The sequence below is a fragment of the Zea mays genome, chromosome 9 (genome assembly GCF_902167145.1).
Source record: "Zea mays cultivar B73 chromosome 9, Zm-B73-REFERENCE-NAM-5.0, whole genome shotgun sequence".
In the NCBI taxonomy this organism is placed as follows: domain Eukaryota; kingdom Viridiplantae; phylum Streptophyta; class Magnoliopsida; order Poales; family Poaceae; genus Zea; species Zea mays.
This window is the reverse complement of record NC_050104.1, coordinates 68,744,565-68,816,653: the sequence shown is the minus strand read 5'-3', so window position 1 is coordinate 68,816,653 and position 72,089 is coordinate 68,744,565. Positions and strand designations below refer to the sequence as shown.

Here is a 72,089-nt window from a genome sequence, read left to right as displayed (position 1 = left end):
GGAAGTCTCCTTCGAAGGATTCTCAGTGAAAAATAACCCAAGAGGGGATAATGAACAAGCAGACTTACTAGCCAAATCAGCGGCACAGGGGCTCCCACTCACCCCAGAAGTGTTCTTTGAAACTATCAAAGCAGCTTCGGTTAAACTCATGGAAAGGGTTGTGCTTACAATTTTTCCTGTGCATAGCGAAGATTGGAAAACAGAAATTGTATCCTTTCTCTAGGGCAATTATCCTTCGAATGATGAAGCTTCCATTAAAAGGATGCATGCCAAAACAAGGCCATATATGATTATAGAAGGGGAATTGTTTAAGCAAGGGGTATGCTCCCCATTGCTAAAATGTCTATCCAGAGCCGAAGGCCAAGAATTGATGAAGGAAATACATTCTGGAATATGCTGAGCCCGCACTGGATCTAGGCCACTCCTTGGCAAGGTTTTTAGACAAGGGTTTTACTAGCCGAAGGCTGCTCCGGATGTAGTAGATCTTGTGCATAAATTTGAAAACTGCCAGAAGTGTGCTAGGGACCAGAAACAACCTTCATCTCTAACACAATTAATTCAACCTACTTGGCCATTGTAGAGATGGGGACTAGATTTGCTGGGGCCACTTCCACCAGCCCAAGGGAATCTGAGATATGTTGTAGTAGTAGTGGAATATTTCTCAAAATGGATCGAAGCTAAACGACTAGCTATAATAATTTTACCCACAGTTCAATAGTTTTTCTGGCAGAATATCATTTGCCGCTTTGGCGTGCCGAAGGCTATCACAGTTGATAATGGAGCACAGTTTGACTCCAAAGCGTTCAAAACTTTCTGTGATCAAATTGAAACAAAAATACACTTCGAATCAGTAAGACATCCAGAATCCAATGGCTTAGTAGAGCGAGCAAATGGAATCATTATCACAGGAATAATGAGATCATTTTTTAATTTGCCAAAGGGAAAGGGGCTAGATGAGCTAGTAAAGGTGGTGTGGAATCATAATACCGTCGTCTTAAGATCAACGGGTTTCACCCTGTTTAAGTTTTTGTTCGGTGATGAAGCAATAACACTAGAAGAAGCAAAGACATGATCAATAAGGACTCTAGCTTCGGCAGAGGACGAAGACATTTGCAAAGTGTCAAAAGACTCTATAGAAGGGGGCCAGACTTCAGGCAATAGATCATATTAATAAATACCAAGCTGAAACAGCAAAGTGACGGGACAAGAAAGTTAGATTAAAGAACATCAAGCCAGGACATTTGGTGCTTCGAAGGATAGTTAACCCAGAAACAGTGGGGCAACTATAGCTCAAGTGGGAGGGCCCCTGCTTGGTAGTATCTTCGTCAAGACTAGGATCATACAGATTAAGAAATATGGATGGGAATGATATTTCAAGATCCTGGAACGCAGATGAACTTTGGAGAAACTATGTGTAACATCTATGTAATTTTTCTTTCCCCACGGTACCCTTTTTCATTTAGGAGGGGAGAAAAGTTTTAAACTAGGGCATAGGTTGTAATTTTCATTTCCTTTTCGCAGCCCTATTCAATACAAAGGCAAATTTCCCCCATATGTAAAATATAAAAATCTGAGATTACACCATCGAGTGTAAAATAAGAAGAAGCTCCAAAGTCGTTTCTACGGGGATGCGGAGCTAAGATACCACCTAAGAAAGGTGAAGAAGCTTCAAAGTCGTTCCTACGGGGATGCAGAGCTAATATACCACCTAAGAAAGGTGAAGAAGCTTCAAAGTTGTTCCTAAGGGGATGCAGAGCTAAGCTTCAAAGTCGTTCCTACGAGGATGCAGAGCTAAAATACCACCCAGTAAAGGTGAAGAGACTCTAAAGTCGTTCCTAAGGGGATGTAGAGTCTGGGTGTGTGAGTTTTTTCACCTTCGGTATACACATGCATAAAGCATCACATCATACTTTGCATTCATACAAGCATTCATTAGACATCTTTTAGCTTCAACGCACCATGGCACATTGCATGAGACACTAATGAGAAAGAACGAAAGGTGTTTTTTTGCGTTCGACTCAAGTATGCTCGGATACTAATGAAAAAGAAGGAAGGGTGTTTTTTCGCCTTCGGCTCAAGGATGCTTCGATGTGAATGAAAAGAAGGGAAGGTGTTTTTCGCCTTCGGCTCAAAAAACGGTAACACTGGTTTTGTCCACAGCAAAGCAAGTACCGATAGAAGAAAGGTAATATTGCAAGGTATTCATAAAAGTTTATAAAAATATTACATTCTTCGACAATTTTTTGCCGGATATAATGTTTTTCAATTACAAAAAATAGCTCTAAGAGCATCTTTCAGGTCTACTGGTCAAATTACAAGACAGCCGCCGAAAGCATTCTTCAGAACTATTTGGACAAGCTTTGGCTTGTCAATCTTCATCAGTCTCGCCCTAGAAATAACAGTCTGTCAAAAAAGACATTCTGAAACACGAAAAAGCATGAAAGCAGCAAAATCTACATACCTTGTCAACTAGTGCCAGAGCTTCATCTCCAGCAACTTCTCGGTCACCCTTCGTCCAGATTTGAGTGATAAACCTATTGCCTACGCTTCTAGCCTCAGCCGGGAGGTTATTAACGGTTTTCAAGTGGTTGCATCCAGCCTTTGCGAAAACAACTGTCGTTCCACGAGCAGCCACTAGTGCACAGAAGTCACTTTGGCTGACTATAACTTCATCAAGATCTTCAATTTCTTTTTCAATCCTTTCGAAGGCCACTGGAATATCTTTAGCAAAATGACTAACTTCCTCAGATGTATCTCCAATAGAATTGAAAATGCCCTTCAACCAATAGGAACATTGCGTCGCAAAGCCAAAGCATCTATCTCTAAGAGTTTTCAGTGTTTCGCTAAGTTTAAAGTTCTTCTCGGCTTTGGCCTGGACTTTCATATTCAAGGCTTTGGATTCACAGTTGAATCGGCTCGTGCTGTCTTCCAAAGTTGTTTTTGTTTCTTTCAGCTCTTTATTCAACCTTTCAATTCTTGTGTTTTGGTCTGAAATTTGAATGCTTTGCTTCTCGTTTTGAAGACAAGCTTCAGTAAGAGAGCCTTCGACTATACTGAGCAGAGTCTTTTTCCTTCAAAGAATTTTCAAGGTTCTCAATGTTTTTCTCCAAATCACTGATGATAAATTCATTCTTTTTGTCTTTATTTTCTTATTGTAACTTCAAAGCTTTGCTCAAAAGTAGACTCTGTGACAAAAGATGAAGTTACATTAGGCCTTCACTCTTAAAACATTAAAGCTAATTGGATGAAGGAGAAACAAAAAGAAATTTGAATAAAACAAGCTATCGGTAATATGTTATCTTCTATAGTTACTAATGTCCCTTTCAAGCTTCAGGAATCTGATACTCTTGGCCAGAGTATTCATAATTTTTGATCCGGTGCGGTCAGGGATGCATCCCAAGATTTCTTCGTATACGCCGTCGAAGAGAACGGATCCAGGCTGGTAACCACCAGACACAATAAATTCTTTCAATTCTAATATATCCTCTTCAGAAAGTTGTTGGCCTCCCATGTGTCGTAAGTCAAAGCTTATATCTTTCGAAGAGGCTTCTTCAGTCTTCTTCCCCTCGGTATTCTTCTTAGGTACCACGTTAGCAATAATTCTATCAATCTCTGATAAGGATGTCCCGAGGCAACCACCACTACTTTTGGCTACCGAGGTGCTTCAGTAGCTTCGTCAGCAGTAGAGGGGAAAATCCTCTTTTGAATTGTCGGTGGGTGTTATCAAGGATGGCCCTCATTGCAGTCATCATACGACGCTTCTTCTGGGCATTTCCCCCACCGGGTGCCGAAGGGCCTTTTCCTGTCTCTGCTTCAGCAGTTTCCCTAGCATCTTTCTTCTTTGGCTGTAATAAGCTTGTTAGCTCTAATCCTAGAGGGCTTAGCATGGCGAAGGCCAAGGGTTCGGTCATTACCTCCAAGATTTCTATTACGCTAATAGAAGTTTGTTAGGGGTATGCTTCGTAGCCGAAGATCCTGAAGAAAGAAACACCTTCAGTGGATCCTCTCAAAAGCAAGGCCAAAGTTATCACCTATAAAGCTTTGGCACAGTGACTTATCTCAAGACGAAGGAGTGAACCGACTTAAAGATGAAATGACCAATAAACCCATGATAGTTTGTGTCATGATTGTAATCAATTGTAAAGGGCATAAATGTAATTTCACACAGGCTGCGCCCTGTGCCTATAAATAGATGAACAGTACCCCTGTACTGTTCACGCTATCTTGCAATCGCTCGCGCGTAACACTTGGATTTTTGCCTTCTGTCAAGCCGAAGGTATAAATGTAGTTAAATATCGTATTTAAATATTCAAGTTTGTATAATGATAATATATAAATGATGTTATCATATGCTTATTTATGTTTATCTTTCATGTTTTATATGTATCATCTTTCATCTTTTATTATCTTTTAACCGTAATGATGAAGGTACGACCTTCACGACCTTCGTCCGAAGATCGTTATATCCCAAGGGAAATAATGCTTCGAAGGACGAAGGACATTAACATTTAATACTTCGTGTTGCCTTGTTCTTGACTCTTAGCATTTGAGAACAAGTCCCCAACATTGGCGCCCACCTCCGGTGAACTCACTTCCACTTTCTGAGCTGATGGCTTCGTTTAACAACCAAGCTGAAGCTGCTTCGGCTACGAAGCTGGTGCTCCCGATAACAGGCGGTTCATGTTTAGAGTCGGCCAACAAGAAACAGAAGAAGGAAGCTCAGAGAAGGGTACAACATGTTGGGGTGTAGGGACCCTTCATCAAGTCAAAATGGTCCCACATCCCAATCACCTTCTCCCAAGAGGACCTTCAGCTCAAGGATTACCCTCACAATGATGCTATGGTCATTTCTTGTGTCATCAAGGGATTTCTAGTCCACAATGTTCTGGTTGATACAGGCAGTGTAGCGGATATTATATTTGCCAAGGCCTTCAGGCAGATGCAAGAGCCAGAGGATACGATTCATGATGCTACACACCCTCTTTTTGGCTTCGGAGGAAGGCAGATCGTAGCACTTGGCAAGATCAGGATGCCAGTAACCTTCAGATTTGTCAACAATACAAGGACTGAGCAAGTTGTGTTTGATATTGTCGATATGGAGTACCCCTACAATGCAATCATTGGTCGCGGGACACTCAATGCCTTTGAAGCAATTCTCCATCCAGCATATCTATGCATGAAGATACCTTTGGATCAAGGGCCTATTGCTATTCATGGAAGTCAAGAAGCCGCCAGAAAGGCTGAAGGAAATTGGACAGATTCAAAAGCAATCCACAATATAGATGGAGTCGAAGCTTGTGACCAGTATAAGTACAAAAGGGAGAAGGCTGCTTTGGTCGATCAGCTGAAGCCCATGCTTCTATGTGAAGACATAGCAGAGCAGAAGGTATTGCTGGGTTCTCAATTATCTGAGGAACAGGAGAAAACTCTAATAAGGTTTTTGTTCAACAATAAAGATGTCTTCGCATGGTCAGCCAACGATCTCTATGGTGTCAACAGGGATGTCATTAAACATTCACTCAATGTCGATCCATCCTTCAGACACAGAAAGCAGAGGCTTCGGAAAATGTCTGATGACAAAGTCGAAGGTGCTCAGAATGAAATGAAAAGACTTCTCAGTGCTGGAGTCATCAGAGAAGTAAAATACCTAGAATGGCTAGCCAACACTGTCATGGTGAAGAAGGCCAATGGCAAATGGAGAATGTGCATTGATTTTACTGATCTTAACAAGGCTTGTCCAAAGGATGAGTTCCCATTGCCAAGAATAGATTCACTAGTGGATGCAACAGCTTCGTAAGAGCTCATGAGTCTACTAGATTGTTATTCAGGCTACCACCAAATCTGGATGAAGAAGGAAGATGAGCCAAAAACCAGCTTCATAACCCCAATGGCACATATTGTTATCTTCGGATGCCTGAGGGGCTCAAGAATGCTGGAGGAAGCTTCAGCAGGATGACAGCCAAGGTCCTTCACTCTCAGATCGGCAGAAATGTGCTAACATATGTTGATGACATTATAGTGAAGAGCACGAAGCAGGAAAATCACATTGCTGATTTACAGGAAACATTTGCTAATTTTAGGCAAGCTGGCCTTAAATTAAATCCAGAAAAATGTGTTTTCGGAGTAAAGAAAGGAAAATTCCTTGGTTGTCTAGTTTCAACGAAGGGGATCGAAGCTAATTCGAACAAAATCGAAGCTATTCTTCGGATGGAGCCACCAAGCACAAAGAAGGGGGCTCAACGGCTGACAGGAAGATTGGCATCTTTGAATTGATTTATATCTAGATCAGCAGAGAGAAATTTACCATTCTTTGAAGTGCTGAAGTCAGCCGAAGTCTTTCAATGGGGATCAGCTCAATAGAAAGCCTTCGAAGAGTTGAAGCAATACCTGATAGATCTAACAACGCTAACTCCACCCACACCAGGGGCTCCTCTGTTATTGTATGTGGCAGCTTCGCACTCTGCAGTAAGTGCAGCACTTGTACAGGAGAAACTTGAAGGACAAACTAAAAAGCAAGTTCCAGTATATTTTGTCTCCAAAGTATTAAGCTTATCAAAGAAAAATTACATAGAATTGGAGAAAGTGTTGATGCTGTGTTAATGGCATCCAGGAAGCTTCGGCATTATTTTCAAGCTTACCATATAATTGTTCCCTCGTCACAACCTCTGAAGGATATTATGAGGAACCGAGAAGCTACTGGAAGGGTCGGAAAGTGGGCCGTGGAGCTCAATGAATTCACCAATGACTACGTGCATAGATCTTCAATTCAATCTCAGGCGCTAGCAGACTTCATAGCTAACTGGACGCCAGGGGCTCACAAAGAAGGCACAAGCAAAGATACCGAAGCTTGGACGGTGTTCTGCGATGGTTCTTGGGGAACCTTCGGTGCAGGAGCAGCTGCGGTCCTAGTGGCACCTTCAAAAGTCAAAACATGTTTTGGAGTCAAACTGGATTTCAGTTGCACAAATAATATTGCCGAGTACGAAGCACTTCTTTTGGGGCTTCGGAAACTAAGGGCAATGGGAATAAGAAGGGCCATCCTAAAGACTGATTCTCAAGTCATTGCTGGCCATGTGGATAAGAGCAGCAAGGCACGAGATCCGAAGCTTGAAAAGTATCTGGATGCAGTCCGAAGGTTGGAAGCTTCCTTCGAAGGTTTTTCCGTCAAAAATATTCCAAGAGGTGAAAATGAGCATGTAGATTTGCTAGCCAAATCAGCGGCTCAGGGGCTCCCCTACCCTCCGAAGTATTTTTCGAAGCAATAAAAGCACCTTCGGTTGAGCTTATGGAGAGAGCAGTGCTTACTATTTCTCCAGTACACAGTGAAGACTGGAGAACTGAAATAATATCTTTTCTTCAAGGCAATTGTCTTTCAAGTGACGAAGCTTATAACAAAAGAATGGAGGCAAGAACAAGACCATATGTGATAATAGAAGGGGAATTGTATAAACATGGAGTGTGTTCACCACTCCTCAAATGTTTATCAAGAACCAAAGGTATGGAATTAATGAAAGAGATACATGCAGGTCTGTGTGGATCACACATTGAATCTAGGCCCTTGTTGGGAAAAGTTTTTCGACAAGGGTTTTATTGGCCAAAGGCAGCTTCGGATGCGGCAGAGTTAGTCCAAAAGTGCGAAGGCTATCAAAAATGTGCAAGAGATCAGAAGCAACCTTCGTCTCTCACTCAATTAATACAACCCACTTGGCCGTTGCAAAGATGGGGCCTCGATTTACTAGGCCCACTTCCACCAGCACAGGGAAATTTAAGTATGTTGTGGTGGCGGTAAAATATTTTTCCAAGTGGATTGAGGCGAAGCCTTTAGCCACAATAACTTTGGTCACTGTCCAGAAAATTTTCTGGCAAAATATCGTTCGTCGCTTCGGAGTACCGAAGGCTATTACTGTGGATAACGGGACACAATTCGACGCTGAAGCTTTCAAAGAATTCTGTGAACAAATTGGCACAAAGATTCATTTTGCATCGATCAGACATCCGGAGTCAAATGGACTTGTTGAAAGAGCTAATGGCATTATAATGACGGGAATAATGAAGTTAATCTTCAATCAGCCCAGAGGAAAGTGGCTAGATGAATTGATCAAAGTGGTGTGGAGACACAACACAACAATATCAAGGTCAACAGGCTTTACACCATTCAAATTACTGTTTGGTGACGAAGCAATAACCCCAGAAGAAGCTAAGGCAGGATCAATAAGAACAATGGCTTCGGCAGAGGACGAAGCTGATTGTTCTGTGGCAAAATATGCTATAGAAGGGATCAGGCTTCATGCAGTGGAGAACATCAATAAATATCAAGCCAAAACAATAAAGTGGTGTGACTGAAAAGTTCGGCTAAAGAACATTAAGCTAGGGCACTTGGTACTTCAGAGAGTGGCCAACCCAGATACAGTAGGCAAGCTACAGCTGAAGTGGGAAGGACCTTTTTTGGTAGTATCTTCGTCAAGACCCGGTTCCTACAGATTGAAGGATATGAACGGCAATGACATTCCTAGATCTTGGAATGCGGATGAGCTTCGGCGATATTATGTTTAGCTGATGTAATCTTTTTATTTTTCCTATGGCACCCTTTTCCTTTCTGAAGGGGGAGAAAGATTTTTAATGGGGCCATAGCATGTAATTTCCCTTTTTCTTATTCCAGCTCTACGAGAGCAAAATCCCCCAAAAATATAAATGTAAAAGCTCAGCATGCACCATCGAGTGCAGGAGAAAAGGAAAAAACAGGGAGAAGCTCGAAAGTCGTCCTTAAGGGGATGCAGAGCATGACGAAGCTACAAAAAGTCATTCCTAAGGGAGCGCAGCGTAAGTTTTCTGCTCTCAAAAGTCGTTCCAAAAGGAATGCAGAGCTTACAGCGAAAAGTCAACGCTGATTCCGCCGAAATATAAGGCGAAGCACGAAAAGTCAACGCGATACCGCCGAAATAGAAGGCGAAGAAGTTCAAAAGACGTTCCTAAGGGGATGCAGAACTTATAGCAAAAAGTCAGCGCTGATACACCGAAAAATAAGCGGTGAAGCCAAAAAATAAGCGGCAAAGAGACTTCGGTCATTTCCAAGGGGATGAAGGCTATGGTTGTGGCTTCGTATGTGTATTTGGACATTCATTTGCACGACACATTACATTATACATTTGCATTCATTAACATTCATTTAGACATACGTAGGATCATCATCATCATAACATATAGACACAGGCGGATGCTTCGGCTCTAAAAATAAAGCTTCGACAAAAAAGAGAAAAAGAAGCAGTTTTATGCTTCGTTGTGTACGAAAAGAAGGGAATGTGTTTTTCGCCATCGGCTCAAAAAATGCTAGTTTCGTCCACAGCAAAGCAATTCAATGCAAGTACAAGTGTTGTTTACATCGAAGCACTTCATACGTTGATGGAAAGGTAAAAATATATTACAAGGTATGGACAAAGTTTGCAGAGTAAAATCTAATTCTAAAGTTACAATATTCTTTACAAAGGTTATTACAAGAATTCTTATAGTCTTTGCCACAACTATTTATTCAAGCTTCGTCATTGTCTATTAAGCTTTGGCTTCGCGCTCTTCAGCTTCGTCAACTTGCTCCTCAGCTTCGTCATCCAGTACATATTTAAGTATTGTAAGAATTATTCAAGCTTAAAGGGAAAGGTAAGCACAAGGTATGCTTTTGTTACCGGCTTAAGATGACTTCGAGCTTCGTCACCAGCTATGCTTCGTCCATATTAGTTTTATAAACCTATTTCCTATGCTTCGGGCAAGATTGGGAATATCAACTAGATCTGCTGGTGACAAACTAAAGTTGGGCCTATTAACAATGTTCCCATGTGTACAACCAGATTTCAGGAAAGCGACAGCTATGCCCCGAGAAGCTACCAGGGCACAGAAATCAACATGCCCGGCTATAATTTCATCAAGGTCATCAATTTCACCCTCGATATGTTCGAAGGCTCCTGGCAAGTCTTCAGCCGAAGGACTAAACTTTTCGCAGCTGGCTCCAATCGAATTGAAGATCTGTTTCAGCCGTTGTACACATCGGTTACTGAACTCCAGACATTTGTTTTGAAGATCTAACAATTATTTTTGCAGATTCAAACTTTTCTCGACCTCAGTCTTAAATTTAGCATTTAACTTCTGCTTCTCCTATTCGAAGCTTTCTGACTTCGAGAGAAGCTCTGTATTTAACTTTGTAATTTTAGCTTCAGCTTCTGCCAATAAACCTTCTGTTGTCTGAAGCTCAAAATCCTTCTTTTCAATAGCAGCTGCTTGATCTTTTATTTTACTTTCTAAACCCTCAATTATAACTTCATGTTTTTTATCTTCGAGATCTTGTTGCATTCTCAAAGCTTTACTCAGCAGCATACTCTGTGCACAAGCAATCTTCGTTAGAAAACACCTTCGTTGGTAGCTACCGACAAGATGAAAAGTCGAAGAAAAGTTTTTACCTTGAAATTAGAATAGAATAAGCTACCGACAAGATGCTGGCGTCGGTAGCGGCTTATGTCGGTCTCGAGCTTCGGGAAACCAATACTCCTTGATAGAGTATCGATAACCTTTGCTCCGGTTTGATCTCGGACGCAACCTAACTTTTCATCGTCAACACCACCGAAGAGAAGTGCCCCTGGTTGATATCCGCAGGATATGGCATATTCTTTTAATTCTTCACTTTCAGCTTTCGTTAACTCTTGACCAACTAAGTTTTGGAAGTTGAAAATTTCCTCTTCCGAAGCATCTTCAGCTATTTTCTTCCCCTTCTCAGGTACTGTAGCCACGACCTCTTCAGTAGCTGCGGCAGCTTCTTCTGTGGCCATGTCCAGAAGTATCTTATCAATGTTAGAAATTGTGCTTTCTAAATGTACATCTTCAGCCGTGGCAGCTTTGGCAGCTGCAGCTTTAGCAGGTGCAATTTTGGTCGCTGTTGTGCTCTCAACAACTAGTGCCTTCGGAGCCGAAGCTTGTGGTGGTGTCCCTTCAATAACTTCTGTCACAGTAACAATTCTTCGTTTCTTCGGCCCAGTTGCCTTCTTCGTTATCGAGGGCTCCTTTTCCTTCTGAAAAAGCTTCGTCATATGTGGCCCAAGTGGACTTAGCTTGATAGGCAAAGATTCAGTCATTACCTTTAAGATTTCCTCCACGTCGGTTGCAGAAGGCGTTGCAGCAGTTTCTTCTTCTATATCAGCTGCCCTCTGCTTCGGAGCCGCAGCCTTTCTTTTCTTCGAAGCATCTGTCTTCGAATCAGGTTTCAGTTTTCTCTTTTTTAGTTTTTCTTCATCATCTTTATTCAGGACGCTGGCAACTCTTTTTCTCTTCTGTCCTTTGAGAGCACCTAGAGGGGGGGTGAATAGGTGATCCTGTATAACTTTGAAACTTAATGCACAAAACTTGATTAGGAGTTAGCACAATTAAGCCAAGTGGCTAGAGAGGAGTCTTAGCAAAACACAATAACCACAAAGATATCAACACATAGATGGCACAGTGGTTTATCCCGTGGTTCGGCCAAGTCCAACGCTTGCCTACTCCATGTTGTGGCGTCCCAACGGACGAGGGTTGCAATCAACCCCTTTCAAGCGGTCCAAAGACCCACTTGAATATCACGGTGTTTTTCTTTGCTTTACTATATCCCGTTTGCGAGGAATCTCCACAACTTGGAGCCTCTCGCCCTTACACTTTGATGATCACAAAGAAGCACAGAGTAAGGGAGGGATGAGCAACACACACACAAGACACAAAATCAGAGTGACACCACGCACACAAGTCGCAACAAGAGCTCACAACACAACCCGACGAGTTCACAACTCAAATGAAGCTCTAATTGCTATCGCAAAGAATCAAATGCGCGGAATCGAAGCCTTGGTGCTTAGGAATTCTTAGAGAATGCTTGGTGTACTCCTCCATGCGCCTAGGGGTCCCTTTTATAGCCCCAAGTCAGCTAGGAGCCGTTGAGTGCATTCCAGGAAGGCAATTCTTGCCTTCTATCGCCTGGCGCACCGGACAGTCCGGTGCACCACCGGACACTGTCCGGTGCGGATCTCCTTCCTTATTTGGCGAAGCCGACCGTTGGAACTTGGGAACCGTTGGCGCACCGGACACTGTCCGGTGCACACCGGACAGTCCGGTGCCCCCTTCTGACCATTGGCTCGGCCACGTGTCTCACGCGGATCGAGCGGCCGACCGTTGGCCCGACCGACTGTTGGCTCACCGGATAGTCCGGTGAATTATAGCCATACGCTGTTAATCACTTCCCGAGAGCAGCAAGTTCGCCTGAGCCAGCCTGGCGCACCGGACATTGTCCGGTGCACCACCAGACAGTCCGGTGCACCCAGACAGAGCTGACTTTGGCTGAACAAAGCCATCTTTAATTTTAACTTGAGTTTTCCTGTTTCCAGCACTTAGACACAATACATTAGTCTCTAAAACAATGTACTAAGTCTGAGAAACATACCTTTATACTTGATTTGTACTTTGTCCACCATTTGACACTTATGCACTTGTGTTGGACACTAAATCACCAAAATTCTTAGAAATGGCCCAAGGGCACATTTCCCTTTCAATCTCCCCCTTTTTGGTGATTTATGCCAACACAACATAAAGTAAGTAGAACAAGTGCAAAAACCTTTCAAATAAGAACTCAAAATTGTTTTGATTCAAATTTTACATATATGGATCATTCTTTGCAACCACTTGGTTTGTTTTTGCAAATCAAACTCAATTTCCTATCTCTAAGTCAAACACACATGTTGAAACATAAATAGAGATACTTCATGAGAAGTTGATCAAGGATTCAAAAACTCCCCCTTTTTCCCATAATTAAGCCATTCTCCCCACAAGAGGCCAACTTTTGACAATAAGAGGCAATGAGATATTTTGACAAACCAAAAACTCTATTCTACTATTTTCAAAATTCTCAAGTGGTAGCTGATCCATTTCTTGCTTTGGCCTTATTTTCTCCCCCTTTGGCATCAAGCACCAAAACTGGATCAATCTTGGCCCTTTAACCCCATTGCCTCACCAAAATCTTCAACTAAGAGTGAAAAGGCAATAAGAGTACAAAGATGAACTTGGAAAAGTTACTCTTTCATCGGAGTGCAGTGGAAGTCTTGCATGGTCCAAGTCCACCTTTTTCCTTTCAATCCTCCTTTGAGACTAAATTAAGCAAACTCAAGCACAAGGTTAGTCTCAAAGGGTCAAGTTGTAGCACATCTCCCCCTAAATTTGTGCATCACTTGCAAAAGGACTTGTGAGGTGCGGGGAGTGTTTGTACAACTTGAGCACCACTAATAAACAACAAAGCGCATAAGGGAACATGATCAAAGCATACGACACATGTATGTTACAAATCAATCCAGGTTCCGCGAATCTAAGACATTTAGCTCACTACGCAACTTGCAAAAGGTCTTCTCATCTAGAGGCTTGGTAAAGATATCGGCTAGCTAGTTCTCAGAGCTAACATGAAACACTTCGATATCTCCCTTTTGCTGGTGATCTCTCAAAAAGTGATGCCGGATGTCTATGTGCTTTGTGCGGCTGTGTTCAATAGGATTATCCGCTATGCGGATAGCACTCTCATTATCACATAGGAGTGGGACTTTGCTCAAATTGAAGCCAAAGTCCCTAAGGGTTTGCCTCATCCATAGTAGTTGCGCGCAACACTGTCCTGCGGCAACGTACTCGGCCTCAGCGGTGGATAGGGCAACGGAGGTTTGTTTCTTAGAACTCCATGACACCAGGGACCTTCCTAAGAATTGGCACGTCCCCGATGTACTCTTCCTATCGACCTTACATCCAGCATAGTCGGAGTCTGAGTATCCAATCAAGTCAAAGGTAGACTCCTTTGGATACTAGATCCCGAAGCAAGGTGTAGCGACTAAATATCTAAGAATTCGCTTCACGGCCACTAAGTGACATTCCCTTGGATCGGATTGAAATCTAGCACACATGCATACACTTAGCATAATATCCGGTCTACTAGCACATAAATAAAGTAAAGACCCTATCACAGACCGGTATGCCTTTTGATCAACGGACTTACCTCCTTTGTTGAGGTCGGTGTGTCCATCGGTTCCCATTGGAGTCTTTGCGGGCTTGGCGTCCTTCATCCCAAACTGTTTGATCAAGTCTTGCGTGTACTTTGTTTGGGAGATGAAGGTCCCATCCTTGAGTTGCCTCACTTGGAACCCAAGGAAATAGCTTAACTCGCCCATCATTGACATCTCATACTTTTGAGTCATCACCCTGCTAAACTCTTCACAAGACTTTTGGTTAGTAGAACCAAAGATTATGTCATCGACATAAATTTGGCACACAAAAAGATCACCATCACATGTCTTAGTAAAAAGAGTTGGATCGGCTTTCCCAACCTTGAAAGCATTAGCAATTAAAAAGTCTCTAAGGCATTCATACCATGCTCTTGGGGCTTGCTTAAGTCCATAGAGCGCCTTAGAGAGCTTACACACGTGGTCGGGGTACCGTTCATCCTCGAAGCCAGGGGGTTGCTCTACGTACACCTCCTCCTTGATTGGCCCGTTGAGGAAAGCGCTCTTCACATCCATTTGGAACAACCTGAAAGAATGGTGAGCGGCATATGCTAGCAAAATACGAATTGACTCTAGCCTAGCTACAAGAGCAAAAGTCTCCTCAAAGTCCAAACCTGCGACATGGGCATAACCTTTTGCCACAAGTCGTGCCTTGTTCCTTGTCACCACCCCGTGCTCGTCTTGTTTGTTGCGGAACACCCACTTGGTTCCCACAACATTTTGCTTGGGACGAGGCACCAGTGTCCAAACTTCATTTCTCTTGAAGTTGTTGAGCTCCTCTTGCATGGCCAACACCCAGTCCGGATCTAGCAAGGCCTCTTCTACCCTGAAAGGCTCAATAGAAGAGACAAAAGAGTAATGCTCACAAAAATTGACTAATCGAGACCAAGTAGTTACTCCCTTGCTAATGTCACCCAATATTTGGTCGACGGGATGATTCCTTTGAATCGTCGCTCGAACTTGGGTTGGAGGTGCCGGTTGTGCTTCTTCCTCCATTAAATGATCATCTTGTGCTCCCCTTGATCACATGCCTCCTCTTGATGAACCTGTTCATCTTCTTGAGTTGGGGGATGCACCATTGTTGAGGAAGAAGGTTGATCTTGCTCCTTTTGTTCCAGTGGCCTCACATCACCAATCGCCATGGTGCGTATTGCGGCCGTTGGAATGTCTTCTTCTTCTACATCATCAAGATCAACAACTTGCTCTCTTGGAGAGCCATTAGTCTCATCAAATACAACATCGCTAGAGACTTCAACCAAACCCGATGATTTGTTGAAGACTCTATACGCCTTTGTATTTGAGTCATAACCTAACAAAAACCCTTCTACTGCTTTGGGAGCAAACTTTGAATTTCTACCCTTCTTCACTAGAATGTAGAATTTACTCCCAAAAACTCGGAAATACGAAACATTGGGTTTGTTACCGGTTAGAAGCTCATACGAAGTCTTCTTGAGGAGTCGGTGAAGGTAGACCCGGTTGATGGCGTGGCAAGCCGTGTTCACGGCTTCCGACCAAAACCGCTCGGGGGTCTTGAACTCTCCAAGCATCGTCCTCGCCATGTCTATGAGCGTCCTGTTCTTCCTCTCTACCACACCATTTTGCTGTGGTGTGTAGGGAGTAGAGAACTCGTGCTTGATCCCTTCCTCCTCAAGGTACTCATCCACTTGAAGATTCTTGAACTCGGACCCGTTGTCGCTCCTTATCTTCTTCACCTTGAGCTCAAACTCGTTTTGAGCTCTCCTTAGGAAGCGCTTGAGGGTCCCTTGGGTTTCAGATTTATCCTGCAAAAGGAATACCCAAGTGAAGCGGGAAAAATCATCAACTATAACAAGACCATACTTACTTCCTCCTATGCTTAGATAGGCGACGGGTCCGAAGAGGTCCATGTGAAGTAACTCGAGGGGTCTTGATGTTGTCATCACATTTTTGGCATGATGAGAGCTTCCCACCTGTTTCCCTGCTTGACAAGATACACAAGGTCTATCTTTTTCGAAAGTAACATTAGTTAGACCTATCACGTGTTCTCCCTTTAGAAGCTTGTGAAGGTTCTTCATCCCCACATGTGCTAAGCGGCGATGCCACAGCCAGCCCATGCTAGTCTTAGCAATTAAGCATGCATCTAGACCGGCCTCCTCTTTTGCAAAATCAACTAAATAGAGTTTGCCGTCTAATACACCCTTAAAAGCTAATGAACCATCACTTCTCCTAAAGACAGACACATCTACATTTGTGAATAGACAATTATACCTCATATTATATAATTGACTTACGGATAACAAATTATATCCAAGCGACTCAACTAAGAATACATTAGAAATAGAGTGCTCATTTGAAATTGCAATCTTGCCTAAGCCTTTAACTTTGCCTTGATTCCCATCACCGAATATGATTGAATCTTGGGAATCTTTATTCTTGACGTAGGAGGTGAACATCTTCTTTTCCCCCGTCATGTGGTTTGTGCATCCGCTGTCGATAATCCAGCTTGATCCCCCGGATGCATAAACCTGCAAAGCAATTTTAGGCTTGGGTCTTAGGTACCCAACTCTTGTTGGGTCCTACAAGGTTAGTGACAATATCCTTAGGGACCCAAATGCAAGTTTTATCTCCCTTGCATTTTGCCCCTAATTTTTTAGCAACTATCTTCCTATCCTTTCTACAAATAGCAAAGGAAGCATTTAAGGCATGATAAATTGTAGAAGGTTCACTATTTGTTTTCCTAGGCACATGAGCAACATTTCTTCTAGGCATGTGATTAATAACATTTCTCCTAGCTAAATTTCTATCATGTATAATAGAAGAACTAGAAGCAACCATGGCATGAGAAAAAGTATCATAACTTCTATACCCATTTCTAGAATGTCTCCGATCATGATACATGAAGGCATGGTTCTTTTGAGCACTACTAGCCATAGGGGCCTTCCCTTTCTCCTTGGCGGAGATGGAAGCCTTATGGCTTGTTAAGTTCTTGACTTCGCTCTTGAAGCCAAGACCATCCTTAATTGAGGGGTGTCTACCAATCGTGTAGGCATCCCTTGCAAATTTTAGCTTATCAAATTCACTTTTGCTAGTCTTAAGTTGGGCATTAAGACTAGCCACTTCATCATTTAATTTAGAAATGCAAACTAGGTGTTCACTACAAGCATCAATATTGAAATCTTTACACCTATTGCAAATTGTAACATGTTCTACACAAGATGTTGATTTATTAGCTATTTCTATCTTAGCATACAAATCACCATTTATGCTCTTTAAGCTAGAAATAGAGTCATGGCATGTAGACAATTCACAAGAAAGCATTTCGTTCCTTTTAATTTTTAAAGCAAGGGATTTTTATGCCTCTACAACCTTATCATGTTCTTCATACAAAAGATCCTCTTGCTTTTCTAATAGCCTATTCTTATCATTCAAGGCATCAATTAATTCATTAATTTTATCAACCTTGGTTCTATCTAGGCCCTTGAATAAGCATGAATAATCTATTTCATCATCATCACTAGATTCATCCTCATTTGAAGAAGCATAAGTACTAGTATTACGAGTGCTTACCTTCTTTTCCCTTGCCATGAGGCAAGTGTGATGCTCGTTTGGAAAGAGGGATGACTTGTTAAAGGCGGTGGCGGCGAGTCCTTCGTTGTCGGAGTCTGACGAGGAGCAATCCGAATCCCACTCCTTTCCAAGATGTGCCTCGCCCTTCGCCTTCTTGTAGTTCTTCTTCTTTTCCCACTTTCCACTCTTCTTTTCCTGGACACTATCATTATCAGGACAGTTAGCGATAAAATGACCAATCTTACCACATTTGAAGCAGGAGTGCTTCCCCTTCGTCTTGTTCTTGTTGGGGTGCTCCTTGCGACCCTTTAGCGCTGTCTTGAATCGCTTGATGATGAGGGCCATCTCTTCATCATTAAGCCCGACCGCCTCAACTTGCACCACCTTGCTAGGTAGTGCCTCCTTGCTTCTTGTTGCCTTGAGAGCAATAGTTTGAGGCTCTTGGATTGGGCCATTTAATGCATCGTCGACGTATCTAGCCTCCTTGATCATCATCCGCCCGCTTACGAACTTTCCAAGGATCTCCTCGGGCGTCATCTTCGTGTACCTAGGATTCTCACGAATATTGTTCACAAGATGTGGATCAAGGACGGTAAATGACCTTAGCATTAGGCGGACGACGTCATGGTCCGTCCATCGCGTGCTTCCATAGCTCCTTATCTTGTTGACGAGGGTCTTGAGCCTGTTGTAAGTCTGGGTTGGCTCCTCCCCTCTTATCATCGTGAATCTCCCGAGTTCGCCTTCCACCAATTCCATCTTGGTGAGCATGGTGACGTCGTTCCCCTCATGTGAGATCTTGAGGGTGTCCCAGATCTGCTTGGCATTGTCCAAGCCGCTCACCTTATGGTACTTGTCCCTGCACAATGTGGCTAGCAACACAGTAGTAGCTTGTGCATTTTTATGAATCTGTTCATTTATAAATAAAGGACTATCTGAGCTATCAAATTTCATTCCACTCTCTACTATCTCCCATATACTAGGATGGAGAGAGAACAGGTGACTACGCATTTTGTGACTCCAAAATCCGTAGTCCTCTCCATCAAAATGAGGAGGTTTACCAAGTGGAATGGAAAGCAAATGTGCATTTGAGCTATGCGGAATACGAGAATAATCGAAAGAGAAGTTTGAGTTAACCGTCTTCTTTTTCTCGTAGTTGTTGTCGTCATCCTTTTGGGAAGAAGAGGATTCGTCGCTGTCGTCGTAGTAGACGATCTCCTTGATGCGCCTCGTCTTCTTCTTCTTCCCATCTCTTCGTTTGTGGCCCGAGCCCGAGTCAGTAGGCTTGTCATTTTTAGGCTTATTGACAAAGGACTCCTTATCCTTATCATTGATCACAATCCCCTTGCCCTTAGGATCCATCTCTTCGGGCGATTAGTCCCTTTCTTGAAGAGAACGGCTCTGATACCAATTGAGAGCACCTAGAGGGGGGTGAATAGGTGATCCTGTATAACTTTGAAACTTAATGCACAAAACTTGATTAGGAGTTAGCACAATTAAGCCAAGTGGCTAGAGAGGAGTCTTAGCAAAACACAATAACCACAAAGATATCAACACAGAGATGGCACAGTGGTTTATCCCGTGGTTCGGCCAAGTCCAACGCTTGCCTACTCCACGTTGTGGCGTCCCAACGGACGAGGGTTGCAATCAACCCCTTTCAAGCGGTCCAAAGACCCACTTGAATACCACGGTGTTTTGCTTTGCTTTACTATATCCCGTTTGTGAGGAATCTCCACAACTTGGAGCCTCTCGTCCTTACACTTTGATGATCACAAAGAAGCACAGAGTAAGGGAGGGATGAGCAACACACACACAAGACACAAAATGAGAGTGACACCACGCACACAAGTCGCAACAAGAGCTCACAACACAACCCGGCGAGTTCACAACTCAAATGAAGCTCTAATTGCTATCACAAAGAATCAAATGCGCGGAATCGAAGCCTTGGTGCTTAGGAATGCTTAAAGAATGCTTGGTGTACTCCTCCATGCACCTAGGGGTCCCTTTTATAGCCCCAAGGCAGCTAGGAGCCGTTGAGTGCATTCTAGGAAGGCAATTCTTGCCTTCTGTCGCCTGGCGCACCGGACAGTCCTGTGCACCACCGGACACTGTCTGGTGCGGATCTCCTTCCTTATTTGGCGAAGCCGACCGTTGGCACTTGGGAGTCGTTGGCGCACCGGACACTGTCCGGTGCACACCGGACAGTCCGGTGCCCCCTTCCGACCGTTGGCTCGGCCACGTGTCTCGCGCGGATCGCGCGGCCGACCGTTGGCTCACTGGACACTGTCCGGTGCACACCGGACAGTCTGGTGAATTATAGCCGTACGCCGTTAATCACTTCCCGAGAGCAGCAAGTTCGCCTGAGTCAGCCTGGCGCACCGGACAATGTCCGGTGCACCCAGACAGAGCTGACTTTGGCTGAACAAAGCCATCTTTAATTTCAACTTGATTTTTCCTGTTTCCAGCACTTAGACACAATACATTAGTCTCTAAAACATTGTACTAAGTCTGAGAAACATACCTTTATACTTGATTTGTACTTTGTCCACCATTTGACACTTATGCACTTGTGTTGGACACTAAATCACCAAAATTCTTAGAAATGGCCCAAGGGCACATTTCCCTTTCATCCTTCGGCACCTCGATCCAGTCGCTCAAAATCAGGATACTCAAAGTCCAGAGCATCCATTACCCGGTTTAGCCTTCGCTTCGGCTGGGTGGCGAAGGCTGCAGTCATTAGTTGATCTTCTTTCTTAGAATAATTGCCAAGAATGTCGTTGCACATAACTTCGATTGTATCTAACCATTCTTGGCAAGGCACTTTGAAATGTTTCTTGAATTTATAATAGTAGGGTAACCGAACAAGTTCCCCCTTCTTCTTTTCTCCCTTGAGCTTCGGCATGTCCCACTCTTTTAAAGTTGGGAACACCCTAAAAGCTATGAATTCTTGCACCAGATCCCTAGTGCCAATATGCTCCGCAATAACTCGAAATTCGCCCAGTGCAATTTGGCTTGGACTATTCGGTGTCATGTTGCACTGGAGCCTGGTTTCTCCGAAGATTAATTCTAGTGGACTTTGAACCAGCTTCTCCTTCTCTTCATCAACTTTAACGTAAAACCATTCAGTCTTCCAGCCAGCTAGCCACTTGGTTCGAGAGCTGATAACTGGAAACTTTGTATTTTTGCGGTAAGCAAAAGTTGTAGGAGCCAAAGTTTTCATGCAGCCCATCTTCTCTGGCTTTTGTTTGATAATGAAGCTCATGTATTCGGCAGAAGCCTTCGGCAAATGGTTCTACCCCCTGGCTTCGGAGGGCCCAGATATAGACACTAAGCCTAACGATGGCGTTAGGAGTTAATTGATGAAGATAAATCTCAAACTTCTTCAAAACATCAGGAAACCTTAATCCTGCTTTAAAGAAGCTTTTGAACACTACCACTTCATCCTTTTCTGGCTTCGGAGTAATTTCCTCTCCGCCAAAACGAACCAGCTCCTTTTTTGCTTCACTAAAATAGCCCAGCTTCATCAGCTTAGTCAGATCACCTTCGGTAACGGTGGATTTCCCAAACTCCAGGTGTCTGGGTTTAGATGGCAAGGCGCTGTAATCATCTTCAGATTCAGTTTCTTCAGCATCAACCTGCTCAGCTTCAGCAGCAGGTGCATCCTCCGATACTACCAGCCCTGACCGTTGCATCACTTTGGAGATTGGAGCAGTTTTGGCACCTTCGGCTTCTTCTCCGTCGCGAGTAACCCTAGCTGTTGAGCGTACCCTAGCCATCTGATGATTGAATTTCTTGTTTTTTATTGAAGTTGAAATTTTTTTAACTTTGCCGAAGCTCTTTCTTGTTACGAAGCTTGAGCAAAATGAATAGCTTCGGTTGACGATGCAGTAAGCAAGCTTCGGCTATGGTCAAATTTTTGGCAGCAAAACAGTGCAATAGCAATGAATGCTGTGGTAACTTCACACCTACCCGTCTGTTTATATAGTGCCGCAGGTGGGAAGGTAAATCGTCAAATCTTCCGCACCGGACAAACAGCCGCCCGCACCCACTGAATGGTGGGCCACAGAACCCGAGAAGGTGAATCGCCAGGACGCGTGTAACTGCTACATGGCGGGGCCACCTCGTGCTCGGATTATTTTAATCGTTTCTCGGCAACGAGCTCAGGGAAGGTGTTTTTCGGATCTTCGGCATCCCGAAGCCCAAGAGACTTTTTCACGGATCAAGCTCGTTACGAAAAATGATCTAACACCGCGAAGGGGCTACTGTTGGGGGTATGCTTCGTAGCCGAAGATCCTGAAGAAAGAAACACCTTCAGCAGATCCTCTCAAAAGCAAGGCCGAAGTTATCACCTATAAAGCTTCGGCACAATGACTTGTCTCAAGACGATGGAGTGAACCGACTTAAAGATGAACTGACCAATAAACCCATGATAATTTTTGTCATGATTGTAATCAATTGTAAAGGGCATAAATGTAATTTCACACAGGCTGCGCCCTGTGCCTATAAATAGATGAACAATACCCTTGTACTGTTCACGCTATCTTGCAATCGCTCGCGCGTAACACTTGGATTTTTGCCTTCTGTCAAGCCGAAGGTATAAATGTAATTAAATATCGTATTTAAATATTCAAGTTTGTATAATGGTAATATATAGATGACGTTATCATATGCTTATTTATGTTTATCTTTCATGTTTTATATGTATCATCTTTCATCTTTTATTATCTTTTAACCGTAGTGATGAAGGTATGACCTTCACGACCTTCGTCCGAAGATCGTTATATCCCAAGGGAAATAATGCTTCGAAGGACGAAGGACATTAACATTTAATACTTCGTGTTGCCTTGTTCTTGACTCTTAGCATTTGAGAACAAGTCCCCAACAAAGTTCTTGAAGGAGTTTCGACAGAGTGCTTCGGCATAGAAGACTTTCCATCTTCACCACGGCTCGATTCTGCAATCTTCCGTTTTTTAGACATCGAAGGTTCCGGCAACGTATTCGGTCTTTTTGATAGCCTTTTCTTTTTGTCCTTCTCGATAGATCTCTGAGCTTGTCTTTTTAGAATGCTTACAAGTCTTTTCTTCTTCACTAAGTACCAAGCAATTTTAGATGTGATAAGAGGACAGTTAAGTTGGTGTCCCCACTAGGAGAAGTGGTGACTAAGCTAGTCTGACCCAAGCCAAGGAAAGGAGGTTGTCACCAGATGGCTACTGATAGCAAGGAGGCAGATCCACTCGAGACTATCAAGGTTGTGTCAGAATTTCTGGATGTGTTCCCTAAAGACTTACCATGTATGCCACCTGAGCAGAAAGTTTAGTTTGCCATAGAGCTTATTCCTGGCACCACCCCCATATCTAAAAGAGCCTACAGGGTATCTGGACTAGAGCTGGTTGAGCTCAAGAAGCAAATAGATGAGCTGTCAGAGAAAGGTTACATCAGACCAAGTACCTCACCTTGGGCCACCCCTGTCCTGTTCGTGGAGAAGAAAGATGGCACTAGGAGGATGTGCATTGACTACCAAGCTCTGAATGAAGTCACAATCAAGAACAAGTACCCCTTGCCTAGAATAGAAGATCTGTTTGACCAGCTGATTTTTGGGAAGATGCAGAATGTGTGGTATGGTTCAAGGACCACTTGTGTGTTCCCAATGTCCAGTCCATTCGGGAGTTGATCCTCAAGGAAGCTCATGAGACAACTTATTCCATACATCCTGGAAGTGAGAAGATGTATTAGGATCTGAAGAAGAAATTCTAGTGGTACGGAATGAAAAGGGAGATCGTAGAGCACGTGGCTATATGTGAAAGTTGTCAGAGGATCAAGGCAAAGCATCAGAAGCCAGCCAGGTTGTTGTAGCCGTTGCGAATTCCTTAGTGGAAATGGGATGAAATCGGGATGGACTTCATAGTCGAGTTGCCTCGCACTCGAGCCTGCTACGATTCCATTTCGATAGTGGTGGACCGCTTGACCAAGTCAGTCCACTTCATACCTGTCAAGACTAGCTACAGCAGTGCAGTATTGGTGGAGCTGTACATGTCCCAGATCGTTTGTGTTCATGGTGTGCCAAAGAAGATAGTGTCAGACCGAGGGACGCAGTTCACCTCTCATTTCTGGCAGCAGTTGCATGAAGCTTTGGGTACACGTTTGAATTTCAGTTCAGCTTATCACCCACAGACAGACGGTCAGACTAAAAGAACTAATCAAATCCTCGAAGATATGTTGAGAGCCTGTGCATTGCAAGATCAGTCTGGATGGGACAAGAGATTACCTTATGCAGAATTCTCCTATAACAACAGTTATCAGGCCAATTTGAAGATGTCACCGTTTTAGGCGCTTTATGGGAGGAGTTGTAGAACTCTATTGCATTGGGATCAGCCTGGAAAAAAGCAAGTGTTTGGGCCAGACATTTTGCTCGAAGCTGAAGAGAACATCAAGATGGTTCGGGAGAACCTGAAGATAGTGCAATCAAGGCAACGAAGTTATGCGGACACGAGAAGGAGAGAGTTGAGTTTTGAAGTGGGAGATTTTGTCTACCTGAAGGTGTCGCCTATCAGAGGGGTCAAAAGGTTCAGAGTCAAAGGCAAGCTAGCACCCCGATATGTTGGTCTGTATCAAATTCTCACGAAGCGTGGAGAAGTGGCATATTAGCTCAGTTTGCCAGAAGATTTGTCAGCGATGCATGATGTCTTTCAAGTGTCTCAGCTAAAGAAGTGTCTACGTGTGCCAGAGGAACAGTGCGAGTGGAAGGTCTGGAAGTCCAAGAAGACTTGACCTACATAGAGAAGCCGACGCAGATTCTTGAGACTGCAGACAGGGTCACCCAGAGGAACACTATCAAAATGTGCAAAGTTAGGTGGGGTCACCACTCTGAGAAAGAAGCAACTTGGGAGCGCGAAGATGATCTGATGGCCAAGTATCCCGAACTCTTTGCTGGCCAACCTTGAATCTCGAGGGCGAGATTCTTTTAAGGGGGATAGGTTTGTAACGCTTTGGGGGGTATAGTTTTTCTGCTCCGATACTCACCAAATTCAGGCGTTACTGTCTTTTCTCTTCCTGTTTCGCTCCTTCTTCCAATTTTCAAAGTAGTATAGAGACTGGTGTCTATATCGCGTGTAAACAAAAACCTAAGTTGACATGGGTGTTGCATCATGCCGAAGCATATTTCTTTTGTCTGATGTTGTGTCTAGTCTTGTGTTCATCTCATTTTGGTTTTCGATTCGCAATTTAATTTCGATTAGAGGTTAGTGCGAGCAGTGGATTTTTTGCCCGGCCCGTGGCCGGACCCGGTCCAGACACTGGCGCGCCCTTGGCGCCCTCCCCCCATGCGCGCGCCCCCCTGCCTCTCTCATTTTCTTTTCCCGCGCAGCAACTTCCCTCTCCCTCTCTTCCACCTCCCTTGCCCTAGGTGTTATCCGATGGACGGTTGTCGTCGATCGTCGAGCCCCGAGGTGAGCTCCCCCTCTCTCCCCCTCTCTTCGCCTCTCCTCTCCTCTCCATCCTTCCTCTCTCCCCGGCACGCGGCCCCCCTGGACGGCCCTTTCTTCCAGGCGCGCAACCTCCCTGTCCGAGCCCCCCGGCGCACGACACCCCTGCCCCACTCTCCGACACGCGGCCCCTGCCCGGCCTCCCCAGCGCGCGGCTTCTGTCCGGCCCCCCGGCGGCGCCCCCTGCCTAGCCCCGTCCGGCCCCCAGCATGTGGCCCCCCGGGCGCGGCCGTTCGGCCCCCGGCGCGGCCATGTGGCACTGCTCGGCGCGTCCCCGTGCGCATAGTCCTGTACCCGCGCGCGCAGCCCTAGCACGTGTAGCATTCAAATTCAGTTCGAATTTATTTTAAATTTAGTTTAATTTATGTGCTGCATCGCGCACTTCGTCGCGCGACGATTCATCTTAATTTCAGATTATTTAATGTGTTGTGTCACGCGTTTCGTCGCGCGATGTTTTTTAAAATCCAGTTTAAGTGGTGTATGCTGTCACGCGACACTTTACGTTATTTTCATACTTAATTCAAGTGTTTCGTTGCGCGCTCCGTCGCAAGATGATTCGTTTAATTTTATTTTCAGCTTAGTTCATGCGTGCTGTCGCGCGTCTCGTCGCGCGATAACTCGTCCCAATTTTCAGTTTAGTTCGCATGTGCCGTTGTGCGTTTCACCGTGCGACAATCCTTTTAAATTTACCTTGAATTGTTTATAACAATTAAGAGCGTGGCGTAACTTTATTTTATACATAACATGATTGTTAAATTAATATGATTATGTTAGACAAGTATTTTAATCCATAGCTGCATAACATAATCGCCTTTCGACCGTGGCCCCGACCGTTGCTTTCTCTTTCTCGCATATTCGTAAGTGCGAGCCCTGCGCCAAGCATATGCTTATTTGTTGTATTCTACTGCATGGTGTATTGTTCTTTTTATATTAACTTGGTGGAATGTATGTTTGAACTTGTATAGATAACGGTCCGTTGGCAGAGTCCAAAGGAGTTGCAGGTGAAGACCCTGAGCATCAGCTGGTTGGTGAAGGCAAGTGTCCCTTGACCCATCTATGTCCTATTCATTTTATAATTCACTCCCCGCATTTACAAAATTTATACCTAAGGATTGACTAGCTTTGTTTATCATGTCCTTGTTTACCTATGTGGGTTGGATCATTTTGGTTTAGCTCTATGCTGCTTCATCCTAATCAATGAACATGATGAGATTATTTATGATACGTTGTTTTCCCTTTTGATTATGATGATGATATTGTGACAATTAAGGGGTCTCGAGCGGTTTCTCGAGTGCCTCTCCGTAAGGACTGGCTCGTTGGATGACCACCCGGGAAAACAGTACAACCATGAGGGTGGTATGGGATGCCCTTAGATGTATAATTTGAGGAACTAAAGTGTAGTTCGCTACGTCGTCATGCCTTTAATAGGGCTCGGTGTATGCGGCTCGCTCTGCCAAGGGTGGTTTGCCCCTTGGGGTGGAGTGCGGTACATTTAGGAAACCTAACGGGCGACTACAGCCTCACGGAATCTTTGTAAAGGCTATGTAGTGAAACCTTGCCTATTCACCTTGGTAGTGTTTAAGGGAGGCAAAAAGGAATCATGGCTCGTGGGTAAAGTGTGCAACCTCTGTAGAGTGTTATGAAACTGATATATCAGCCGTGCTCACGGTTATGAGCGGCCTTGGGAGCTCCATTGATTAGAGACACATTGATCAGACATACTTTGCTTACAGATGATGATGAGGATAATGATGGTTCTTATGATTATGATTATGATTTCTGGTATTCTTTCCGTTTGGAAGCAGTACTTTTGGGTTAACAACTTGGGTTAATGCTAAAATATGGCTCTCCACTAGTAATAATTACCTGACCAACTAAAAGCAACTGCTTGACATTAACCCCACATAAAGCTAGTCCACAACAGCCAAACAGGACAATTGCTGAGTATGTTGATGTGTACTCACCCTTGCTTTACACACCAAACCCCCACAGGTTGTCCACATTGCAACCACTGCTCAGGAGAAGATGAAGTCGTGATGGAGAATTTCCAGGAGTTCCAAGAGTACGATGAGTTCTAGGCGTGGGTTAGCGGCAAACCCCCAGTCGGCTGCCTGTGAAGGCCATGTTTAGCTACATTTCATTTTCGCACTTTGATATATGTTAATGACTATGTGGATGTCTCAGACATCATGATGTAATCAGATTATTTCCCTCTTTTATGTTATTATTCGAGCACTGTGAGATGGTGTCCGGTTATGTAATTGTTGTGTACGTGAATTGATGATCCTGGCACATACATGGTTCGCATTCGGTTTGCCTTCTAAAACCGGGTGTGACACTAATGAAAACCCTATGGATAGAACAGTAAACAGCTTCAAAGTTAGCCCAAACGCACAATTTCAGAGCCTGAATTTGTACTAAGTCTTGGAATTCAGATTAGAGTATAAGATCTTTGAACCAAGTTTTATACTAGTTCTATATAGCTTTAGGGGCATGACTCTTAATTAAAGTTTAACACCAACATGTGGCCTTCCACTTTGTTATGATACTCCAAGTCCAGAACTACATAAATTAGCCACGAACAGGCTTCCAAAGTGGTTTTAGAACATAAAAGCTTCAGTTTTAGAAATCACACTAAGTCTGAAATCTAGCTTCTGACATCCCACCTTTGAGCAAGGTTTACAAGCAGTTCCATATGTTTTTAGGGCTAGGCAACTTAATCAAACATGTACACCTAGTCGAGCTCTATAGATTTGATACAGTGATTACCTTCAAAGTATCCATAGATCAAAAGTTATAAGGGTCCAAATCCAGCTAGTTGCTAACATTTCCAGAAATCCCAAACCTAGGTCAAAACTACTTGTGAGCTTTTCTCCACTTTTTGCTATAAAACTTTGAATTCTCTACACATGAAAGTTGTTGGTTTGGAAAATTCTATGACTTTGGTATTTTCACTTTTGGCCGAATTTTTCCAGATCACAAAATTCACTTTTGGGGTAAAATTGAAGTTTCTCAAACTAGGTTTTCTGCTCCCCACTGATCACATCATCAACTTAAGATTGTTTTTTATTCTAGTGAATGCATCCTAGGTGTATTACAACACAATCATGCCAATGCACATGATGTTATGCCATGTTTTAGTTCTAGTAACACCAGGGGTGTCACATCGTCCCCCCCTAAAAAGGAATCTCGTCCCGAGATTAAAGCTCTAGGCTAAGTAATGGAAAAGGAAATGCGTCACAAACTTATTTCTTATTTCTCTTACAAGGAAGGGGTGTGGGTGCCCCGGTTGGTTTACATTAGTGATGGATTATAACAAACCTAGGATTTATAGGATTCTAAAAACTTAGGAAATTGACTATTTAGGTAATCTTCGGATTCCCATGTAGCTTCATCCTCAGAATGTTGATTCCATTGTACCTTATAGAATTTGATAGTCCTTCTACGAGTGACCCTTTCTTTCTGATCTAGAATCTTGATAGGGTGCTCGAAATAAGTTAAATCTGACTCAAGCATAACATCAGAGACTTCTACCACTTTGACAGGTACTTGAAGGCACTTCTTCAGTTGTGACACCAGGAATACATTATGTATGGCCAAAAGATGTTCAGGCAGTTTCACTTTGTAAGCGGATCCACACTATTCTAGTACCTCAAAGGGACCAACATAACATGGTGCCAACTTTCCCTTAATACCAAAATGACTTACTCCCTTCATGGGTGAAACTTTCAGATATACAAAATCACCAACATGGAAAAATAAGGTTCGTCTTCTCTTATCTACATAACATTTGTGATGAAGTTGTGCTATCTTCAAGCGATGTTGAATGAGTTTCACTTTTTCTTCTGCTTCCTTTACTAGATCTGGCCCAAAGAAATACATTTACCAGGCTCTGACCAGTTCAGTGGAGTTCTGCACCGCTGACCATATAGAACTTCAAATGGTGCCATCTTTAAACTCTCTTGGTAATTATTATTATATGAAAACTCAGCCAATGGCAAGCACTCATCCCATTTCATCGAATAGGCTAACATGCAGGATCTTAACATGTCTTCTAAGATTTGATTTATCCTTTTTGTTTGCCCGCTGGTTTGGGGATGATAAGCTAAACTATGAATTAACTTTGTACCATGGGATTTATGCAACCCTTCCCAGAATTTGGCCACAAATTGAGGACCACGATCCGAGATGATAGTCTTTGGCACACCATGCAAGCTCAAAATGCGTGCAATATATAATTTTGCGTATGAAACCACTGGATCTCTGGTCTTTATAGGTAGGAAATGGGCAATCTTGGTGAAATGGTCCACAATCACCTAAATAGAATCATATCCCCTTGGTGTTTTGGGCAATTCCATAATGAAGTCCATGATGATATCTCCCCATTTCCATTCTGGAATGGGTAACAATTGCAGTGGTCCAACAGACTTCAGATGTACAACCTTTACCCATTGGCAAACATCACACTTGGCAACATAACGAGCAACTTCTATTTTCATCTTTGTTTACCAGAATCGCTATTTCAAATCTTGATACATCTTATTACTTCTAGGTATTCTATTGATCCTTTGGTCAGTGTATCTTGTCCCCTACACATACGGGGGTTGGTTAAGATACTTTAGGTCTACACACTTGAATTTCCGCGTCTCCCTCTGGCCACGCTCGACTGAATGATTTGTGTGGATTGTTCTTCCTTACCCATGGAGGCCTTTTAACAGCCCATAGATTGAATCCTTGTCGCAGGGACCCGGGGGACATCTATCTCCCACATCGCCAGCCCAACCGCTCTCGGCTCTTCAGTCCATGTCGCGCTGCTCCTTCCTACACCTTGGCTGCCCCTTCTTGCCTATGCTAGCCACCCGCCCAACCGCTCCTTGCTCTTCAGTCCAAGCTGTCATCGCCACTTCGCGCTTCCAGTCTGGCGCCGGTGAGACTCCCCCACCACTTCCCCGTCGATCCTGGCCCCCATCCTTTCTAGTACGGTGCTCATTCTTTGTTATCACGTCGAGAATATTGCTTGTTAAAAGACATGTGTATTTGTATAATTCTTTTATTAAGTTTTTAGCTATGTAGGCAATGAAACATATGTGAGGTCAAATGGATAAGCCTCCAATCGATGATCAATGGCACACAACCCCCATTTTTGTCGAAAATAGCATGAACAACCATTTTCAATAATACCGAATGCTAACACTTACGGATTTTTGACCAAGAAATGGTCTCCACCAGAAATCCAAGAATGGTGAATTGGGAAGAAATTTGGTTGATTATGTTATTGAATTGTTGAAAAATGATTCTCTCTATCATATCCTATGGATATCCGAAACCCGTCTGAAACTCGATGGACACGGACATGGATATGAATTTTTTTTCTGTGGGTATGGTCGCAGATGGTTAATGGTTGCTACCGCTAATATGGTTGCAGGCGGATATTTGTAAAATCTTATTTCGAATCCGATCCATTCCATCTCTATTTCATTTCTTAGACAGTCTATGTAGTGCTCGTATGTTTACTTATTCTTCATTTATTAATTTCCTTGCAGATTTAAGGTAGTATAATTGTGGCTAGTCCTCGGTGTTTCGTTGTAGAGATTAAAGTTTAGTCCATGTTACATTCGGTTGAATGACTATTACGAATATTAAATATAGGCTAATTATAAAATTAATTATATAATTGAAGACTAAACAATGAGTCAAATTTATTAAGCTAAATTAATCTACGATTAGCAAATAACTATTGTAACATTCTATGTGCGAGTTATAAACTAATTAGGTTTAATAAATTTATTTATCATTTAGTGTATATATATAATTAGTTTTTATAATCAGACTATATTTAATATTTCTGACTTGATTTGATATGGACTTAAAATTTAGTCATGTACCCACAACGTCAAATCCACCTAAATTCGAGTTTATCCTGAGCGGAAAGATGAGAGACAACCCCAGTCATATCACACACAAGCTTGTTGTGATAAGAATTAAAGAAGCATAATACCTTTTTCATCACAGTAAAATAGTAAAAAAAATGAAATATACGTCACAAGCCCTCTTCATGTTCTTCCAACTACCCTACCATTACTCGATATGGCACAGGCGACGGCTACTGCGACTTCGACAGGGAACCACCACCGTCCTCTCTAATTGGCAACGGTGACGGTGATGCTGACGCGATCACCTCTATCCTTTCCAATGTTGCAACGCTTCTCGCCGTCGTCAACTGCCTGCTTGTGCTGAACCTCATCGGCGACGGCGACTTGGATGGGACAACCACGATTTCTGATAATCCCGATGGAGGTGACATTGAGCATCTATCTTCCACCCGGCCAGACAACTGCGGCTTCGGAGACGGAATCCTTGACCCAAAGTGAAGCCTTGGCGATGGTGATTTTGAGACGATGGTCTCCTTGGATTTGGATCCACTTGTCGAGCAGGAGCAGCTGTTTCTCAACGGTGACCGCGCCAGGATGTCCACCAGGACCCTCGATGCCGTGGACCGCTCAGGCGACACGCCGCACCGTCGCAGCTGCGGCAGTGGCGGGGACATGGGCGCCTCCGCCAGCCGCGCGCGCTCGGGTTTCGGGTGCGCGCGGCACACGGGGCACGTCGAGTGCGCGGACAGCCAGGCGTCGATGCAGCCACCGTGGAAGAAGTGCCTGCACGCGGGCAGCGCGCGCACGACGTCGCCGTCCTCCATCTCCTGCAGGCACACGACGCACTCCACCACCGCCCGGCCCGGCGTCCTGCCCTTGCTGCGGCTCATCCCGCCACCTTGCGGCGACGCCGACGCGGCCCGCGCCTGGTACGTGAACGTGGGCAGCGCGGCGATGTCCTCCACGCTAAGCCCGAGCCTCGTCCCGGACGCCTCGGCCTCGCCCTGGCCGCCTCCCTGGAGCCGTTGCCACTCGGCCAGGACTGACTGGCCATGGCGGATGGCCACGTACAGTATCACGCCGGTGAGCACCGCGATGATGATGTACAGCAGCGTGAAGTTGGAGCTGGGGGTGCCGGGTGCCGTTGGGGCATCGCCGAAAGAGTCTGGCGGCGGCGAGACCGTGGTGGACATGGCTGCTGCTTCGCGCTGCTGCTCCAACGGGAACGTCCGATTCCGATGACCTGGTATAAAGATGATTTCAGAGACATGTCACTAGGAGCCGATCAAATCATTGAGCTTTGGTTGACGTGAGACTAAACGGAGGCATGAAAGGGGTTGTGTGTGCGCCGCATGCAAAGTGCATGATAGATTTGCAGTTGGGTCGCTAGCTGGACTCGGCCTGGGTTAAGGCATGACGTTGCGTGCTAAAATATCATATGACCTTGTAAACTGAATGTTGCTGCTAGTGTTCAATTTTTCGTACACACTAACGGACCTCATTAATTATGGATTGAGTTGCTGCTGGTGTTCACTTCGATCGATCCTTCAGTGACAGTCATGATCTGGTGCAGGCATGATTGGTCATCATAGAGTAGTGAATAGTTTAGTTGAATTTTGCTGGTAGAGACACTTGGATTGGATCGAAGTCAACTTCGTAGTGGTTCGAAGGCAATTTATGCATGTATTTTTGTAATGAAAATTCGAACAAACATCCGTCTTTTTTGGGGCTCTCCACTCGCGATCTTTATTTTTGCGACCTGATGACACCTGTGTTTCTTTTGTCCGTCAGAACTTGCTTCCACTTGTATTTTTTTCTCCCTACATATACACGTCATCGTCTATTCAATACCATAATTACAGTTTAGCTTGTGCTGAAATTACAGCTATACCAGAGCATGTCCAAGAGTACCAACAAAATAGATACATGGGAAATATATCATACAGGGAAGTACTTCAATTTTTTTATTCATCACGTTTTAGTTAAAAATAAACTATCGGACGATAAATACTCGAGAACAGAGGTAGTATATCATACAACATTTTACGTAGGAAGTCACACGCAAGCATATAAAAACTACACATGTCCCACAAGGAGTTAATGATTATAGAATCATATCAAATCAACACAAATGGCTCTCACGGTGGCATCATCACCGTTTGTGACTGTCACACCTAGATTTAGATAGTGTTTGGTTGAAGAGCCAAGTAAAACGGAGCCGTTCTGTCCCAGTTTTGTTGTTGTTTGGTTACAAAGTAACTAGAACGGAGTGGCTCCAATTAGAGAATATTCTCCTCAGATCCGGAACCATCCCACTCCAAAAAATCAACCGGACGGAGCCGTTCCGTTCCTAGCCCGCTCGCACAGTCACGCGACTCAATACCTCTCTCCTCACCTCTTCAGTGACTCTTCAACCAAACAAAGGATGGAGCCGCTCTGTTCCAGTTCAATCTGCAACCAAACAAAAAACAGAGCCGCTCCGTTCCAGCTTACCAAACACAGAACAGAGCGGCTTCGTTCCTAGAATCAGGGATGGAACGACTCCGTTCTACTTGGCTCCTCAACCAAACACTACCTTAAGGACAAATCCAGGTGCGCCTCAAATATATGTTAGGATGAGAAGTCTCAAACATATGATGACTTATGATACAAAAATCAATTTCACCTCTTTATTATATAACAGAAATCTGTACAAAAATAACTAAATCAATATATCATATGACGACACAATCCTCCGCAACCTTGTTAACTAGGAGACGACAGTCTAGACCTCTCCGAACTCATCGTAGCATCCTTCGAGCTCCTCATCTTGGTGGTACCTGTTATTGACCTGGTGTGATTATAGCAAGACTGAGCTGACATACGTTCATTGCTCAACAAGTATGGGGAACAATACACATTTGCTCACTTACGGTGGGAGCTCATGTGTAGTGTAAGGCTTAGCAAGAAAAATGGTTAAGGCTGAGCATTGCTTTAAATAAGTTGGTCAAAATTTTATTAGCTATTACTAAGTATAAGTAGATATCGACCCAATTAAATGAGATATCACAATTAAGAATTCCTACAATTCAATGCAATGAATGACATGTTAAGTTTAGTTCCATCATTTAATTATGCGAGAGTCCTTAGTCGCTCATAACCGTGAGTACGGTTGATATACCAGTTTTATACTATGTAGAGGTTGTACCATTTACCTACAAGTCGTGATCCCTTATCTACCTCGGGTTGCGCAGACTCTTAAACACTGCCACGGTAAGTAGGCAAGGGCTCACTACGAGGCCATTACTAAGTCCACTAGTTCGAGAAAACTTACTACGGTGCTAGGACGAAGGAAGCATATGCCTTTTTCCATGGTCTGTAACCCCATCACAATAATTACAACCAGCACTATAATTTGCAGCGATGCCTCCCCACTTGCCCCTTTCAATAAAGGTAATCGCTCACTAGTTTCCGTAATTAATTAGTCAAGGGCGTTCCATTCTACCTTGGTAGTAGCACTGTTTTCCTAGGTTAAGCTCCATGTTCCGATTAACAAAATAATCTTATCATGAACAAGAAAGAATCCATTGACAATAATAATAGAGCATGATCATAATTCACATATAGCATTAATCCCAAAACCAGGTAGAGCAATAGGAAGACTACCCAATAATTCATTTGTATACAAGATGCAGGGTAAACAAAACTAGGTAACCTATTAGGTCTCATCAAGTTAACCTAAGCATGTCATGGTGATTATCCAGATCATTATTAGGGTAAAAATGTGATCAAGGGCACAACTTGCCTTATACTTGCAATAACCTTGTTGTCCAGATGCTACCCCAAAAGTTAGGCTTCAGATTCCTCCTGACCTCGCTTCTACTCATAGCAACATACAAACAAGCAAATAATGGATGTGGCAACATTACACCAAATATGGAAACAAACAACACATTAGTATTCTACACGTCGCTACGAGATCGTAGATTTGAGAATCACTAAATTCCGAGTAATGGTTGAAAAGATATGGTTTTTGAAAGACCTATGTGCACTACAGGAAACTGGTTAAAGAACGTGGGTGAAAAACCGTCGAACTTAATGTAATAAGCCGTCGAACTTACCGTAAGAACGTGGGTTTACCGACGAATATAGCCGACGGCGATTTTTGGACGAACTTAGAGAAGTAAGTTCGACGGCCCCGTCGAACTTAACCTTAAGAACGTGGGTACCGTCGAACTTAACATTAAGAACGTGCGTTTTTAAGTTCGACGGGGGCCGTCGAATTTTTTCCCATAAGTTCGACGGTACCCACGTTCTTAAGGTTAAGTTCGACGGGGTCACATGGCCGTCGAACTTATGTGTCCTGCGGAGATATGCGCTGACTGAACAATAAGTCCGACGGTACCCACGTTCTTAACCTTAAGAACGTGGGCACCCACGTTCTTAACCCTACGTGGGTCTGCGAGGACTGCACAATAAGTTCGACGGTACCCACGTTCTTAACCTTAAGAACGTGGGTACCCACGTTCTTAACTCTTTTCCAGAAAAAATAAAAAATACAAAAATGAAAAATTAGACACACATAATATCACATGCAACACAATATATCACATACAATACAGATTTCAAACACATTGATATATGTTCATATCACAAATTCACACAAGTCCAAATATATAAGTTCACAAATTCACATAAGTCCAAATACATAAGTTCACAAATTCACACAAGTTCACATACATAGTTCACATTTTTAGTTCACAAGTTCATACACACAAGTTCAAACATTAACTCCATCGCTCTCGATCAGGACATCGGATTGTTGTTCGTAGCTCCACCACTAGAATTGAGACATCCGCAAAGTCAACGTGAGGGGGAGTCACTTGATGAGAGCCTGAAACAAAATAAACCAAAATTCTCATAAATACACAACTGGCATTAAATCACATGTACACAAAGATATAGGAAAGCATGATAAACATAAAATGTGGCTTCCATATTTGTGCATGAACAATAGAAGCTGTTTTGGATTCAAGCCAAGTGAACAACTTGACTATATTGATCCAAAAAAACAGCTTGACTAATTCATTGGTGTATGGTCTAATGGAAAAAAGGGTTAAGAGTCATAACACGTACCTTTATTTGGCTTAGTGCTGATAGCTTCGAACCAGACACTTTTATGATTTTGGCTGTAGTTGTAGCCTACCAAACAAATAGCAAGCATCAGAGTAATTACCGAAGCTTTGTCATATATGTGCTATGCCCAACACCAATGCCAAAAATTGGGAGACCCTGCCAATGACAGAAACAAAGAAAAAGAAAAAAAATATTGGAACAAAGAAAGAAGAAAATTGCTAGAACTACGACATGCAACTTAACAATTGTGCTAGAAGGTTTGCTAATATTTTTTGAAAATAAAAACTAAGAGTCTCGAGGAACACACACAGACTATACTACTGTAGTATATAAATGGGAAGCTAATGACTATCTGATGTTGCTCACAGGTGAGAAATATCAAGGTGAACCCAAAGCTTAAAGGTGAGAAATTATCACATAAGATCCTACAGTTCTTTCTAACAAAATATTGACAGGTCAACTGCAGTTATCACAGATGCCAAGTGAAAACATACCTATGATCCTACAGACCATAATAACCAAACAATGTCCAGTCAACTGCAGTTATCACAGTTCAAGTAATTATGACGCCATATCATACTTTGAAACTACAGACCTTAATAACCCATGTTGTTGTTAGTAGGACATCATTCCGTGGAAGTTTGACAATCAATATAAGTTAACACTTTAACCTCTTCAGTGCGATCTTCATTCGGCATATTAACTTTCCTATTGAAAACTGAAAATCAAAGTACTCCGTATTAAGAATTTCAACAAGGAGATAGACGCATTAAGTCCAGAATATGGTAGCCTTAGAATACCAACAGTAAAAAGGCATGTCTAGTTCAAACACACAAATGACTGGCTCATAATCAATCCATATAGGGTAATGGTTCAACCAACAGATTTTATTATTGGAAGTAAACAGCTATACCTCCTTTGTGTATCCTGACAGGCCAATAAGTTGTGAATCACATATTAATCTGTATAAATCTACTGGGGCTATAGGCCTCTGCAGATGGACAGTGCAAACATTGATCAGAAAAAGAAAATGAATTTTGCTATATAAACAGACACAAATAGGCAGATTATTGAGAGTGGTATTGCTGCAATAATAAAATAAACAATCAAAATGAGAAATGATTAGGAGAAGACCAGAATCGTAGAACTTTAAGGGAACCTTCGTTAGCTTTCTGATTAACATATACAGTAATATCTGGAAGGATTAAATTCTAGACAGGATGACTCACCTCCAGCACACTATCAATTTCATTTTGAATCCTCCAATTCAAACATTCTACAATCTATAGAAATAAACATATTATTAATTAAATTCGTGGTCACTTCACCCACTGTTGAGAAACTTGTATGAAACGTTACCATTTTATGAGCCTTTGCTACATTCCACTCTCTAGCCTTAAGGAAACGCACCAGTGTTTCTTTGGGATAGCCCTGGTGCATATTCTGAAATAAACGAAGATATGCTCACATTGTTTCCCAAAATCCCTCAATAAGTTATAGTTTAAGTTGATGAACAAATAATCATGTATTACATATTTACATCTAACGACACTTAAGTGAAGGTAGCAATCAAACATTTTCAGAAATTTAATCATTCTATATAGTCAAGCTGCTAGTGTTTTGAGGCCGAAGACTGCCTCCAGGCTCCAGCCATATAAAGTGATAATTCAGATGAAGCTGCACGAGCCACCAGCAAATGATCTTTTGACAGCATCAGCTTCTTCTTTTCTATCTATTGGGAGCACAAATGGATTTCGATATTTTGATTAATTCAGATGAAGCTGCTGATAAACAGGAAGGCTATGGATCTGGGAAAGAAAAGGCAGGGAAGAAGTTATCGGAGGTAAAAGAATCTTCAGGTAAAAAGAAGTCAAACACAGGGAGTGGACACAAATCAGGTCCTCCAAATAAAATTATAAAAAATCTGGTAAAAAAAGTACCAACCAAGATTCACGAGGAAAAATAAAGCCCCAATGATAGTGCCAAGGTTAGAAAGCCGTGGCTGGTTTGACTTCGGAAGAAGTGTTGATGATATAACATATCAACTTCAGGAAGCGATTGCATCATCAACACAACAACTGTTGCAGAAAAAAAGATGATCCATTTCAACAGGATAAGATTAGGGTATGTAAACAAAAAAAGATGCACTGATATATTACCATCCGAAACACATCAATTGAGCATCCCATCCCAGCAAGCATTAATCCAACCTGTCGAAATTGAAAAAGCTTCATATACTAGTACAAGAAGGTAGGATGACATCTATTGTTGGTTTTTTTCTATTAAGGGTTATATTACTTTTCTCAGGTTATTTTTTCTCAGTAGAACCACTCGCAATGTACTACAGAGTACTACTTATAAACCGCGGTCCCTCCCTCCATGTCCATGATCATATACCAGTTCATAAGACTAATCCAAAGTAGAAACTCCAAACAGTTGGCACTATTTAAAAACTTGTGCTTTATCCTTCTATACCAGTTCATATTCTCTGACTCCGCACTGTTCTTGAGGATCCACTTCGAAACAGTGGCACAATCTACTGGACGATGAGCTTCCTCGGTGCACTGAAAAAAGAAGAAAATATATGGTTTGCTCACTGCTGATTATGTAAAAATGAACTAATCAGTTTCAACACTCACATTCCAACAAAACCCATATGAACAGTTGCAATTAACATCATAGCTGCCACTGCCCATGACGAATTCCGCTGCATATTCGCATCCAGGCGCAGGACACCATTTTGTCTGTTCCACACAGTCCAATTCAATTAATATGACTTCAAAACATGTCAAGTGTCAAACTCAATGTTGGCTAAATATGGTAATCGAATGCAGTATCATATCTACCACTCAACATCATCTTAAGACTTTGAATTGGCCTAGTCAAAGAATCTGATTGGTGTGAGTCAAAGAGAACACAGTGGTCAATCATTCAAAATGCATGGAAAATGTTGAGTTCCTTATTTTGAGAAAAGGGGAACATGGAAACGGCAGTTCTCACAATTATTTACTCCAAAAAAAATGAGCTCTACAGAATTGAGAAAATCTAGTTATCAACTGCATAACTTTTTTATTGTGCATGGTACTGTCTACTGTGGTCGGTGCCAACATCTATAAGAGTATGATTATATCAACTCACCTTTCTATTATCTTCAATGTAAGATCTGCGAAGATATCGCCCATACTTTTCCGTATCCTCAACATTAGCCAGTGAATTTATCATATCTTGTCCAACAGCAGCAGCACAGGACGGATCAGGACACCTCAGCATCAAGCATCCCGGACCATCACTTATAGCAGTGCTAATGTAACCTGTCAATACATTACTAAAATGTTACTCAGTGACATAGTAAAATTCAAAGGTAGATTCTTTAGAGCAAGTTGCTTCCACGAAAAATAGGAATCCAAGGTTCCTTTGTATGCAGATAAATATTTCAAGCCCCAATTGACAAACCTCGCCAACATGTACCATAGAAAGGATGACCACATGCAGCAGCACTCATCGATCCAAGAGGGCAACTTTCGAAACATATTCCACATGTTACCTGTTATGATATAAACAAATGTGTAAACACCGAGGATTTAAGCATTGAAGTATTCAGGAGTATTATGGTTCCAAATCAACGTTCAGTACTCAGTAGAAACCAGTGGCAATAAGCAAGTTAAAGGGCAGATGCACATGATGCATAACATGCACGAAACTCTGCTAATGCATGTGCATGTGCTTCACAAACCTCTAGCCACACAAGCATAGCAAACACTTTATTTCCCAACAACAGGAGTTGGTAGTTATGTATCCAGACATAGATTGTTGCTAATTTAATGATTGTCCACTAAAAATACGCATGGGTCAAATAATATGAGTGACTACAGGTCTACAAATGCAATACATGTGTCTGTATTTTATGCACTGTGGTACTAATGTACTATACAGATGGACTTTTTTCCATCATCCAATACCCATCCTACAAGTGGGGTGAGGATATTGAAAGAAACAAGTTTGAGGATGATAATATTGTATTCATCTCCAGCAGATCACCACAGCTTATAACTTATATACTAGGATTATAGATTCGAATTAGGAGTTGTGATTCTATCTCTAGTATTAAATCTCTAACTATAATTTGATATATCTATAACTGCAAAAATACGAGGAGAAAATAATTAACCAAGGTTTTAAAAAATTACAAAACTATTGGTAACGAGTGGTCCCTAGTACTTCCCATGAACATAACCAACACAAGAACACACACACAATACAAATACTACACAGGGAGTACATAGTACACCAATGTAATCTGTATTTCCCTTGTACTGACAAGCTCTATGGGGAGAGAGGGAGGGGCTGAGGGAGGGAGGGAGGGACTGAGCTATGAGCAAATAGCCCTGCACCACTAGCTGCAAAGATATGAGAGATCATGCAGGCATGGCATGGCATGCGCATACAAACAACTCAAGAAGTTATTCAATACCACAAAGGTCACCCAAAGACCGAAGTGGTTTAATTCACCAGATATCTAGCTACATGCAAGCTATTAAACTAAATGTGCACTTCTACATGATGCCTCAGTTCTATAGATGCATTAGCATGCACACTTGCAACAAGATTAAAATTAACAGCGGCAAGAATAACTATACTAATCAGAGAGAGCAAACATGCTTAGGCAACTGGAAGAACAAGTGAAACTAATGAAGCATGGGAATACTTCTCTGTCATTTGGCATTTCAATATGCTTCTCTGGTAAACCAACCACCTTCCGAACACGCTCTTCGTCAGCAAACCATTCATCATGCACCTTACTAACACTCCTGTAGGGTGAACATTAGAATCGAACACTGAAATTAACAACACGAAAAATGACAGATAAGCACCATGTGCCCTAAATCGATACACAAAGAAGCAATCAAGTACCACCTTTAGAAGCAATAATTGATTTTATACAAGTCGAGTGCACTACTGTTAACGGGCTACAACAGTATGACTTAAGTAAAACACAAACCCTAAGCTTACTTGCACAGCTCTAATTTTGATAGCCTATTGTCTAAAAATATTTAGCAAGGCAGCAGAAGAAGCAAACTACAAGAGTAAGATTACAATCTTCTTGCAGGTGAGGACTGTACCAGTTATAGTTGCGGAGAAGAACACATGCCTCGGTGAGATCTGGGTCCGCGGTGGCCAGCGCGCGCGCCGCGGCCTCGTGGCCGCCCCGCACGGCGTCGTGCAACGCCGTCTCCCCGCGCCAGTTCGTGGCCCGGGTCAGGGCGCGTAGGGAGCAAGCTGGTGAGGACGAGGTGGCGGCGAGGTGGAGCACGACGACCTTGTGTGCCCCCGCGCGTGCGGCGAGGTAGGATGAAATCGAAACAGCCAAGGAAGAACTGTGCAGAACCCAGTGCCGAGCCGTGGCGGCGGCGCGGCCTGCCGACGGTGGGGCAGAGGCGGCGCGGCCTGGCGCTGGTGACTGGTGAGAGAGAGAGAAGCGTGTGGGCGGGAATGAGACAGGTGAGAGAGTGAGAGCTGCGCGTGGGATTTAGATTTTAGGTTTTTAGGATTAAGCTCAACGGTGTACACATGCCCGACGAACTTAACTTAAGAACGTGGGTACCCACGTTCCTAACTCGTTAAGTTTGACGGTTTTAGCGAAGGCCCACGAACTTAACTTAAGAACGTCGGTACCCACGTTTTTAACATAACTCATGAACTTAACTCAAGTAAGAACGTCGGTACCCACGTTCTTACTTTTACCCACGAACATTTATCAGTTTCTTGTAGTGGTGATTTAGCAATTAAAACTGGGTCTTATGTTGACTTTATGAATCATGTGAGAAAGATAATCTAAATAAATAAATAATTCAACTTTATTCTAAATTATAACTTGATTAGAGATTATATTTTAGTCGGAATATAGTTATGGACAGATTAACTTTGATTAGCAATATTAATCTACTAAAAACAGGTTAAATAAATATCTAATGATAAAAGTACGTGATATGACATGATAGTGCTTGTCACTACCTATTGAATACTTATACGAACCTAACGCAACTTGAACGGACTAAAACACAGTTAAAACGCAAGAGATATGACTTTTCTAAGCTTTTGGGAATTATTTCTATACTAGAAATCATTTTCTAAGCTTATGTTATTAATTCTAGTGAAGAATGGATTGTGGGTATTGTTTTCAAGAAGCTCAGGGTTAATTTTGCGAAAACTAGGACTTACTCGTAATTTCTTATGATTAAGGTTGGACGATGGTTGAATCCCTAGAAACTCAAGGGCTCTTTTGCTATTATGCCGATCGAAGGGGTATTCTTCACATATGGGCCATTATATTTCAGCCAAGTAGAACTTCATTTTAACGAAACGGTATGCGATCATATCCACTAGATCTACGATGGCTTGGATCTAAATAAGTGAACGGTATTGCGGCTTCTAATATGGATCATCCAAAAACAGATCAACGGTCTGAGCTCATTTCAACTTCTCCCTTGCCCCACGAAGAACTCCAGGCATGACGGCGTAGAGCCCCACGCGGCGACGCCATTGCCAGAGTCCACGAATTCCCGATACCGCGCACAAATCTTTGCCATAGGGGTGCTACACGAAGGTAACGACAAGGCAAACATAAAGGCATGGTTCTTACAAGCGAATGGGTGATGACGAGTGCTGGACACACGCTCGTGTTTTCGCACCGGTGTTCCTAGCGATGGCGAGGAATTAACCACGGCTCGAGACCCCACCGCGCATGGCAGGACCACGAACACCTCCCACGCAATCAGTGGTCACCCAAGCCCACACGGTGACGGATGAGTGAAGTCGAGGCGAGTGGATGATTGAGGCGGCACGGCTCTCTCCTGATCTCCGGTGAGGTGAAGATGTTCTCTCTCTAGTCTGGTCATGGTAAAAGGAAGAGCATCGATGCCGCACATATACCGAGACCGCTAGGAGATCCCAACAGAAACACCGGTAATCTTGGATTCTGTTTTCTGTCAGCCATACTATCGTCGGCGAGAGGATGAACGAGCAGAGGATCGGGTCCAACACGCCAGTGACACAGAAACGCACGAGCGAGCTTGATGTAGGGCTGACTCGTGGGTCCTACATGTAAGGGACCCATAAAGAAACATAGAGGAGAGGAATGGAGTGGGCCAGCATGATGGGGCAAGGTGATGGGGTTTCCACCCAAGACTAGCCATGGGTGAGTTTTTTCCTTTTTCTTATTTTACCTTTTGTTTTCTTTTGCTTCCTTTTTTGTTTTCCTAATTCAATTTTGATTCTATTTTAAATTCAAACCTTAGTTTAAATGCACAATACAAAATCTACCATGAGATGCATAAACTAAATCTTTTTTGTTTATTTAATATTTATTCAAAGGAAACATGTCACACAAATAAAACTTCGATTAAAAAACTCTAGTTTTATTTCTCCAAGAACTACATGATACTTTAATACTATTTTAAGGTTTACAGCGACACATCCCTCTTCTCCCTCTGCACTGCTTGTCCAAAGCGTACTCCCTCACCACCACCACCACCCACTCTAGTACATCCATGTATCCTTCACTATAACCAACATCTTTGCCCCCTCCCACCACCATGACTCTCCATCTTCCTTGATGAGCTTCATGGGGTTGCCCACATTGCCCAAGGGCCATGGTTCCTCCTGGGTGACTTCAACCTTACTCGCTCCCTCGATGACCTAAACACCAGGGGCCTCATGCTCGACTCTGTAAATTCTTTAACGATGCTTTGGACGATCTCTATGTCCAAGAACATACACTCTGTTGGAGACTTGTTCTCAAATGCTATGAATTAAGAACAAGGCAACACAAAAAGAGGTTAATGGTTAATGTCCTTCGTCCTTTGAAGCATTATTTCCCTTAGGATATAACGATCTTCGAACGAAGGCTATGAAGGACGTACCTTCATCATTACAATACATGTTAATGAAAGACGAAGCATATGAAACATGAGAAGTAACATGAATAATCATATGACATTATCAATATATCTTTATTATATCATCATGAATAAATAACAACATCGAATTACATTTGTACCTTCGGCTTGACAGAAGGTGAAAAGTCCAAGCATAATGCACATGTGGGTACTGTTCACCTATTTATAGGCACGGGACGCAGCCCGGTCAAAATTACATTTATGTCCTTTACAACTAGTTACAATCATGACACAAATTATCATGGGCCGATCGGTCTTTTCCTCTTTAAGTCGGTGCAACCCTTCGTCTCAAGGCGTGTCGCTAAGCTCCCTGGATGGTAGCTTCGGCGTTACTTCTGTGCTGATCTTCCGAAGGTGTTTCTTCTTAGAGGACCTTCAGCGACGAAGCAGACCCCCAATAGTAGCCCCTTCGCGGTGCTAGATCGTTTTTCGTAACGAGCTTGATCCGTGAAAAAAATCTGCAAGGCTTCGGAATGCCGAAGGTCCGGAAAACACCTTCCCTGAGCTCGTTGCCGAGAAACGATTAAAATATTCTGAGCGCAAGGTGGCCCACCATGCGGCGGATACGCGCGATTTGGCGATTCACCTCCCACGCGCCAAGTGGTCCACCGTTCAGTGGGTGCGGGTAACCGTTCAACAGGTGCAGTCAACTTGACGATTCACCTTCACACCTGCAACACTATATAAACAGACGGGTAGGTGTGAAGTTACCACAACATTCATTACCATTGCACTGTTGTGCTGCTAAAAAATTTAACCATAGCTGAAGCTTTTTCACTGCATTCTCAAGCAAAGCATCATCTTGATTTAGCTTCGGCAATAGAAAGAGCTTCGTCAAAACTGTAGAAGTCATTATCTTCGTAAAATCACAAGAAATTCATCATCAGATGGCCAGAGTGCGCTCAACTGCAAGGGTAACCCGTGAAGGAGAGGAGGCCGAAGCCACCGAGACGGCTCCTATCTCCGAAGTGATGAGACAATCAGGACTAGTTGTGACAGAGGGAGCCATTGAAGAAGGTGCACCTGCTGCCGAAACTGAACAAGATGTTGAGGAAGAAATTGCTGATGAAGAAGAGGAGGATTATACCATCCTGATCCCGTCAAAACCCAGCCACTTGGACTTTGAAAAATCTACTATGTCAGAGGCTAATGTACCCATGATGATGAAGCTGGGCTATTTCGGAGAAGCTGAGAAGAAACTTATTTGTTTTGCCGGAGAAGAAACTACTCTAGAGCCCAAAAATGACGAAGTAGTGGTTTTCAAGAGTTTTTTCAGAGCGAGATTACGGTTTTCCCTGAACGAGATGATTGGGGAAGTTTTGGATAATTATGAGATCTATCTTCATTAGCTGACCCCTAACGCTATCGTTAGGCTTAGTGTCTTCATCTGGGCCCTTCGAAGCCAAGGAATGGACCCGAATGCTGAAGCTTTCTGCCGAGTGCATGAGCTGCATTACCAGACGAAGGCCAGAGAAGACGGGCTGTATGAAAACTTCGGCTGTTATAACTTCGCATATCGCAAGGATATGAAGGCCCCAGCGCTTAGCTATCCCACCAAATGGCCAACTGGTTGGAAAGGTGAATGGTTCTATATCAAGGCCGATGAGAAGAAGAGGGAGAAGTTGAAGACGCTAGTGATGAGTCCGCTGAGTTTAAGCTTTGGATTGACTAGGCCCCTGTGTAGCATGTCGTCGGGGTCACCATGCCAACAAGCTATAGCAGATTTCAGGGTGGTGGCTGAACAAATTAGTACTAAAGATCTGGTGCAAGAGTACTTGGCCAACAGGGTATCTCCAACATTGAGTGGTTGGAGTATGCCGAAGCTGAAAGGAACGAAGAAGGATGAACTTGTCTGATTGCCCTATCGGTTCAAGTTTGAGAAACAATTCAAAGAGCCCTGCCAAGAATGTCTAGAAACGATTGAGACTATGTGCAACGAAATTTTGGGCAATTACACTAAAAAAGAAGATCATCTGATGACTGCAGCCTTCGGCACCCGACCAAAACGAAGGTTGAATCGGGTGATGGATGCCTTGAACTTTGAATACCCTGACTATGAACGATTAAACAAGGGTGCCGAAGGGCAAAAGAGAAAAAGGATTGTTAGTGTTTTGAGCAGACAGGCTGCTAGGATGGTGAAAGCAGATGAAGAAGCTCTGAAAAGGAGAAAAACCAGCCCTGAGCCGAAGATAGCTGCTTCGAAGAAGAGAAAGGCTGCAGCTCTAGAGCCAAAAGCGGCTGAGATAGAAGACGAAACTCCTTCAACGCCTTCTACTGCTAAAGTAGAAGAAATTCTAAAGGTAATGACCGAATCCTTACCTATCAAGCTATTAAGTCCACTAGGGCCACAACTGACGAAGCTTTTACAGAAGAAGAGTGAACCTTTAGTAGCCAAGAAGGCGGCTGGGCCAAAAAGGCAGAGGATTGTTACATTTATGCAAGCTATCGAGGAAACACCACCGCCGGCTTCAGCGTCAAAAATGACACCAGCTGCTGAAGCCGCAACTGCCGAAACTGGCAACCTGGAGACTACATTATATGATATCGACAAAGTGCTCCAGGATTTGGCTGTGGAGGAGGCTGCTGCTTCTACGGAAGGAGTCCTGGCCAAAGTGCCTGAAAAAGGGAAGGAAGTTGCTAAAGATATTTCAGAAGAAAAAGGCTTCAATTTTCAAAATATAATTGGTCAAGAATTATCCAAGGCTGAAAAAGAGGGGCTACAGGAGTATGCTATATCCTGTGGCTACCAGCCAGGAGCGATGCTCTTCGGCAGAATTAACGAATAAAGCTTAGGATGTATTCGAGATCAAACTGGAGCAAAGATTATCAGCACTCTATCGAAGAGTTTTGGTTTTCCTAAGCATGAAGCCGACATCAGTCGCTACCGACGACAACATATCGTCGACAGTTTATTCTATTCTAATTTCAAGGTAAATTTTTTCCCTCAGCTTTTTATTATTTTATGATGAAGGTACGATGAGGGTGATTTCTGATGAAGGTTATTTTACACAGAGTATGCTGTTGAGCAAAGCCTTAAGAATGCAACAGGACCTCAAAGATAAAAAGAATGAGGTTATAATTGAAGGCTTGGAGAGCAAAATCAAAGATCATGAAGCTGCTCTTGAAAAGAAAGATTTTGTTCTTCAAACAATGGAGGGTTCATTGGCAGAGGCCCAAGCTGAAATTACCAGATTAAACAGTGAACTCCTCCTAAAGTCAGAAAGCTTCGAGTAAGAAAAGAAGAATTTTGATGTGAAGCTTGAAGCTGAAGTCGAAAAGAGTTCGAATTTACAAAAATCCTTGAAAGAGCTTCAGGATAAATGCCTAAACTTCGGCAGCCGGTGCGTGCAATGGCTGAAGCAGGTCTTCAACTCAGTGGGAGCCAGTTCTGAGAAATTTGAACCTTCGGTTGAAGACCTATCAAGCACCTTCGAACATATTGAAGGCGAAGTTGATGCGCTTGACGAAGTTATAGCTAGGCATGGTGACTTCTATGCCCTGCTAGCTTCTTGCGGCACAGTTGTTGCTTTTATGAAGGCTGGTTGCACGCACGGAAAAATCGTAAACAGACCAAACTTCAGCCTATCACCAGCGGACTTGACTGGAATCCCCAGCCTGGCCTGGAGCATTGGAAATAGATTTATAACGCAAATCTGGACTAAGGGTGGGCGATACTTAGCTGGTGACAAAGCTCGAAGTCATCTTAAACTGGTATTGAACTTGTACCTGTTGCTTACCTTCTCCTGAGATTTCTATTTACCTTATACCACTTTGTTATGTACAGGATGACAAAGCCGAAGACCAATGATCCGAAGCTTGACGGATACTTATGGAGCTGCTACAAAAAGCTCTAGAGAAATTTTGAATTATCTTTGCAAAAGATATTGTAACTTAGGAGTCAAACACTGTTCTGTAAATTTTTCCATATCTTGTAATATATTTTTACCTTTCCAGCTACGTATGAACTGCTTTGATGTGGACGAAACTTGTATTTTTTGAGCCGAAGGCGAAAAACACCTTCCCTTCTTTTCATACACAACGAAGCATAACTTTGCTTCTTTTATACTTATCGAAGCCTTGTCATCAGAACTGAAGCATCTATTTGTACTCTATGTTATGATGATGATGATCCTATGAATGTCTAAATGAATGTGTATGAAAGCAATGAATGATGTGATGTAACGTGCAAATGAATGTCCAAACACACGCTTACGACGCCACACCCAGACTCTGCATCCCCTTAGGAACAACTTTGGAGTCTTCTTCACCGTTTATTTTTCGGTGTAAGTTCTGCATCCCCTTAGGAACAACTTTGGAACTTCTTCGCCTTCTATTTCGGCGATATAAGTTCTGCATCCCCTTAGGAACGACTTTTGAACTTCTTCGCCTTATATTTCAGCAGTATTTGGCTTTGCATTCCCTTAGGAACGACTTTTGAGCAGAAAACTTACGCTGCGCTCCCTAAGGAACGACTTTTTGTAGCTTCGTCGTGCTCTGCGTCCCCTTAGGGACGACTTTTGAGCTTCTCACTGCTTCTTTTTTTTCCTTTTTTCTGCACTCGATGGTGCATGCTCAGATTTTACATTTTACATTCTTTTTGGGGGATTTGCTCTCGTGGAGCTAAATAAGAAAGAAAAAATTACAAGCTATGGCCCCATTAAAAACCTTCTCCCCTTCGGAAAGGAAAATGGTGTCATAGGAAAAAAATGAAAAAAGATTACATCAAATTACACATAATATTGTCGAAGCTCATCCGCATTCCAAGATCTAGGAATGTCGTTGCCGTCCATATCCTTCAATCTGTAAGAACCGGGCCTCGACGGAGATACCACCAAAAAAGGTCCTTCTCACTTCAGCTGCAATTTGCCTACTGTGTCCGGATTAGCCACTGTTCGAAGCACCAAATGCCCTGGCTTAATATTTTTCAACCAAACTTTTCTGTCACGCCATTTTATTGTTTTGGTTTGGTATTTATTGATATTCTCCACAGCCTGAAGTATGGTCCCTTCTATAGTATCTTTTGCTACGTGATAATCAGCTTCGTCTTCTGCCGAAGCTGCTGTTCTTATTGACCCTGCTTTAGCTTCTTTTGGGGTTATGGCTTCGTCACCAAATACTAATTTGAACGGTGTAAAACCTGTTGATCTTGATATAGTTGTATTGTGGCTCCACACCACTTTAATCAACTCATCTGGCCACTTTCCTCTGGGCTGATTGAAGATTAGCTTCATTATCCTCGTCATTATAATGACATTTGCTCTTTCGACCAGCCCGTTTGACTCCGGGTGCCTAACTGATGCAAAATAAATCTTCGTGCCAATCTGATCACAGAAATCCTTGAAAGTTTTGGCATCAAACTGTGTTCCATTGTCCACAGTTATAGCCTTCGGCACGCCGAAGCGACAAACAATATTTTGCCAGAAGAATTTCTAGACTGTAACCGAAGTTATTGTAGCCAAAGGCTTCGCTTCAATCCACTTAGAAAAATATTCTACATCTAACACAACATATCTCAAATTGCCTTGCGCTGGTGGAAGTGGGCCTAACAAATCCAGGCCCCATCTTTGCAACGACCAGGTGGGCTGTATTAGCTGAGTGAGAGACGAAGGTTGGTTCTGGTCTCTTGCACATTTTTGACAATTTTCACATTTTTGAACTAGCTCTGCTGCATCCGAAGCTGACTTCGGCCAGTAAAATCCTTGCCTAAACACTTTTCCCAGCAAGGGCCTAGACCCAATATGAGATACACACAGACCTGCATGTATTTCCTTCATTAATTCAATACCTTCAGTTTTTGATAAACACTTGAGAAGTGGAGAACAGACTCTATGTTTATATAATTCCCCTTCTATTATCGCATACAGTCTTGTCCTTGCTTCCATTCTCTTATTATAAGCTTCGTCATCTGAAAGACAATTTCCTTGGAGGAAAGATATAATCTCAGTCCTCCAATCTTCACTATGTACTGGAGAAATAGCAAGCACTCCTCTCTCCATGAGTTCAACCGAAGGTGCCTTTATTGTTTCAAAAAATACTTCCGAAGGTAGATGGAGCCCCTGAGCCGCTGATTTGGCTAGCAGATCTGCATGCTCATTTTCACCTCTTGGAATACTCTTGACAGAAAAACCTTCGAAAGAAGCCTCCAACCTTCGAACTATATCTAGATATTTTTCAAGTTTCGTGTCTCTTGCCTTGCTACTTTTGTCTACATGGCCAGCGATGACTTGAGAATCAGTTTTCAGGATGGCCCTTCTTATTCCCATTGCCCTTAACTTCCGAAGCCCCAACAAAAGTGCTTCGTATTCAGCAATATTATTTGTACAACTAAAGTCAAGCTTAGCTGCATAACATGTTTTGACTTTCGAAGGTGCTACTAGGACATTAGTCGCTCCTGCACCAAAGGTTCCCCAAGAACCATCGCAAAACACTGTTCAAGCTTCGGCGTCTCTGTTTATTTCTTCTTCCTGAGCCCCTGGCGTCCAGTCATCGATGAAGTCTGCTAACGCCTGGGACTGAATTGAGGATCTATGCACATAGTCAATGGTGAATTCGTTAAGCTCCGTAGCCCATTTTCCAATCCTTCCAGTAGCTTCTTTGTTCCTTATTATGTCCTTCAGAGGCTGTGACGAAGGAGCAATTATGTGATATGCTTGAAAATAATGCCGAAGCTTTCTGGAGGCCATTAACACAGCATACAACACCTTCTCCAATTCTGTATAATTTTTCTTTGAAAAACTTAAAACTTCGGAGACAAAGTACACTGGAGCTTGCTTTTTGACTTGGCCATCTAACTTCTCTTGTACAAGCGCCACACTCACTGCAGAGTGCGAAGCTGCCACATATAAGAGCAATGGAGCCCCTAGCGAAGGTGGAGTTAGTGTTGTTAAATCCATCATGTATTGCTTCAACTCTTCGAAGGCTTTTTGCTGAGCCGGGCCCCATTGAAAAACTTCGGCTGACTTCATTATTTCAAAGAATGGTAGATTTCTTTATGCTGATCTGGATATGAATCTATTTAATGATGCTAATCTTCCTGCTAGTCGTTGAGCCCCTTTCTTTGTGTTTGGCGGCTCCATCTGAAGGATAGCTTCAATCTTGCTTGGGTTGGCTTCAATTCCCTTCGTTGATACTAGACATCCAAGGAACTTGCCCTTCTTCACCCCAAAGACACACTTTTCTGGATTTAACTTTAGACCAGTTTGCCTGAAATTGGCAAATGTCTCTTGCAAATTAGCAATGTGATTTTCTTGCTTCATGCTTTTGACTATGATATCATCAACATAGGTCAGCACATTCCTGCCTATTTGAGAATGAAGGACCCTTGCTGTCATTCTGCTGAAGCTTCCTCCAGCATTTTTAAGCCCCTCAGGCATTCGAAGATAGCAATATGTGCCACTGGGGGTTATGAAGCTAGTCTTCGGCTCATCTTCCTTCTTCATCCAAATTTGTGGTAGCCTGAGTAACAGTCCAGTAGACTCATGAGCTCTAAAGAAGCTGCTGCATCTACTAGAGTGTCTATTCTTGGCATTGGGAACTCGTCCTTTGGACAAGCCTTGTTAAGATCTGTAAAATCAATGCACATTCTCCATTTACCGTTGGTCTTCTTCACCATAACTGTGTTGGCTAGCCACTCTGGGTATTTCACCTCTCTGATAACACCAGCACTAAGAAGTCTCTTCACTTCGTTCCGAGCACCTTCAGCTTTGTCGTCAGACATTTTCCGAAGCCTTTGTTTTCTTGGCCTGAAGGATGGATCCACATTGAGTGAATGTTCAATGACATCTCTGTTGACACCACAGAGATCATTGGCTGACCAAGCAAAGACATCGTTGTTGTTGAATAAGAATCTAAGTAAAGTCTTCTCTTGCTCTTCAGATAGCTGAGACCCCAGTAGTACCCTTTGTTCTGCTATGTCTTCACATAGGAGCATAGGCTTCGGCTGATCCGCCAAAGCAGCCTTCTCTCTTTTGTATTTATACTGTTCACAGGCTTCGGCTCCATCTATATTATGGATTGCCTTTGAATCTATCTAGTTTCCTTCGGCCTTTCTGGAAGCTTCTTGACTCCCATGAACAACAATGGGCCCTTGTTCCGAAGGTATCTTCATGCATAAGTATGATGGATGAAGTATCGCTTCAAAAGCATTAAGTGTTCCTCGACCAATGATTGCATTATAAGGGTATTCCATGTCAACAATGTCAAAGACAACCTGTTCACTCCTTGTATTGTGGATGAAGCCAAAAGTTACTGGCATTGTGATTTTGCCGAGTGCTACAATCTGCCTTCCTCCGAAGCCAGAAAGAGGGTGTGTAGCATCATGAATCTTATCTTCTGGCTCTTGCATCTGTCTGAAGGCTTTAGCAAATATGATATCAGCTGCACTGCCTGTATCAACCAGAACATTATGGACCAGAAATCCCTTGATAACACAAGATATGACCATAGCATCATTGTGAGGGTAATCTTTGAGCTGAAGGTCTTCCTGGGAGAAGGTGATTGGGATGTGGGACCATTTTGACTTGATGAAGGGTCCCTGCACCCCAACATGTTGTACCCTTCTCTGTGCTTCCTTCTTCTGCTTCTTGTTAGCCGGCTCTGAACTTGAGCCGCCTGTTATCAGGAGCACCAGCTTCGTAGCTGAAGGTGCTTCGGCATGGTTGTTGAATGAAGCCATCAGCTCAAAAGTGGAAGTGAGTTCACCGGAGGTGGGCTCCAATGTTGGAGACTTGTTCTCAAATGCTATGAATTAAGAACAAGGCAACACAAAAAGAGGTTATGGTTAATGTCCTTTGTCCTTTGAAGCATTATTTCCCTTAGGATATAACGATCTTTGGACGAAGGCTATGAAGGACGTACCTTCATCATTACAATACATGTTAATGAAAGACGAAGCATATGAAACATGAGAAGTAACATGAATAATCATATGACATTATCAATATATCTTTATTATATCATCATGAATAAATAACAACATCGAATTACATGTGTACCTTCGGCTTGACCGAAGGTGAAAAGTCCAAGCGTAATGCACAAGTGAGTACCAGTCAGCGTGAACAGTATGGGGGTACTGTTCACCTATTTATAGGCATAGGACGCAGCCCGGTCAAAATTACATTTATGTCCTTTACAACTAATTACAATCATGACACAAATTATCATGGGTCGATCGGTCTTTTCCTCTTTAAGTCGGTGCAACACTTCGTCTCAAGGCGTGTCGCTATGCCGAAGCTCCCTGGATGGTAGCTTCAGCGTTACTTCTGTGATGATCTTCCGAAGGTGTTTCTTCTTAGAGGACCTTTGGCAACAAAGCAGACCCCCAACACACTCCATGCTTGCTCCTACACTTGGTCCAACAGTTGGGCAACCCTAGTCTTCACGCATTTGGATTGGGCTTTCATCAATCTTGTCTTTATGACACCTTCCCCACCACATATCTTTCTACACTACCCAGGCCAAACTCAGACCACAAACCCCTCCTTATCACTATCTCCACAAACATCCCAAAAACAACTACCTTCCACTTCAAAAATTCATGGCTCCACATCCCATCCTTGCTCCCCACCGTTCTCCATAACTGGCGAACCTACCCTACCCTTTCTAATGTCGCTAGCTGCCTTGCCGCAATCCTAAAACACGTCTGCTGCCTCTCCAAACTCTAGGATAGACAACATTGGATGCACCCTCTATTGACTACTAAATGCAAATTCATCATCCTACTCCTTGACTGCTTTGTTGAACATTATCCCCTGTGTGGCTAAAAGTCATGATAGAGATCTCTGTAGTGGCAACATTATCGAGTGTTTGAGAGAGTAAGCCACATATTGGAAACAAAGAAGCAAACAACACACTGTGAAAGAATGTGACTCAAAGACGTTGTACCACCATGCCTTTTCGAGTTTCGAGAAATGTTGTAATCTATCAATTTTATCCAGGTTAGTGATTGTACTTGTCTGACCATAGTCTGAAAACGGAGGCAATCACTAGCCATTTTGGACACTTTATGATGCTCGATGATGACCTTTCCTTGGGGTTCTATGGTGGAACTGTCCAGGTTATTCTAGCTTAAGTGCACAAGTCCTGCCTTAGAGGTAACAACACACTTAAATCAAAATAAACGGTCAGTCCGTTAGATCCAGTTTGATAGAACCCTTTACACCAAATTGAATACCACTTGCTCACTCAAAGGTGAGGCACAAAGAAATACAATAATGAATAATGCCACAAATTAAGGAGTACCAATTATTAATACATCATCAGAGTTTTTGAAAAAGTAAACCATAGTTTTTCTCATGCAGCGGAAATAACTAGCGAAGATAACTGCATAGCATGGTGAAGCCTAGCCAAGCTACTCCTCCTGGTCCTCTCCCGCAGAGGTTGCATCCCGCTCGACCATTCAGCCCGGTGGCAGGGTGTAAGCCCAAGTCACACCCTCAACCATTTCTTGCAAGATACCAAAAAATTTTGGTGCCATAAGGAAGGCTGAGTATACTAATACTCAACTAGACTTACCATATCATGAAGTTGTTTGGATGAGGGGTTTGATTTGCTAACAGTACTAGCTGATTCTAAGTCAAATTTTAGCTTTTCATGTTCTAGAATAATACCTTAGACTAGATGAGCATCCAACTAACCACACATGCTAGCAATCATTAAGTCAATCAACATCTTTTTGTGGGTAACCTCATTTCCACTTATTACTCAATGCAGTATAATGGATCAAGCAGTCTCATTAGCTGCGAGAAGTAGATGATTCAAATCGAGTTTTAACCTTGCAAGGTAAACCTAAACAACATGATGTGTCAGGGCACTCTGTCCCCACACACATCAACCGTCCCCATCGATCCCCCATTTGCGGCTAGGGCCCACTGCCTTGGATGCAATGCCCCATTGCCTTGACCTCCACGCGTGTAGTGACTTCCCTTGCACCCACCATCGCTAGCATGGAAGACTAAGTCTTAGGACAGGTGAGGAGAGAAGCCCGCACCCAGCTTCACTCAGAGAGAAAAAAATTACAGTAGCTTCCATCTGGTTATTATTGGTTTCCCTATGAATTTGAGGTCAAAAGTAATCAAGGTATGATCTGCACAATAATGAAAAATCCTAGTGCAGAGGGGGCACTTAACACTACATCACCTAGGTAAGAGTGGCTACTGTCACATTTGCTATTTTTCCATGTATCTAGGTAAGATATTAGAGACCTTCACAAAATTTCACAGGATGGCTCTTAATGGTATTTCATCTATGATTTTCTAAATTTGTTTGGCTAAAAGAGCACCTATAACTAACTTGCTCTTTGAAAAGTGACTAACAACAAATTTGACATTTTTCCTACATTCTTCTTAGCACAAGAGCAATCAATCCTAATGTTGAGGTCTTAGCTTAGTAAGGATGAATTTCTTGGGTTTTCTAAAGTTATCCCTATTTTGAAAAAATATAAAGATTCTACTTATTTTCTCTCTGGACCGGGGTGATTTCGATTTTTACTATTATTGGGGGCCTTCCTCTTCCTAAGGTCCTCAAAAACATGACAAACCATCTGCTTTCAGCATAACATGGGTTATTACAGGGAGCTTCGGCTTGAGGATGGAAGTTTTCTCCTAGAGAATAGTGTACAAGATGAAGATATAGCCCGAAGATGATAAGAATGAACGCTGAAGAAATAGTCGAAGAGTAACATCTTCGTCTTAAGACGATGATGAAGATCAAACATGATGCTAGCTTGAAGAGAAAAAGACTAGCCAATCCCTAATGATTTATGTTATAGTTGTGAATAAATGTTGAGGACACAAATGTACTTTTACTCGGGCTGCGTTCTCTGCCTATAAAAAGATGAACAGTAGCACCATACTGTTCACGCTGAATTGTAATCGTTTCGCATCAGCACCTTCGAACAAGCCGAAGGTATCAATGTAATACAAATTCTGTTAATGTCCATATGCGTATTATGAAATATATATGTGTATGTGCCAATAGATTACATTCATTGTCTTTACGTATCCCAATTCTTATGAATCATGAAGGCATGTCCTTCATGACCTTCGTGTGAAGATTATTATATCCGAGAGAAGATAATACATCAAAGAAAGAAGGTCCTTGACCTTTAACAATTGTGTTGCCTTGTTCTTGATTCACAGCATTTGAGAACAAGTGATCAAAATTGGCGCCCACCTCCGGTGAACATAAACGACCACCTTCGGCAAGCATTCACCTTCGTCATGCCGCTAAAGAAGGCAACAACACCAGGGGCTGCTCTGCAGCCACTAGACACCAACCAAGAGACTCTCTCTCTCTCTCTCTGAGAGAAGCCCAGACCCAGAAAAGGAAGGCTACCAGCCCAACACCACAAGAGGAGGAGTTAGACCAAGAAATTAGAGACCTGGAAGCCATACATAACCAAGTGCAGAGGAAGAGAGAGAAGATGCTTCGGCGAGCTGACCTTCAGAGGAAGATTGATAAAGCTGCTGAAGAAATGCGTCACATCACCCAAGATGACCAAGGACGAAGGCCTCGACAGAGAGAGCGTTGTCAAGAAAGTCCAATCAATGATGATGAATGGTATGATGACTTTCATCATGGTAACTTTGCTTTTGATGATGCTTCTCCTCTAGCAGCAGAATTGCAAGCTACCCCATGGCCACAATATTAGAAGCCACCGCAGCTTCCCATGTACGATGGGCATTTGTATCCGAAGAAGTTTCTCATGAGTTACGAAGCAACCATATCCTCATATGGGGGCAACACGGCTGTCATGGCGAAATCTTTCGTCATGGCAATCAGGAGTGTAGCTTAGACATGGTATTCTTCCCTTCGCTCGGGAACGATCATGTCATGGCAAAAGCTGAAGGACATGCTGGTAACTAGCTTTCAGGGTTTCCAGACGAAGCCAGTAACTGCCCAAGCCTTATTCCAGTGTACACAAGACCACGAAGAGTACTTGCAGGCATATGTCCGAAGATTTCTGCGACTTAGGGCCCAAGCACCAACAGTGCCAAATGAGATTGTCATCGAAGCTATGATCAAGGGGCTCCGACTAGGACTGACAACGCAGTATTTTGCTAGGAAGCCACTGCAAACTCTGGAAAAGCTCCTCCAGAAGATGGATGAGTACGACTTTCAGTAGAGAAGGGAGGAGGCCTACAGGTATTCTGAGATGACTAGGGGCTTCGGAGGAAGTCTCCACCCTAGGCATGTCAGAACAATCCATAATCTCAGCTCAAATGATGACAGGGCAAACCATACTCAAGGCAACCAACAAAGCTCCCAACCTTCAGGAATGCAACAAAGCTCTTACAGACCATCAGCTCCAACGGACAGAGGAGGAAGAAGCTTCAGAGGAAGATTCAGCTCCCAACCTAGGTGGTTGTTCTGTCTATTCTGTGGGAGGATAAGGGACATACAACAAGGACGTGTAAAATCATGATCCAAAAGCAAAAGAAGATAGCTGAAGCCGAAGCACGGCAGAATCAGCCAAACCATGTCCTGCACACTACTTCATGATCTTTGCCATATATCCCTGAGTATGTGGCCAACCAGCAACCCACAGCATCAGTTGCTTCGGCAAGTCATTCTCAAGCTGCATGGGTTCAACTACCACACCACCACCTATGGCACCAACCTTGATTCACAATCAGCAGCTAGAAGGGCATCGTCAAGAACAACAACAATGCAACACACGAGAGGAGTCTGAAGCTCACACAATCAACAGCACTGTGCCCGAATCTGGACATACTTACTAAAGCAATACAAGGGCTCGACCAGGAAGCTTTCAAGTTCAATGTATTTTTACTTTTCTGTCCTGATATTTCCCCTCTAAAGACAATATAAGAAGGTTCAAACTTTGGCATGTTGTAATAAACTTGTGGTTACACCATCGAGTGTAATAAGAAGAGTGACGAAGCTCCAAAGTCGTTCCGAAGGGAATGCAGAGCTGAAATACCACATAAGTAAAAGGTGAAGAAACTCCAAAGTCGTTCCTAAGGGGATGCAGAACTTAGCTCCAAAGTCATTCCTAAGGGAATGCAGAGCTGAAATACCACCTAAGTAAAAGGTGAAGAAGCTCGAAAGTCGTTCTTAAGGGGATGTAGGGCTTAGCTCCAAAGTTGTATCTAAGGGAATGCAGAGCTGAAATACCACCTAAGTAAAAGGTGGAGACTCCAAAGTCATTCCTAAGGGGATGTAGAGTCTTATTTGCGCATCAATGTCATTTGCATCATATCATCACATCATAATGTATAACATCTCATCATACATCATCCTGCATCAACAGAAACAATGCAAAAAGAACAAAAAAATTGCTCCTTCAGACATACTGCTTAACCCATGAGGTTACGCCTCTTTCTGCAAAAGAGCCATATAAAAAATACAAGATACATGCTTTTGACAGGTGTTGTCATATGAAGGTTATATCTTCGGGAACGATATTCTTATGAAACGTTCAGGGAAAAACCTTCAGATTTACTTCAACAAAAGAAGAGGGATTTCTTTCTTCGTGAAGCGTGAAAAGAAGGAAAGATGTTTTTTCGCCAGCGGCTCAAAACGGTATGTACGAAGGTTTCACGCATCACAAAGAAATATATTACATCAATGCATATGCAAATATATGACAATTGTTTTTTTACAAAAAACGAAAACTACGTACAAGGACCCTAAACTCTCAAATGTAAACTTTAGTCTTCTTTTAAGACTTTATCGGCGACTTCGTTCAACATTCTGTTGACAGCTTCGTCAACGGCCTCGTTAGCAATTCTAATTATGTCGAGCGCCCCCTTTAGAGATGGATCAGCTTCAGGATCGTATGGCTATGGAGGGGGGAGAAAGCTCAACAACATCAACATACAAGTAGCTGTTAGTACTGAAGCTACAATAATTTACGAAGCTAAGCTATAATGGATATACCTATAAGCCTAGCGCGTTCAGCAGTTACTTCATCTCTCTTAGCCTCTTCTAAGGCGTCGTGAGACTTTCTCATTTCTTCTAATAGCTTCATCAGCTATCTCTCGGCCACCCTTCAGCCATACTTCGGAATAGAAGTTTCCGCTTAATGAAGTAGCGTCGACCGAAGGGTTTTTAATGTCATGAGCTGAAAGCGATAATCCTGGCTGAACCACAGCCTTAACATGTTTGCAGCCGACCTTTTCCAGGACCGACACGGCCCCTCGGACACCGGCGAAGGCACATAAATCTCCTTTGTCGCTGAGAATTTCTTCAAAAGCTTCCGTTTCGCCGTTAATCCAGCGGATAACCCCATCAGGATTACCGCAGATGAAATTCTGCTCTGTGGAAAATGCGCCAACTTTAGAAAAGCTATTCTTCAAATTCTTGGCGCATTCTATAGCAATATTATAGCACTCTTCCTTAGCTTGACGAAGCTTTTCCACATTTTCTGTACCCTCGCGCGTTCAATATTAGATATTTCACATTTTGTTAGCTCTACATTAAAATTTTCAGTTGCTTTGGCAAGTTTCTTTTCTAATTCTTGCACTTCAGCTTTGTGCACTTCTACTTGAGCGGACAGTTTAGCTTCACTAGATTTCAGCCTTTCAACCAAATATAGTAAAATCTTATCCTTTGCAAGAGCTTCGTTTCTCAAAGTTATAACCTCCAATCGGAGGTTTCCATGTGCTATCTGGCAGCTTTCGTCATCTGCATCTTTTTTAGCCTTTAGAGTCTTACTAAGGATTAGACCCTGCCAAACAGAAGAACGAACTAACAATAATAGTAAGAATTACCAAAAATAGTTCACTATAACGAAAAATACCAAATACGAAGCTGAAATGTGCAAACCTTCAAGCTATTGTAAGCGAGGATGTCCGCAAGCTGATCCCTCATAATAGCGGACAAACCAAGATCAAGCTTTGGAAACCCCATGTTGTTCATCATCTCGCGGCAAATATTAACCTCCTTACTATCGGGCAGATAATAGAGGAAGTCGTCTTCGTCATTTCCTCCATATACCAAGGACCCTCGGGGGTATTTCAAGTCCTTGGCATAGTGTTGCAGTTTGGCTATTTGTTCTAATGATAACTGTTTTCTCGAAGTGTGTCGAACAATGTATTCCAAATCACCATGGAGAGGTGCTTCAGGAGCAGGAGATGTTGATTTTTCAGGAAGACTTTCTTCCATCAGTCTTATTGGCGCAACTTTTGAAGGTCCGACCTCGGCGAGAGTAGTAGTCACGCTTGTAGCAGTCACTTCTTTTGCATCTTCAGATTTTTTGCCAGATACTTCAGCAGAAGCGGCAGTTGGCACTATCATGGATTCTAGAACAACATTTAAAATGCTAGCCATTCTTCTCTTCCTTGGAGTCGCTGTTGTAGTAGTTGATAGCTTCGATAGCCCTGTTACAGCTGGAGGGCTCAGCACCTGTGGCTGTTCTGCTGTCTTTTCTTATTCAGGCTCTTTTATTGGATTTACACTAGCTTTGGTTGACATGGCAGGAGCTGATTTCGTACCTGAGGGGACAGCCTCGGCACTTTTAATAAGCTTCGATACCTCGACCGTCCCAATAGGCTTCGGCCTACGTGTCAGGACCTTGGCCTTCTTCGGCTTCGGCGCACCAGCAGAGGTTAAAGTAGCAACTTTCCTGTTTCCTCCTTGCCTTCGGGCACGAAAACTATAATCAGGATAAACAAACCCAATTACATAAAAAACCCTATTTAGTCTCCTTTTCCCTCGAGCGCCGAAGGCAACAGTCATGGCCCCGTCCTCTGCCTTCGAATAGGCTCCAAGTAGCTCATCACTGGTTGCCTCTATAGCGTCTAGCCAATCGTCATTTGGCTCGTCAAATTGCCTTCTATACCGGAAGGTGTATCTAAGATAAACCAAGCCACCTTGACTAGAGCCAGCGGCAGTTTCCTTCGGCATTTCCCATTCATTTGCAAGAGGCCAGACTTTGAAAGCAATGTGTTCTTGAACTAAATCTCTGGTACCGATGTAAGTACATACTGTGTTGAAAGCCATTAGGAACGCTTGCACTTCATTCCCAATTGCGATTGATGGTCTTCTAATGCCGAAGAGCGACCATATGGAACGTTGAATGATGCCCTCGCATCCTCCCTCTGATTCAGATCATTCTTTACGTAGAACCATTACTTCATCTAAGAGCCCGGCCATTTCTTCTGAAATGTTGGCACAGGATAATTTGCCTCAGGGCGGGGCACGAAGCTGTAACATCCGAAGTTGTTATGGTATTGTTCCTTTCCGGTTGCCTTCGTCTGGTATGATAACTCATGAATATTGCAGAAACACCTAGCATCCAGCTCTAGCCCTTTACTCCTCATAGCCCATATAAAAACCCCCACTTTGATAAAGGCTTTGGGGGTAAGTTGATGAAGGTATATTGAATGTCTTCAGAACTTCAACTAACATCTTGTGTAGTGGGAAGCGAAGCCCAGCTTTCATGAAGCTTTTAAAGACCACCACCTCATCAGCTTCAGGAAGGGGAACAGTGCTTTCCCCCGGCCCTCAATATAGAAATATCATGAAAATATTTGCCCTTCACCACTTCGATTTGCCCTTGCTTAACAGTTGACTTCCCAAAAACAACATGGCTCGGCCTCCACGGCCGATCTTCAGCATCTTCATTTCCACTTTCCACATCAAAACTGTCACTATCGCTGGAATCACCAGACAACCGAGCTAGCATCTCATTGGTAATCTTTTCTGTGTTGGTCTTTTCCATTGCTTCGTAAAACCCAGCCATTGTGGGGTATGTAATCTTCTTGTCCTCAGCCATTTGGATGATGGTTACGGCAAATGCCAAAACTCAAAAATCAATCGAGCCCGCAAAGAGAAGAAGGCTAAGATAGCAATCACAACGCAAACAACTAAATGGCATGAAAAATATTCGTGGCACATGCTTCTATATATATACTCAGAGCTCCACCGCTCGGTGGGTACCATAGTTCAGAATGATTCGCTATTCTAGCGAAGGGAAGGTGTTTTTCGGACCTTCGACTAAAGGCCTTCGTTCACGTCGCAATCTGAATTTGTTATAAAGAAACAAATTAATACTACGAGGGGGATACTGTTGGGGGCCTTCCTCTTCCGAAGGTCCTCAAAAACATGACTAACCATTTGCTTTAAGCATAACATGGGTTATTACAGATAGCTTCGGCTTCAGGATGAAAGTTTCTCCCAGGGCAAAGATGTACAAGATAAAGATATAGCCCGAAGATGATAAGAATGAACAATGAAGCAATAGCCGAAGAGTAACATCTTCGGCTTAAGACAATGATGAGGATCAAACATGATGCTGGCCTGAAGAGAAAAAGACTAGTCAGTCCCTAATGATTTATGTTATAGTTGTGAATAAATGTTGAGGACACAAATGTACTTTTACTCAGGCTACGTCTCGTGCCTATAAATAGATGAACAGTAGCACCGTACTGTTCATGCTGAATTGTGATCGCTTTCGCATCAGCATCTTCGAACAAGCCGAAGGTATCAGTGTAATACAAATTCTTATGAAACATGATGGCATGTCCTTCATGACCTTCATCTGAAGATTATTATATCTGAGTGGAGATAATACTTCAAAGGACGAAGGTCCTTGACCTTTAACAATTGTGTTGACTTGTTCTTGATTCACAGCATTTGAAAACAAGTGATCAACAACTATGGTCTTCATCACATACTTGGTCTAAGAAAAACAGTGAGTTCCCTGTTACACTTATTTACCATTTATTTTGCTTTTATTGGACTAAGGCCTTATTTTGTTTTAGTTGGATTAAACTCTACTAATGACTTAGACTAGGGTGCTATAAAATTTCATACAGTAACTAATCATGTATTACTTCTACTCAAAATTTCTCAGGCCTAGTTTAGAAGCATTTATGTTTTTCCTCCTAATAACTTGAAATGAGAAGTTTATGATTTTAAATCAAAAGTCCTAGAAAAAGTTCTATGGTTGTGTAGTTTCCTGTTTTAAGTTGGAAGGTTGGTTTATCCAGAGTACTACCAAATTGGTTTCATCATTTTTGAACTTATAAATCTCAAGTTATGAATTTTTGAATTTCTCTGCCCATTTTGAAAAGAATAAAACAAAAGATATAAGGGAATAAGACTTTGCATTGTTTGACCTTACTTCTATATAAACTATTTAAATCGTGCCCTTGGAACACTATTGCCTTGAGTCACTAACTTTGCACTTAGCCCCCTGGATTTTCTCTCCCTCAACCCACGCTCCACTTCAACGGAAATAGGATGACACATTCCTCTAGTGAAAATTTTCTCCTTACCGGTGGCAGTAGCAAGTCGGGGAGCATCGTGGATGTCTAGCGGGCTCAGTGGCAGCAATGATCAATGGAGGTGACTAGAATTGGCTGGTCAACACGCAAAGGCGGGTGGAGGTCGCTGACAAGCTTCAATCGAAGGCCTTGGTGTGGCAGAGCTCTGAGGAAATGCCTTGGGAGCTTCGCAGGGCCTTGGTGGAACTTTCCATGGGCTTGAATTGAATGATGGTGACTCGGGGTGTCCGGTCTACGTGCTCTGGCGGCATATGGCTGGCAGAGCATGGTGTCAAGCCTTTTAAGATGCTGTAGAGCTTAGGTGAGCGGGTGTATGAGCTTCAGGGAGGTATAGGAAACTCCTGGTGAGCTCGGGCTAGTGGGGTAGTAGTTGGATGGGCCTAGCCATGGGAGTCGTGGCTTGGCGGCGATGAATGATGCAGACGAGGGAGGTCAGAGCTATATCAGTGCCCCCCCTTAAATAGCCATAAGCGCGGGAGCGGGCGGTGACAGTGGCGCGGCAAGATCGGGCTCACAGCCAGTGCGCGAGCACATGGTGAGGCACGCAACTGAACAAGATCGGGCTTGCCTCTACCCTTGTCCAAATGGCTATTGGCCGATTATCCCACCATATCTGCCTGATATCACTATACAAGATTTGTTGCCCGATGTATAATCTTTCTAGCTTATGTGGAGCTCAAGTGGATTAGGGGTCGGGTTCAAGAGATAATGGTGTGTGATCTTGGGTTTGTCAACTGTTCTAGAACCGAGGCAAAAACCGTGTCAAGTCGTGTCAAACGATTTGGTTTGGATTTCATCTTTTTTTAGGTGCCTCAGATGTTTTTACACATTTTTCATGTTTAGACCGAGGTGATTTGATGAGGGGAGGTTAGAGAACAAGAGAGAGTTCAAGACTAAGTGTATGTTTTGACTTAAAAAGTTTAAACTTTCTTTTCGGATTTTACCTTGGCTTATATTTTTGAGTAACTTCTTTCATTTTCATAGCTTAAGCTTATGGAAACTTTTGTTGTACACTTAATTATCTACAACTTTTGTTAAGGGACCACTGTGGTTAAGTGATTTGGTCAGTTCTTTTGATCACTTTGTTTTAGTGCTCTTGTGCCCTTAAGAGTGTGAGGTTAAAGTTTTCGGCTACACCCTTTCATTTAATCACTAGGGAATGGCCAAGTTAAGCCTTCTAGGATATTTAGTGCCTAGTTAGGGCTTTCATCCTTGATTTTAGTGACTTTTGCACTAAGTGGTCCCCATGAAAAATAGGTTAACTGGTGTGGGTTGAGTTAATATCCTTTGCTAACACCTGAGGTGTTACTAGTTCTCATTGGATGTCTTGTATCTTGTCTATCAAATGCTCGACTTGGGCTTGGAAGCCGAGCTCACTAAATCTAAAGCCTAGGAAGCAATAAAGGGTGTCTCATGTGACATCGCGCCTATCCCTAATGGTTGTGGTCCATGTTTCTATATATCTACATGGTCCTAATGGTTGTGGTCCAAGTTTCTATAGATCTACATGGTCATCTGTTAAGATTGGTGTAATGCACTTGATGTCTAGTTTCTCCAACCACAACATCGCTCTATAACGTGTCAACCGTTCGTACATAGTCCTCACTCCAAAGAAGCCTGATGCAGCAACGGTGGGTGACTTCTGCCCAATTTGTCTGTTGCTGTCTCAAGATCATCTCCGAAGTGGTAACAACCCGCCTGTAGGTCAGGATCAACAACTTAATTGACATAGATCAGTTCGGCTTCCTCAAAGGTCGTTCAATCTCTAAAAACTTCATATATGCCCTAGAGCTAGTGCAATACTGCCACAAATGGAAACTGTCCACATTGGTGCTAAAGTTAGACTTCGCTAAGGCCTTTTAGCACTGTTAGATGGGATGCCTTAGAAGAAATCCTACATGTTCTTGGGTTAGGTGCAAGTGGGGAAGGTGGGTTTAGACTCTACTGTCAACATCGAAGGCTGTCGTTATAATGAATGGCTATCCTGGGCCTATTTCTCTCGCAAAAAGGCCTCCGACAAGAAGATCTCCTCTCCCCATACCTCTTCTTACTTTTTGCTTACATCCTCCAATCCATGATCAAAATCAAGCCGGGCATCATACACCCCATCGCTGATGAGGGATCCTGCTCTATCTAATAATACACATATGACACTCTTATTTTTTAAAAGGCAAGTCAGATGACCTAGCCATCTTGAATAATGTCCTTCATACATTCAGCTCAGCTACAAGCCTTAAAATTAACATTGCAAAAAGTGTTCTTGTTCCAATTCACATGGATGAAATAATGATCAAGTGTTGTGTGGATCTATTTGGATGCAGAAGAGAAGGCTTCCCCTAGAGTTACCTTGGGCTCCCTCCACCAAAAAATTGTCTTAACATGTTCTCACCTTATATATTCAAGGCTATTAAGTACTTGGCAGGGTGGAAAACAGTCTTCATGAACCATATGTACAGGTTGGTACTCATCAATTTAGTCCTCGATGGTCAACTCACCTACATCATGAGCGCCATGCACCTCCCTGCATCCATGAATAACCTAGTTGACCAAAAACATCGTGGTTTCCTCAAGGCCGACAAGACCCCAACCTTTGGTGCTAAATGACTAGTAACTTGGTATGTGGTTAGGAAACACCAGCATAAGGCCATGTTCGTTTAGGCCTTTCCTGGCAGGGAACAGGGACCAAACCCTATGGATCCCTCCCCTCTAGAAATAAGCCCGGCCCACAGAAAACAAGCGTTCGATTACGCCCAACATGGGCCATATCTAGATTGTTCCTCGTCTTTTCATCCCAGGAAACACGCCCAGTCGACCGAGGATGGAAAATATCCCGGTCTGAACCACACGCGAACACGAAGGTCACGTGGCGGCTGTGGCACGCGATGGTGGTGGTATGAATACAAGATTCTTCTCTCTGGCACCGATCTGCTCTGGTGGCCGCTTCTCACCGATATGCTTCTTCCTCCTTCCTCTCTGGGCTTTCTATTCCCACCGTCTCACTGGCTCCGTCCGCTAGAAGTTTCCTCTATGTAGTGGCCGCTCCAGCTACACGTGGCTCCCATGGAGCCACAGCGACGCCCAACATGGAAATATGTGGGGCTCGCACTGCGCCGCTAAAGCACCCATTGCTCTGCAGTGCTAGCCCAACACTTAAGAGACGTCCCACTATAGCCTTGGCTCCCACAACACTTGTGTAGGCTCACCCCAATTGATTCAATATTCTTGAGTTTGGGGATAAAGAAATATGAAGAATTAGACTAGAAGGTTCAGACTTCAGCCTCTCCTACGACTTGACTAGTTTTAAGTTCTACTAGACAAGTGCTAGATGCCATAAACTTATTCTTAATAGTGTACTACATGAAGCCCCTTTTACTCCAAGATTGATGGGTCATGCCAGTGTTTGGACTAAGGGTCCTTAACCAACTAGTAAATAATGCCATGTGGCCGGACTCTAGATGGTGTGCGAGTAGAAACAAGCGATTTATCCTGGTTCAGGCAGCACAAGGCCCTACTTCCAGTAGAGGGGGTGAGGCTTATATTACTCGCACCGAGGTGCCTGTAGTAGGGGTTACAAGCACGGTGGGAGAGGGGAAGTCCCCAAGTCTCTTGAAATAGGCAAGTGCCAATATCTAAGGCAGAATGGAGAAGTGAGTGTTCTCTTGGTCGTCTGGTCGTCCTCCCATAGGTGGAACTCTATTGTCCTATTTATATACAAAGGGGATGTCCATAGTGAAGCCTGACGTTGTATTCAAAGGAGAGATGTCCTGGCGCCCTACGAGCCGACATGATGGTGCACTGTGCTATTGACTTGCGCCCAATGGATTCCCGCTAAGAGCTGAAGCAGAACCCAAGGGATCGTCCGTACGCCCGAGCCCCTAGGGGAGGGGCTGCCCATACCGTAGTTGTTTCAATAGCGTAGGGGTATGGGCTAAAGTCCTGCTTACGAGTGCGTCAGCGCTCCTGTGCAGTATGACGTCGAGATTCCATATCGCGCTTATCGAGGTTGGACGAGCCATCCCTTGACGTGCGCCACAGTTTGGCGGAGTGGCCGTCCGCGGGATTCGTGGCGGAGTAGGCGGCCAAGACCGAGCTCGGGCGAGGCGGAGAAATCACCCGAAGTCTGGACCTAGGGTCGGGCGAGGCGGAGATTGCACTCGTGGGCTGGATTCTGCTTTGGGCGAGGCGAAGATTTTGCGCCTGAGGGCCAGTCTGCTCTGCTTGTCATATTAGGTATCCCATCGGGGGATGGCAGGCGGCGTGCGTGCACTGTAGCGGAGACGTAATCATGCTGTTACGCCCAGACGTGATCGTGGTCTTGTTAGCCACTATGCTCTGCTACCGCGGAGCGAGGTAGGTATGCGCATTAAAGGCATGTTTAGTTTGTGGCTAACTATGTCACACTTTGCTTAAGGTTAGTCGTTCAATTTGAATAACTAACCTTAGGTAGAAAAGTTAAGCAAAGTGTGGCAAGTTAGTCAGCGAACCAAACAGCCCCTAAATGTGCATATTCCCTCCCGGTTTATGGGTGCTGCTGTCTTATCTGCCCAAGGTTGGCTCGGGTGAGATGGACAAGGCGGTGGTGACCTCGGACGAGGCGGAGTTCTGCTCGAGGCATGAGATCCTCGGGGAGAGGCCTCGGTTTTAATAGGTTCCTCGGCGGTTACCCTTTGGGAGTTTTGATCTTATTTCTCTGAGCGCGTTGTTCTGGGGATAATTCTGGTGTCCCTAATTATTACCCCCGACAGGTCAATTCCTGTTCGTGCTTTTCTAAGTCGAATGCGAATAGATAACGTACTGATGCATGCTGTCAAGGCAAACAAAGGCTAACTATTCATTTTCATAGTACTAAATCTCAATTAGGCATGAAGCACCTGATCACAAAAAATTGTAGGCATTTTGAAGAATCACTCGTGCTAATCTGCAGTACATGGGAACATTTCCGAAAGACGTGGCATCGAATTTACTAGCGCATTGCAGCTGTAAAGGGCAGTCTAACCAATAACGCTTTCATTTAATACGTTTATTTATAATAATGCGACAATTCGCAACTGAAAAAAGACTTGTAATCATTTGATTCATCATGCTTTGCCAGTGTAAAAATTGTTTAGTGTTTTAGTTCAGAGTACATATTTTCTACTTGTAATTATCTAGATGTATTTCTAACAAAAAACCTATTATATTTCTAGATTATCCCTGCACTGGTTCGAGTTGGAGAAGACGAACTTCCACCGTCTTGGGACCCTATATCCTCTCCTTTAGGTACTTGTTAAACCCTAAATGTTCTTATTACATCCTTTTCTGCTTTTGTTAGTGTTTATTTTGTGCAATGGATTTCTTTTTAGTTAGCAATGGATGTGGCATTCAGTGATCACTTTAGAAAGAGGAGGGATGAGGAGGATGATGATATGATGCTGTTTTTTCTCCCTATGCTACATATATTGGGTTCTAGTTCAAACATAGCAAGGGAAAAGAAGCGAAGGCATACATCAAAGTTAAGTGGCGAACGACATGTTCAAGAGTTGCTTCAAGGCCATTTGAAGAATTGTGGAGTAGCGTTCAGGATGGAGCCTGAAATTTCAAATCGTTGGCAAATTATCTTAGAAGGGAGGAGCTAGTTCATGATACAAGAATTAAGGTCGAGGAAAAGCATGTATTCTTCTTGTATATGCTCAGCCATAATGCCTCGTTTGAAGACCTAATAGAAGAATTTGGGCATAGTGGTGATACATATCATCATCACATAAAGCATTTCTTTGACCTAGTTGTTCCTACTCTCTCTAGGCATATTCTGAAGCCACCAAATCCTAATCATGTCCATGAAAAAATTGAAAGGAACCCTAGGTTTTATCCCTACTTCAAGGTGGTTACATGGACTATTCTATCATATGTCAATAGTTGTTATTTTCCTTCTAATGTTTAGAAAATCACATGTAGTTTTTTCTATTCAGAATTGCATTGGCGCAATTGATGGCACTCATTATGCTCATGTTATAAGTTAACATGCTTGAAAAGGGGTCTCCAAGATTAAACATACTTGGAAGGGGCTCTCCGAGATTTAAAATGCTCTTATCTAAAGGTACACAAAAGAAAAAAATCTCCTATAGTTAATGCTTCAAAGACACATGGAGGCTCTTCGAAAGGTATACATGCTGGTTCTTTCATATTAGTTTTGGTTCTTTCTTATGTTGCTTATGTGATGATTTGCAGGGAAAACAAGAGAAAATTGGAATTCTCACTACAGGAATTCACTTAATTCCCGTCGGCCAGAAACCGACGGGAATAAGCATATACCGACGGGAATTACTTAATTCCCGTCGGTTTAGGGCTTATTCCCGTCGGTTTTCAGCCGCCAGGCGTCCCTTGTCGGGGATACGTTTATCCCCGTCGGTGGCCGACGGGAATTATTAATTCCCGTCGGCCACTAACTAGCCGACGACAATTAATGCTAACTCCCGTCGGTTCACCAGGCCGACGGGAGTTATGAGTTAATTCCCATCGGTTAACCAGGCCGACGGGAGTTATTAGTTAATTCCCGTCGGTTCCCCAGGCCGACGGGAATTAACTGGGCCGACGAGAGTTATTAGTTAATTCCCGTCGGTTCGACCATAGCCGACGGGAATTAACTGGCCGACGAGAATTACCCTATACTGCTACAAAAACAGCACTAAATTAGGACACTATTTCTGCACACATAACATATATCACACATAACATAAATAACAGATAACAGCCACATTACAAACACATGCATTCATAATAAAATCACGCATTACAAACATAACATCCACCAACATTTCAAATATAAGTTCAACCACCACATCGAGTCAACGAGTACGACATAGTATTGAAATATAAGTACGACATATGTTCAAGTACGACCAAGAGTCCACGAGTTAAGAAACATGTTCATGTGTTTAGAGATAACCACCACTTGGGTGGTTAGAGCTTTGACCGCTGCCGCCACCACCACCAGGAGGAGGGAACGCGAAGAGCGAGTCAACAAATCCAGTCCCTGTTGCGGGATCAGATCCACTACCACCCGCTTCGGGCGTAACCTATGCAAGTTAGCAAATATCATCACGTTAAATGCAAATATCAAAAAAGTATACAAGTATATAAATTAATGGAGAGTTATCAAACGTACCCTATCTCCAGGTGCAGGTATATGTGTCAGAGGGGTGGTGAACTGTGGTGGTGGAACTGGTGTGTTTGCAAATTGGCTCCATTGTGGTGGCGGTGGAAAATTTGATGTCATGCCCTGTTGCTGCATTAACTGTTAAACATATATGTGTTACTACCGAAGATGTTGTATTGAAATATAATAATTTAGAGTTCGGATTATGTGTACTCACTTGATACATCGCTTGGTTATGTGCATTGCAAGCCTCCATAAATTCGCGTTGTTGTCTCATCTCTTCGCGCATCCTCATAATCTCCAACTCCTGCTCGTTCGGTCGACGAGAGCATGAGCTACGGGAAGATGAACCCGTCCTCTGAGATCTCACCGACGACGAGTCAATGAATCCGTCGAAGAGTGCGTATCTATAAGTTATTCAAAAAATGTGATTATTGTATAATCAATTTAGTGTCAACCATATAATTTCATAAGTTAGAGCTTACCGTCCATGCGCTTTGCCACCACCACTTGCGTACACCACCGAGGGATCCACCGGTTCATGACGCCAGTCGAAGTCAGGGCCATGGCGACGAACCATCTCCTCCCCATATGCCGCCTATACATCATTGACAACCTTACAAATGCAGGAATTTATATACTTTGAACATTTGAACTTTTGAGCCAAAACTCACCAAGCGATCCGTGGCTGTCTGGCTGCAGAGCTGGTCAGGGTTGTTCGGGTCTGGTCCTTTGTGGCCCTCCTGGTAGACCTCAATGTCACTAGGCTTTTGGTCACTCGTAGCTTCCTGTATAAACAAAAAACATTCATAAGCAATCGTATTATTTGCTGATCGACATAGATAGATCAAACTTACCATTCTTTTAGCTTTTCGTATCATGTCGTCACTGCCAAACTTGTGGTTAGGATTGGTTCCTCGACATTGTCTGTGATGCGCTGACGCTTTCTGGAAGCCTTTGGAAGCCCAATATCGACACCAAGCATAGTACGCATCAGGCACGGGCGCCATCCATGGAACCATCACCTGCACACACAATGTTACATATTATCAATCACAACAATAAATATAAAGGGTAAAACAAATTGAATACTAACCTCACGATATTGATCCTCAGTCAAATATATCTTTGACGACCCTTCCTTTTTAGTCAAGGGGCCTGCTTCTTCCGGATGCTTTTGAAAATACAGGTTTGTAGCCTGAATTCTCGCATAGTATATGGCATCCTTCACCAGCTTCTTTGCATTGTTTTGGAAGACACGTTCAGCGTGCCCCATGTAATCCTCTCCGTCAGGCAACCGATATCGAAGCTACAACATAAAGAATACAAATACAATGGTATAAGTCATAGATTTACAATATTAAGAAACATAACAAAAATAATAAAGAATTCATACCCAAAAGTCATTACGCACAAGTCCCTGTCTGTCGGTGTGGTTTCGTTCCTTTTTAAACTTGTACTCGTCCCAGGTACTGACGAGCACCTCATCCTCGGTATCACCGTTTGACACCTTCACTATAACAGGGTAGTGAAGGCGGCAAAGAGAACCCAACGTAAGGTTAACCTGAGTGTGGTGTCCCTTGCCGTCAAAGGACAGGTCCTCCCAATTCCTGCATTACACAAAAACATTAACAATACACATAATAGTTATATGAGATAAGTTAATATATTACACTCACCGATCTCCATGTGGCATGATTAAAG

The 72,089-nt window shown here is 43.1% G+C and overlaps 1 protein-coding gene and 1 pseudogene across 1 annotated transcript; both read right to left on the bottom strand.

Annotated features, from left to right (window-relative positions):
- Positions 1-31,040: 31,040 nt before the first annotated feature.
- LOC100282035 (ring finger protein) lies at positions 31,041-32,231 on the bottom strand. Its single transcript, NM_001154948.2, has one exon. The coding sequence runs from the start codon at positions 32,121-32,123 to the stop codon at positions 31,161-31,163; it is 963 nt and encodes a 320-aa protein (NP_001148420.1). The 5' UTR covers positions 32,124-32,231; the 3' UTR covers positions 31,041-31,160.
- A 3,541-nt stretch (positions 32,232-35,772) lies between these two features.
- Positions 35,773-59,882, bottom strand: LOC103640002 (uncharacterized; annotated as a pseudogene).
- Positions 59,883-72,089: the final 12,207 nt, after the last annotated feature.

Coding starts and splice junctions, on each gene's coding strand:
- LOC100282035 (NM_001154948.2), bottom strand. CDS start 32,123: ATGTCCACCACGGTCTCGCCGCCGCCAGACTCTTTCGGCGATGCCCCA.